Here is a 72089-nt window from a genome sequence, read left to right as displayed (position 1 = left end):
TTAAACGATTCCAATTGGGTTTGGTTCCTAACTCAAAATACTAACTTCCATGAGTGGAACCAACCCATTTGGACCTGTCATAAAAAGGTTATGACGTCGGGAAGACAGACCAGAATCTGTCATCCCGCATCAGTTTTGACACTCGATTTTATAAATTTATAAAAATCACTAAAATCTCGTCCAAAAATTACGTATTATACCTTTCTGGAAACTAGAATCAAAGTAGAACATCATGGAATCAGAAATCGATCAAAACAATGAATTATCATTGCGTTACAGACCCTACAATAAACGTAAACGAATCTGTCAGCAAACTGTTATCATCAAAACTCAACCTTAACGACCAATAAGCGCGTTAATATGATCATGTAAGGTGTAAAAGACATGGGGAATCATAAAACCGACCTTGAATTGAAGTTTTCACGGCCGAAACTTGGCTGGGCACAAGAAAAACGAGCAGGGTGGGGGGTCTTAGCTGCGATTGGCTGCTGAAATAGGGTTTAGGTTTTTTGTTTAGTGTTATATTATAAAACATTTTTATTCTAGCCCCCATAAGTTAATAATGATGTAACTTGGAAGAAATATTAAGTGATTAGACGTACCGGGATGACGTAAAGGCTTCCGAGAAGCATCAGATAAATCCCGAGAATTATACATACTTTACAAGCTTTAATTCCTGAAACCGGAATTGAAGGGCGTTACACATAAACAATAACCGCTTCACCTGTATGATTGTCGTAGTACCAATAATTAAATAAGGTAAACAGACTCTGAGGAAATGTCTTCATTGGAACCCTCTTTTTCGTCTTTGGCGGTTTTACCTGTAATATCAAGTTTCTCCAGCCTTTGCGAGTATCAATCTCATCAATGTACTTATGAGTAGGCACCTGTGGCTTGAAGAACTTGAAACCAAAACGGGTTTCATGTAATAACTGCTTATAGAACCAACTAGCCCAGTTATCGTCCCCACGATTCACGAATGGTCGATTAGCTATTATTCTCACATCCCATCTGGGCATAGATAAGATATCGTGTGGGCGTTTGAAATAATAAATACCATGCTCACACTTAACGATATATACTTTAAGATCTGAATCAAACTGCCATGCCACCAAATCACCTCTCACATCTTTAGCTGGCTTGTACTTCTTCATTTGGTATGCTGATGCTCACGCCTTTTCAACTTTGACTTCTTCTCGTTCGTGATAATGAAAAGTCTTGATCATCTTGTTCATCTTTGCAACATTATGTTCAAACATACCATCCAAAGCACGTTTACGCTTCTTATCATTAACAGAGACATGACTTGTTTCAGCAGCTTTAAATTTATCTTTTTCTTCCCGCAAACGACGTTCTACTGCATCAAAGTGCTCAGTAGTGAAAAATGGAATTCCTGAGTCATTGTTATTGTCAGTGTAGAACTCAGGATATTCCTCAGCAGTAACGTCTTCTACCTCTACCTCATCAAAATCAGGTACATTCCCACGAGGAATACCTGTATTCATACTTTCCTCAATCTCAATATCCACATCCACACTCTTTCCCAACACATCCACCTCTTCTTCATTTAGATCCAGAAGCAAGGCAATTTTTTCTTTTGTTAATGAGTGATTAACAAATTCACCTTCAGAACCACCAACACTCGCATCAGTCTTATGTAATCTTTGTATGGAACAATCTGTAGATTACTAGCTTCAGAACCACCAACACTCGCATTAGTCTTATTTCCCGTCGACGGTGTGGAGCTTCCGCCCAGTTGCTGATCTACCCCACCCCGTGTACCATCTTGATCATCTTCATCGTTCTTTAATTTCTTCAACTCATCTTCTTTATAAGTCAACTGAAGAATAATCTCATCCTGTTTATCCAATCTCTCCCCCTGAGCAGCAATTAGGGCTCGAATTTCCCTGTTTTCACGTTGAGTGAACTGGATATGTCGCAGCAAATTCCTTTAGGCTAACTCATGAGCTGCTCTATCTGCTTGAATTTGAGTATGCTGTAAATGCAACATATTTATCATGTGAAACCATTGAGCTTGGGGAGCCATATGATAGAAATTCGGATGCACTGGTTGCATAGGACCCTGAGGACGACTGAATGACATAAAGGAATGCTCAGGTCTTAGCAACATTGTCGGAGTAACAGGAGTAGCAGGAGTAGTTGGCTGCGGTGTAGGCATCCGTGCCAATACAGTATGTAATATGTCTCCAAAATAAGGATCAGGCCTCACAGTAGTAGCCAAAGTCAGAGTTGGAGGCATTGGAGAAGTAGGCATCTGCACAGGTGTTGGAGAACGAGGAAAATCTGTAATAGGAGTAGGAGTAGGAGATCGTGGAATTCTTTGTTGCACTTGAGAAGTAACAGCAGGAATAATTGAAGCAGAAACAACAGTAGATGGTACCAATGGTTGACTCGATATCTCTATACCCGAACCCCTTCTAACTCGTTGTTTCATGGGTTTCTACCCATTTTCCATCATCGGTTCATTTCCATTACGCTTACGCTTTTGTTCATAACTTAACTCGGCTTGTAGTCCAGGACCACCATCACCATCATCATCATCACCATTCCCACCACCACCACCTTCACGTTCAGAATTGGAGTCATCATGAATCCAACGATCATTAGGTGGTGCAATATAATCAATATTCACCAAGTGACCAATCAAACTCTTGAACTTTGGACTATCTGTAAGACTCTGACCTCGATACGATCTCAAACGTCTCATGGTCTCCTCATCCATATGCTTTAACTTCATCACATCATCCTGATCTTTAATCAACTCAGGTTGGAGATCATTGATTATCATCTGGAGGAATCTTGGATACATTAAAAACTTATGGCGGCTCATCAAGTTCTCCTTCAAGTGATAATAAACCATTTCTGAGAAGTTAAATGGTTTACTCAACACCAAGGCGACAAAAGCATATTGCAACATGGCTCGGAATTCGTCAAATCCACCTCTTCGTCTACCGAGACAGTGGATCAATACATGTAACAAGTACTTATATTGTTCACATAAATTAGCCTTGTTGTACATGGACCTCCCCAGATCACCATTATACTTTACACAGCTGAATAACCCTCTAATTAAATCTTTATCGAACTCACATGGATCGTCGATTGAATCAATAAAGCCCAACGAGTCTCGAATAACATTAACATCGATCACCACTTGTTTGTCTTGAATAACAGCCTCGATCTGATTCTCTGCTTCATTAAATCAAGTTGTATCCCAGAATGCACGTATAATCTTCTGATAGACCACAGTGCGAGTGGATATGGCCTTGTAAATTCTTGATCGGATCAAGAAATTGATCATCCCACAAAAAATCGGTGTATCTTCAAATTGTGGCTCGAGATATGCATAGATGTTATGACTTTCACTCCAAGACAAGAGTACTGGTGCATGTGCAGGTTCAGCTTCAGCAGGGTTAACCATCGGGTTTTGCTCTGGAGCAGGATGTTGAACGTTTTCGTCATCCATTACTGTTAAAAAATAACAAATATTAGTATAATATTCAATACTGATTAACAAAGGGTTATCTCATTCGTTAAAATATTTAAACAAATGAGACATTCGTTATACATTATAAATTCGTTAAAAAAAATTTCCATTCGTTGCATTTAACGAATGAAACATATTCGTTAACATTAATTGTTTCCATTCGTTGCCTTTAACTAATGAAACATATTCGTTAATATTAATTGTTTCCATTCGTTACCTTTAACGAATGAGACATATTCGTTAACAAATGTTATACGAATAAGTTTTAAATATCTAACGAATCAACCTGATTCGTTATATCTTATTCGTTACTAACTTAAATGATCATTCGTTAAAAAGTTTAACGAATACGTAAATCATTCATTAACACTTAACAAATCTATCATTTTGACTATCAGGAGTCAAACCTTATACATTATCTTGACTTAATGAAGTCAAAGACGACGAACATCATCGTCGAACCCTTTGATTCTTTATCAATTTACATAATTAATCTCACTAACGATGATCGAACACTGATTTAACACATAATGCATTTATCATTAATACGAATGCCAATCACCAGATAAGAATTGTCAGCATTTAACTATTCGATTTATATCTAATTATTAATAATAAACCAATTAATCAGTTAACCCTTAAAATCCCGATGAAATCCCATGAATTTCATACTGTTGATATCGTTATTACCAATTGTGAAAACGTTATACGAACGTTTACAAGCCAGGAATCTAGTCGCAAATCGATACGTTAAGTCGTGTTCATTCAATACGTTAATGGAGATCAATACATTAAGCCTGGAGAGAATCCGGCAGCATAACGTTACATAAACATAAATATGGCACATATCTCTTGCAGATTTACTTTAGGTAAGCTTGATGATGGAGCACTTGTGTTTGCATTAGCTCCATTTGCCATAAAGCATACATTAGGAGAACAGTTTACATTAGGAATTTCTTCTTGAGATTGAACAAAGAAACCATTGATTGGTACAGAACTTGAAGAATGATTAGCTGGCAAGGCACCCCCATAGAGTGAAGGGTTTTGAGTTGAAGATTGCTGATTTTGATTTTCTTTCAACGAGTTTTGACATTTAATATCAAATTCCCTTTCTTCAATCTTGTTAATGAATTGCACAGCTGTGAGCTCGGTGTTTCGAAAGAAACCATTTTCTTTCAATACAAATAGAAAAGTTGAATATGAAGGTGGTAAAGCATTCTTCAGTGTATCAATCTTATCTGTTTTAGTTGGCTCAAGATTGACACTTGACATCTCCACAATCAAATGACTAAATCGGTTAATCATCTCTTCAACTGTCTCTTTTTTCATCAAAATAAAATTTCTAAATTGAAATTTTACGAGCGTCTTCTTACTCTCGAGTGTGTTCCCCAAACTTCTTGTTTTCAAAGTTGTGAACAAAGAAGCACAAATCTTAATTGTACTGTATTGACGAAATATTTGTTCCGGTAATGCCATAGTGAGAGTTTCATACTCTTTGAATTCCTTTGGTGTCCATCCCATGTTGTCACTGCCTACCAAAGGTGCCGCATACACATCGTCTAGAAAATGCACACTACATGGATGCACGGATCACAAGTGAGCAAGGAACCTCGGTTCCCAGCGAGCAAAGTCTAACAATTTCAACAATTTGGGACATTTGTTGTGACTTCCAATTTCATTATCCATGGTTAGCATCTGCTGTAGTAATACATTCTGAGAGGCTAATGCATAGTAAGAAACATTTTGCAAAGCCTGAGACAACTGGTTAAACTTCAAGGGTCAATTTTGTCAATTCTTTAAAGTATATTGTTTACTGTTCACATGAATGGTTATATTAACGAATGAGAGAGTTACTTTAACGAATGAGTGATATTCGTTAAATGAGAATTACTTAACGAATGGGTGATATTCGTTAATGATTTTCATGAATGAAAGGCTTAATGAATGGATCAATATTCGTTTAGCGAATGAGTTTTAGCGAATGAGGTATAACGAATGTGTTTTAGCGAATCTGGTTGAAACTAAAGCGAATGGTTTAACAAATGAGCAGTTTGCTTTAACGAATGGGCAGTTAGGTATGAACGAATGGGCAGTTAGATCTTAACGAATCAGTCTTCATCATAACGAATGAGTGTTGAAAATCTTCATCCAGTCTGAAAACCAATTCAAACACAAATCCATCCAAATCAAGCTTTAATCACCCTAAACCTTTATCAAACTGTCTCTAAACCAAATCCGAACCTCACCGAACTCGTCCGAACTCACAAACAACCATCAAACCACAATCAGACGTTTCAAATATTCACGTTAACCACCATTAACATAAACTCACAATTACAACTCAATTCAGTCCAATTTCGTACTAATCCTAACTCAAACATCCATTCATCCTTTCAATTACCTTAATCAATGATGCAATACAATTAGAACAGTTCAATTCTATTCATTTCCAAACTCTGTTTCAATTTAATCTCAATTAAACTTCAATTCCGATCAATTCATCAAGAATTGAATTCAATACATAATGAATTATACGATTAACATCAAGAGAATCATCGAAGATCAGATCACTAGCTCTGATACCACTTGTGAAAGCATGTGACGGATCTAGATCTTGTGATTACGACGATGATCTCGTTGATTATCCATACGATTAGGCTAGTATTACTTTAGTGTGTGTATTGTGTGTTTTGAGAGAACAAATTGACAAAGTCATGAGAGGATTCAAGGAATAATCAGAACTGTTATAGATAAAATAGATTACAGGGGTATATATAGGAAGATGACCCTATTCGTTAAACTTAACTTAACGAATAGGTCATTCGTTACAAAAACCTTAACGAATGAACAAGCTTACTCGTTAATACATTAAGTGATAGCGAATGGCCCTCATTCGTTATCTCATTCGTTAAACAGGGTTCACGAATGAGCTTACAATTAGACGAATGTGTTACATTCGTTACGGGGTAACGAATGTAACTTACAATAAAGCGAATAGCCTTTTTGTCATATTTACATTATAACCCCTATACATTAATCTATTACATTAATAACCCTGATAAAGATCGAGACGTACAAAACATGTATTAACAGGGTGAAGCTTTGGAGCCAAGATTTCGTGAAGATAAAGAAGAGGAAGAAAGAAGAAATTACCTGGATAAAAGAACTGATGAAGAAAATTATTATTTATCCGGGTAGTTATATGGACAATCTAGGGTTTAATTGATTACTAGGATGCACGACACGTGCAGCAAGATTCATCACGCATGCAGAATTCAAAATTCAAAAATTAACAGTTGTATCCCACCTTAACAGCCGTTAATTTTGGGGACAATTGTTAAGGCTCGGATTTCCAGTATCATAGGCAAGCAGTATATTCAGGATAACTTCAAGATATGGTATCCTCCAAGATAACAGGTATCTTAAATATATGGTTTAATTAACAAATTGTTCACTGTCTTTCCTTGTTTACCAGGTCAAGAGACTTATCATAATTCCTTGAAGACTCGGACTTGCAGTTAATAGGGCGTGTTGAAAAAGGAAAACATGCTTAATGGGGAAATTAACGGCTAATTGGATTTAGTATTTTATTTCCTAAATTATAGGCATTATTGTTAGCTTCTTTTTGTTATAAATAGAGCAACACTCGGATCAATTCACACAGTCTTAATACAGGAGACTTACTAGTACTCGCACTCTGTAATCACAATCCAGTTGAAGCTCCACCACATGTAACAAATTTTTGTTATTAATAAACTGGTGGTGATAGTTTTCATCACCCGGGGTTTTTTTCTTGTTATCCTCAGAATAACTGGTTTTTTCCTCGCAACAAATCTCTGTGTTCTAGCATTTTTACGATTCATTTCAAGCAAGCACCGAGTCCCATTTACTAATTTGGTTACGAAACCACCTTTGTTAATTTTTGACCAAAACAGAAAGTATTCGCTCAAACTCATTCATTAAACCATTTGTCATTCGTTAAACCATTCGTCATTTACTCATTCGTTTACCAAACACATTTGTTTGACATTCGTGTTGTCATTCGCACAAATAGTAACTTTCTTATTCGTGTGTTTAACGTAGATCTCATTCGTGTCTATTGTAGCTTTCCCATTCCTGTTCCTTAAGCTTACAGAATTGTCAATTTCAGTCCTTTAACTTACAGAAGTTGATAATCATGTCATCTCCCGCTTCGTTATACGCGTTAGCCTCGGAAAATGCTTTAATGCAACAGATGCTGACGATGGATAATGAAATCGAATCCCACAATAAGTGTATGAAATTGCTTAAATTGTTAGATTTTGCAAGATGGAAGCCGAAGTTCTGAGCTCATTTGAGTTCGATTCATCCCAGTTGTGTTCGACATTTGGATGTGGTATACATACAACCACAAGTTGGCAGTGCAACTACCGGGTATATGGACAAAGCATTCAACATGTACGAGGCAAACAATATATATGGAAAATGAGACGAAGACCTACTCTACTTTGACCATGGCATTACCGGAAAGCATCTTCCATTAATTTAGTCATATTTAACCCTGTGCTACTCTATTTGCTCAAATGAAGACTCGTAGCTGGGGTAACACTCTTAAGAGCAAGAAGACAATGGTCAAGTTTCAATTTAGAAACTTCACACTGCTCAAGAATGAAACTGTTGAATAGATGATAAGTAGGTTTTGTCATCTTATGGCTGAGATGTCCACTGTTAAATTAGAGCCAAGCGAGGTATATAAGATTGAAACACTGAAGAATGCCTTGCCTGCAACATACTCCACATTTTTGCTTGTTCTGATGGAGAATGGCTACTTTAGAAATGAAAATCTCACTTCTGAAGAGTTTATCAATAAACTAGAGGAACGTGAATATGACATGAAGTGTCAAACATCATTAAAAGATAGCCAGAATCCTACATTATTTGGTGGATCGTTACCGGCAAGCAACAATGGAAGCTCAGTTCCAATTATAGCTTTCTTTTCATAGAGTTCTCTAGACGGGACTCCAAGCTATAAGCAAACACCTAAGTATGCTTTATGGCATCTGGATCGAATGCTGGATCAAGTCAATCTAGTTCACTGCCTAATGTTAACCTGAAAGAAACTGAACAATAGTTCGCATTTATGTGTACGTTCATGACATCTTATGAACAGCTTGTGGGGAGTAAGATTGCCATAAGTGAACTGGCTGATGAAGATTATGATCAAATTGATCCAGACGATCTTGAACTTATGGACCTAAAGTGGAACATGGCCATGATTGTATGTAAGGTAAAGAAGTTCATGCAAAGAACTGGAAAAGATCTACCCACTCTCAACAAAAGGTTAGGTTTTGATAAATTAAAAGTGAAGTGCTACAACTGTCAAGAGTTTGGGCATTTCACGAAGGAATGTGACAAGCCAAAGAAGGAATACATAGGTCCCCGTAATTCATATCGTACTTCAGGCAAAAGCACCAAATCAAAGACGACTGATGGGGATCGGGTCAAAGCAAGTAGTTCACAAGCCTTGGTTCTGAATAAAGGGTTGGACTGGTCACATAAGCTCCTAGGGAATTAGGAACATCTTACTATTGTGGAACCGTCTGAGCATTTCATGAATGCTAATGAAGATAACTTATAAGATGAAAGTGACACATCTGAGTCAGAAACAGAATCAGACAACTCGAGTATTAAGAAAACCAAATCGTTCACTTGCATGGCAGAAATTGAAGAGGTTTGTACCAAATTTTCATTTAATGTATCAGTCAATGAATCACATGGGACATTCACTACTAAAGTAATTACCGAGTGTTATAAATATTGCGAGCTCAAGTGTAAACTTGAATCGGCTTTGCAACAAAATGATCAACTCGTTAATGAACTTTCGATGTTAAAAGAGTGTCATAGACAAAACTCCAAACTTTTGGATCAATCAACATTAAAAATTAAAAATTTGTGTAGGAACATGAAATGTCTAGTACTTTGTGTCTTGTATTGGTTAGGTCTTGATAGCATGTTAGTGAATGTGCATTTAAATGTCAAAAACCTAAGAAGCAACTTATGCGCCGCACAAGTCTTCATGATTCCCCTTTTCAATTCATTTTATTCATCGATTGACCAAACGAAAATATTAGGAAATAATAAATTGTATAAACTTAGATCAATCAAATCAATTTCTATGCAACTATTCGGCCCAATCAATTTATCCGTTGATTATCTTATCAATTTCGGTTGCCGGAACTTGAAATTACCTATTATCATTAGTGACTTCTTCCACCACGCCTTCAACGAGTTTTTCTTCAACGATCCTTTCATCAACAGCAACTAATTCCTCCTCGTCTCCTGACTTGTTGACTTTTAGAATTTCATCATCCTCTTCTACTCCAAAGTCAATTTTACCTTGTGGAACATCTTCCTCATAAAACCAACCTGCAAAGCTCTCGATAATATCAGGAGGAAATAATAAAATAAGATAGTCAGAAGGAACCTCATGAATTTTGTCATATGTTCGAGGAAGCTCGTCATCGGAAGTATCACGATCAACTTCTTTGTTGCTATCTTTATTCACATCCTTATCCAAGTCCTCATTATGGACAAATTCATTCTCATCATCACTATTCACCTTCACCTCATACTCTTGAATCTCAATCTCAATCTCAATCTCATTACCATTTTTATCTTCAACCCTATTAACCACATTCTCATCATTAACTTCCTGCTTATCTTCATCAACCACTTGAGCCACATTCTTATCATTAACTTGAGCTGTATTTGCATTTTGTTGGGAAGTTGTTGCTTCAGTTGGCTTCTTTCCCTTAGATGATTCTCCCTCTGGTCGTTGATTTATTGCTTACTTGTAGTAATCCCATCCAAATGGATTTGCAGCATTATCCTCCACACTTTTGCTAGTGCATTTTGCTTTCGAAATGTCCTTTCTCCTTGCAACGAAAACATCTAACATTAGACTTATCAAATCCTAACTTTGATGTTGTACTATCAATCACATTTCGACCAGTGATTTCTTTGAATATTTGACTATGTCTTATCACACTTGCCGTGCACCACCTTATGTCAATCATCTCCATTTTCTCTGGATTAATCTGATCATAATCTTTATTAGTCAAATAGTAATGTCCAATGTGACCCGTAACCAAGAACTCGTAAGATTCTAGAATAGATCCCAAAAAGTCTAGATGTTCCTTGACAGTGTCAGTGATCATGTTTCCTGTATTCTTCAGGTTCACAGCAATGTTACATTGTATCACATCAGAATCCTGAGGATTTGAAAATGGTATGTTACATTTTATCACAGCAATGTTACATTGTGCTGAGCAATCAAATCAAGCATTTGTTACAAGTGTACCTAGTACTTCTACTACTCCAGAGTATAGCAGTAGTTACTCAGGAACCATACCATTTTCAAATCCTCAGGATTCTGATGTGATACAATGTAACATTGCTGTGAACCTGTAGAAATTGGGAAAGATGACCACTAACACTGTCAAGGAACATCTAGTCTTTTTGGGATCTGTTCTAGATTCTTACGAGTTCTTGGTTGCAGGTCGCATTGTAAATTACAATATGACTAAAGAAGATTATGATCAGATTGATCCAGAGGAAATGGAGATGATTGACATAAGGTGGTGCATGGCAAGTGTGATAAGACATGCTCAGATATCCAAAGAAATCACTGGTCGAAATGTGATTGATGGTACAACATCAAAGTTAGGATTTGATAAGTCTACTGTTAGATGTTTTCGTTGCAAGGAGAAAGGACATTTCGAAAGGGATTGCACTAGCAAAAGTGTGGAGGATAATGCTGCAAATCCATTTGGACGGGATTACTACATGCAAGCAATATATCATCGTCCAGAGGGAGAATCATCTAAGGGAAAGAAGCCTACTGAAGCATCAACTTCACAACAAAATTCAAATATAGCTCAAGTTGATGAAGGTTTCAATTGGAATTCAGTATTCCAAGCTAATGTTGCTCAAGTGGTTGATGAAGACAAGCAGGAAGTTAATGATGAGAATGTGGTTAATAGGGTTGAAGATAAAAATGGTAATGAGATTGAGACTGAGATTCAAGAGTATGAGGTGAAGGTGAATAGTGATGATGAGAATGAAGTTGTCCAGAATGTGGACTTGGACAAGGATGTGAATAAAGATAGCAACAAAGACGTTGATCGTGATACTTCCAATGACGAGCTTCCTCGAACATATGACAATATTCATGAGGTTCCTTCTGACTATCTTATTTCATTATTTCCTCCTGATATTATCAAGATTTTTGCAGGTTGGTTTTATGAGGAAGATGTTCCATAAGATAAAATTGACTTTGGAGTAGAAGAGGATGATGAAATTCCAGAAGTCAACAAGTCAGGAGGTGAGGAGGAATTAGTTGCTGTTGATGAAAGGATCGTTGAATAAGAACTCGTTGAAGGTGTGGTGAAAGAAGTCACTGATGATGACTCAAAAATTTCAAGAGAGGAACAAGTTGATCAAGCGTTCATGGCCAATGAGGTACTTGTTAACTCTAATATTTGTGAAAAATGTGAATTGCCTTACGATGAATGTGACTTTAAGACTCTTGAGAATAAAGAGTTGAAAAAGTACTATGATAAAGCATTGTTTGATTTAAATGTGGTTAATGAAGCATATTTGAAACTTAAATTGTGTGAAAGGAATTTATGGGAAATTGGAATGAGATAGCAATTGGTTTGAATAGTATGTTATACTCATGAAAGATAGAAGACTTAAACGGTTAAAACCATTTGGAATAGACTTTGATTGTTAAATATTTTAAAAAATGGACTTAAGCGTAAACTATTCGAAGAACATCGGGAAAGCTTAATGTGAAGAGAAGTCTTTTACCATGATGATTGAGTAAGGATGATGACCTAAAATCTAAGCAATATCCGAGGGGGAGCGTATTGGAGCTTGAAATGTATATTTGCTTGGATGCCACAAGAAAAGTACTATCCAAGGGGGAGTCTGTAGGAACATGAAATGTCTAATACTTTGTGTCTTGTGTTGGTTTGGTCTTAATAGCATGAGATGTTATATATTGTGCACTTAAATGTCAAATACACAAAGAAACACTTATGTGGCGTATAAGCTACATGGCGCATAAGATATGCACCGCATAAGTCCCAATGGTTGCCTATAAATAGGTTAGTTGGTCATTTGTGTTAGTTGATGCTCTGACCAGTTGGTGGAGTGATCCATGGTGTACTTTGTGCTTACACTGTCACATTTCTTGTATCACCAATGCTATCAATGATATAGATGAGAGATTAAAAAGACGTTTTCTAGTATTTTCACTTTGTTATGATTTCGGCTCATGGCGTCGTAGGGTAGATCAGGTCGTGGATGCTATCTCACGTCACTTTGATGACCCCATCCTCGTCTTTTAATTTGTATGTGAGCAACCATGACTTGTAAGCTGAAGTGAATTGTAAACTTGTTATTATCGAGCAACATTGTCAAGAAATCCTGAAACTGCGTACCAGCATAACTAAACTTGAAAATGAGGTGCTTGAACAAAAAATAAAATCATCAAGTTTAGAGATTCGTCGTTTCTTTTGAATGAAATCATAGAAGTTAATCATTCTCATCAAAAGTACGGTAAAGCAGGGTTGGGATTTATGGAAATTCCTGAGTCATTCATGAGTGATTATTCGAGTATTCTAGAGGTGGTTGATTCAAGGACTGTTAAATCTAATACAACCACTGAAAACCCTAAAGCATTCATATGAATGTTAAAAATGATGAATCGGTTAAAACGACTCATGATACGGTTCACATTAAACATAACTCATTCTTTATCGAGAATGAGATCGATGGTTCGATTGAAGAGTTGAACGAACCAGAAGAAATTGTTAAGAATAAGAACATTCCTTCTGATAACCATATTCTTTGTGAACCAGAAAATTTTAACAAGCTGCATACAGTTCAAAATCTACTCTTCAAACAAATCAAAGACAACTTTTATGTAAAATCGTTAAAAAAACTAAGAGTTCTGATGAGAATTTGAGCAACTTTGTCAATCCTCCGAAAGATAAACAAGGGTCGGGTTTTCAAGTTGAAAGGACTAAACAAAGTCTTTTCTGACAAAGAAGTTCCTTTGAATTTACTCAAACCCAAAATGATTGAAAGCGTATTCAACGATGATACGTCGAAAGTTACCGAGCTTGAAAAAGAATTTCTAAAGTCAAAAACATCTAACACTCAAGCTAAACAAATTGTGCATTCATTTAAACCTATAAAAATTTTCAAATCTTCTGGTTTAGAAAGTTCTTCAAACACGACAAACCAAGAATTTTACAAAAACAAAAAGGGCATAAAAAAACAGTTTCACAACCGGTAACTAATGTGACTCATAAGGTTGAAATTTTTAAACCTAAACTTATACATTTGACCAGTGTTGCACCACAGAAGATCATAGACACTCGTCTTTGTTTTAAATTTGGTGAACATGGCCACGTTGTTAAAAAGTGTAGGGCTACGGTTAATAATGTCAAACAAGTACCAAAAAGTAAAATTCATACTGTTGATATTTAATGACAATTTATGAATCACATTTTGATGAATCATACATAACTTATTCAAACATCAACCCACGAAAAGTTGTTTGGGTTGATGATTCTAATGTATCGAGCAAATCGTTTAAACTTGTTTAACCGATCTATAAGAACACAGATTCAGGAGTGATAAGAGATGGTTACTTGAAAAAGAAATCCAAGAAACCGATTACTTATTCACAAATGCCTCAATCATTCTGATATCAACTTTTAAGTTAAATGTGTCTCTGAAATTATCAAAAGGAGATCCCAAGACTGAGGCTTGGGCTGTGTTGGGACTTATATTTTAGACCGACGCATAGAATTATTATTATGGGTGGAAAATAATTAATAATTTTGGTTTCAACCAAGGGTGGATGACTTGAAGACCAAGACATGCTAGACTAGTATAAATAGATGTATTTGTTAATTTTTTCTAGCATGAGTGTATTGTGTATTGTGTATTGTGTGAGATCTAGGGTTTTATCTCTTAGAGAGAGCCGCCGCCTCCAGGATGAGCACTCCTTGAGGTGGCTGATCTTTATTGTATGTATGTGTGTATGTATGAGTGCTCTGTATGACAATCTTTTGGTTAATGAAAATGATACTACTACATCTATTTATTTGTGTTTCGATTACATATATTTGTTCATCCAGTCTATTTTTCATTGTAATCGACTCAGACTCTCTCCCAAACACCACCCATCCATCTAAAACACCTTTCAAGAGTGAATACGATTCGATCCTAGCTCAGATCCGAGCTCCACCGTTAATAACGACCATTATTCACACTTCCGCACCGGGGCTCGGGTCTTGTCAGTTGGTATCAGAGCAGGGTTGCCGAATCGTTCAGAATAACCGCTGAATCTGATTCATCTCGCTCTTGAATCCACCATGGACGTTAAACTGATGAGGTTTGTTGAAAAATTTTTAGGGTTTTGAAAATATTTGATGATTTGGGTAAAATTTATGTGGATTGTTGTTTGAGTTGATGACTCGTTCGGAGATTCAACATCAATTTCATGTTTACTTGGTCATATCGGTCCAGATTTGATGTAACAGTGTTTTTAGCTCATTTTGGGCCTATTTGTTAATTCAAATTAACGAATCGCCTAGCGTTCCATTACAATATTGAAGGGGGTTTATAATCCCAATATGAAGAATGAGTGTTCATTCGTCTTTCACTATTTTATCAAAAACAGAGAGAAACTCTTGAAAATTTATTCTAGAATTGTAGACTTTGATCTTGAGCGTATTTTTAGGTATTATACATGTAAAGGCGAGTTGATTGATATGAGTTTCATGAGATTTAAGCGTAATTTTAGGGTCTAATTGATGATTAATCACAAAGAAAAGAACTTGTTCATTAGCTACTTAATTCTTGATCAATTAGTGATGATTGATATATATTAATGTATTAGGCCTACTGTTGATCAAGTTTGACAAACCTAGTTAAGTTTTAATCGATGAATTTATAAATGTATTAGATTCCGATTAAACGATATTGACTTTTTAGGTTCTGGTTTATTTTTGGACTTGAATTGTCAAAATTGATTAATGAATGTTTATTCGTTATTGATTGACGAATAACCTAATCGCTAAGTTAGTGAATCACCTGGTTATCCAGTGATTAACGAAGAATTTATTTATTCGCTTATGTAACGAATGATATAGTTATTCATTTGGGTAACGAATAACTTAGTCTTTCGTTATTATAACGAATGGGTGGGTGATTCGTTAGGATAACGAATGAAGGGATTTTATCAGGTAACGAATAAGCTTCCTGATTCGTTAACATAACAAATAGGATAGTGATTAGTTAAAGTATTAAAATCACGAATGTACTCATTCGTTCCAATAAGTCTAACAAATGTGATGTCATTCGTCAATAAGAAATAATATATTTGAATATTTTAACACAAACGTATTCGTTTTTAACAGTATAGCTGAAGAAAACGTTCCTAATCCATTCCTGAGCAACAACCTGGTGAGGAAGCTCAAGTAGAAGTTCAAGAAGCCGAACCCGAAGAAGAACAAGTCCAATTATTGTGGGATAAAAAGCACAACATTTGTGCGTTCTTACAAGACGAATTTTTTGGATCTCCTATGTTTGGCGGTATTATAAGCTTCCTGAAGAGATCAGGATCTACCGAGCCATTTCTACTAATACGATAGTATACTAGAGCATCATACGGGCTTTCTGGGATACCGCTCGTTATGTTGAGGGGGAGAACCAGATCGAGGCCACAACACAGGATAAACCAGTTGTTATTGATGTTGGGGTAATTCGAGATTTGTTGGGTTTTCGGGATACAGTTGATGATCGATGTGAGTTTGACCGTGCGTTGATCATGTGATTGTTTAGGAGAATAAAGTAAAAGGGGGATTTAGACAGATCAATGTAGAACAAGGCGAACTTGTGCGAGCAGTACAAGTATTTGTTACATGTCCCTATTCATTGCTTAGGGGGACGAAAGGGTGGATATGATGAGTGCCGAGTGATGTTACAGTCTACCTTTGTTGCATTAGTTCTCAACAAGCCATTTAATTTCTCAGCAATGGTTTTCTATCATGTCAAGGAGAACTGTACGTTTCCTACAGTTAATCATTGATTACTTACAGCCCGACTTATTTAAAGACCCGACGAACAGAGCTAATTTGATGGTTCTCGAACACATGAACCTATATACAATGAGGCTTATTCGGACTTATCGGAATCAGAAGTTGCATGATCGTCCTAGGTACAAGTGGTTAATTGGCCATCTAGCCAACATTGATAACGAGGCTCCACCTAATGATCGCTGGGCTCACGATAATTCAGATTCTGAGCGCGAAGGTGGTGATGGTGGTGCGGGTGATGGAAATGATGGTGGTCAGGGACCGAGTGTTGGTTAGTCTAGTGCGGAGATGAGGAAGAAAAAAGGTAAAGGTATTGTGATAGAGGCTGAGAAACCTAAGAAGCAGAGGGTTCGACGTGGCACTGGAATCGAGATTCCATGTTAACCTGTGATGCCTACTGTTTAGCCGTCGACACCTGTTACTTTTCCTGCTTCGGTATCTCCTATGATTCATGTTCTCTTACACCAGTTTAGATGTCTACTTCTCCTGTTCCTCCTTCTATGGCATTGATGACCACGTCTATAATTGATCCTCGATTTGGTGAAGTATTACAGACTGTATTAGCTACAATGCCGAGTCTACACCACAATCTACTCCAGCTAGTCCTTCAATTTTGCAAAGACCTGAGTATTCTTATATGGCATTCAATCGTCCTTGGGGTCTTATGCAACCAGTTCACCCTAATTTTTATCATCACTCTCCGAATGCTTAAATGATTTAGTTGCTGAATTTGATACATCTGCAACAAACACAGATGCAAGCAGATCGTGTTTTCAAAAGAAACTGCGGGTTGACCAGCGGAACATGTATAGACACATTCAGTTCATTCAGAAAGAGAATAAGGACTTGAAAGCCCTTGTTTCTGCTCAGGGGGGAAAGGTTGGATAAACAAGGGGAGGTCATTCTACAGTTGGCTTGTAAAGATGATGAGCTGAGAAAGTTAAAGAATGATCAAGATCCAGATGAAGGTGGAAATGGGGATTAGCAACCGGGCGGTGGTACTCAATCGTCGGTAGGTAATAAAGCTAGGACTAGTGGTAGTGGTGGTGGTGACGGTAATAATTTGCAGATTATTCCGTACAAGGATTATACAAGTGTGAAGACAGTGGATACGATTACGGCGCATATGATTTTTTTTGGGTATGGATGGTATTGTGGGTAGTATGTTTAATGCAGATGACATCAAAGAGGGTGAGTTTGTTGACCATTCGTTGACAAAAGAACAAATCGCTTTGCTTCTGGATCTAAATGAGGATGAGGTTAAAGAGTTAGGAAAGTCTATGGATGTTGAGATTGATTTTGAGGAAAGTACGAATACTGGCATTCCGCGTGGGAATGTGCCAGATTAGAGGAGGTTGAAGTAGAGTATTTAACTATCTAGGAATATCCAGACATGTATACCACGAATTATTCTGATTTTGGTATTCCGTTCTTTATGATAGAACATTTTAAAGCATCAGAGGAAAGTCTCAGGCAGAAACCTGAATGTTGGAACAAGGAAGCCAAGACAAGTCATTTATCGGTAAAAGAGAAGAAGCGTAAACATGCTTTGGATGATATGTTTAAGCATAACGTCGAGAAGATGAACAAGATGATTGAAACGCTTCGCTGCAATGAACAAGAAGATATCCAACAAGCGAAGTGGGAACACGGTTTATTATGGCTTGGCAATACGATTCTGATCTTAAGGTATACATGGTGAAGTGGGAACACAGTTTATATTATTTTAAACGTATACTAGATGTATTGACGATGCCTCGTTGGGATGTGAGAACTTTGGCCAACCGACCATTTGTGAATTGGGGAAAAGATCAATGGGCCACATGGTTCTATGAGCATCTTTTACACGAAGCTCGTTGTGGTTTCAAATTCTTTAAGCCGCAGGTGCCGACACACAAGTATATCGACGAGATCGATCCGCTATGGGCTAGAGGAAGATGACACTGCAAGTAAAACAGCCAAAGATGATGAAGAGGGTTCCGATGAAAACATTCCCTCATAGTCTTTTCACTTTGTTCAATCGATGGTACTATGACAATCGAACGAGTGAGGCGGTGATTGTGCTAGGAACGGGAATGAAGATAGAGTTCATTCGAGTTATTGATCCTATGTGGCTAGTTAACTTATCGGAGTCTGATAATGGCGCGTTATTCCATAATCAGATTCGATTAGCTAACATAAGCGACTATGATCTTGCAATGCAATTCCAATGAGTAGTTCGTGTTTGCTATGCGTTCATGATTCATAGATGCGATGATTGGAACACGAGGATGTTCCAAGGTTAATGTGTAAAGAGCTCGAGACGAGGGGAGTTTGTAGATACATGGTTCGAGCGTCTTGGTCTTTATATTATTATTATATTAGTTATATATGTAAAGGGCATTTTAGTAATTATGTAATAAGCCCATTCGCCTAAATTGTAAGGCTCATTCGTTACCTTGTAAGGAATGAGTCACATTCACTTCATGCAAGTGTCATTTGTTATCCTTGAATAACGAATGAGACGGTGAATGAAGGCATATTCGTATAATGTATGTTTAACGAGTGACTCTAGGTCATTCGTGTAGTTTAATGTAACGATGAATCATTCGTTAAGGTATGTCTTAACGAATGAAGTCATCGTCTATAAATACTTGTAAAGTATTCTAAAGTAATAAATGTTTTTTCCTTAATCGTATTCTTCTTGTTATCCTGCCAAAATTACTCCAGAACACACACACTACACACAGTAACTTAATCCTAACCGTAATAACATCTTAATAGTAATGATGAATCAGAAAAATATGTTGTCATCATAAGATCTAGATCTTGGCTCATACGTTCTATCATCTCCACCTGCTGAGACCATGGTGGATTCCCAATACTTGCAGCATATATCTCTACTGCCTCTTCTATTTCTTGCAAATGTAACGCATGCTCAACTGTTTCCCTGCAACCAATAGCACACTCCTCTGTGGTATCTTGCTAACTTTGGAGCGCGAAGCATTCGTCACTATCAAGAGGGTTAGATACGTTTGAAAACACATTAAGCCTAAGCTTTTTTTTTTTTTTTTTTACCAAAAGCCATGTCCACTACCCTAGTTCTGCTGTTTATCAATGCATTTGCGATGCCCAATAAGGGTCGATCGAGAATCATGTTCGGTTGCCGTTTCAGGTCAACTGTCACGTCGTCTAGACCCAGGAAGTCAACCGAGTAATAAAAATCTTCTACAATCACAATCACATTGGTCACGATTCCCCTTAAGAAGCTTAAGTGTCAAATCAGCCAACACCATGGTGGTGTCGGCTTTTCTAACTGGACCAAAATCATATTGGTCATATAAGCTTCCCAGGAGAATACTCACCCAGCTCCAAGATCTAATAACGCCCTTGTCATTTTAAAATCTCCCACTTGAATGGGTATAATTGGCGTTCTAGGATCTTGTAGCTTGGGTTGGAGGATACCCGTCAAAACCAAACTCACATTTGTAGTTAAGTCAACTTTTTTTGGCAACATGTGAGTTCGCTTTTGAGTGCACAAGTCTTTTAAATATTTTGCATATGCAGCGAATTTTTTAATAGCATCTATGAGGGGTAAATTGATTTTAACTTTCTTGAATATTTCCCTCATTTCCTGCTGTTGTGGGCCCCTCTTCTTAAGTGCTGATAAGGTCTCGGGATTCACAAATGCCCGATGGAACGGAACGGTTTTTCTCGTTGAGCCCGTCTCCATGGCGGTTGGTGCTCCCGTTTATATTTCGGTTCATTTATATTTTTATTAATTATTTTGTTCGGTTTATTTTCAGTTCAATTTTGACCTCATCGTTACTCTTCCCATCTTCTCCCAAGTCCTCGACCACACCCTCCACAGAAATTGGTGGAGCTTCCCCATTATCATAAACTTTACCACTCCTAAGGGTACTTACCTCGTTGACATGTGCATTCTTACCATTCGAAGAGCTGCTACCTTGTTGATTCGGGTTTTTCAATGTGTCCCTTGGTAGCTTCTTCGGATCTTTCTTCAAGGTGGCCAACTCCCCATCCAATTGACTCATCTGTTTGTCTCTTGCGGTGTTCGCTTTTTTCTTGAATCTCCATTCTTCTACTCAAATCATTCAATAATGTCAGGGTTTTCGAATCTTGTGAAGAACTTTGACCTTGAGTCGCCCCTTGACCTTGCTAACCTTGTTGATAACTTCTTTGATAGCCTTTGTTGTACCCCCCAGACTCTCTTTGATTGTACCCACTTTGACCGTTACCGCCTTTGTTCCCATATTGTCGCTGATTTTTCTGATATCCTGATCTTTGGGAACTACCTTGAAAGTTCATGTTTTGCTAGATGTTCGGGTTTCCATAGCTAAAGTTGGCGTGGTTTAGGAGGCCTGGGTGGTAGCTATTTGAATTCTTGTTGTCATTATTGCTGTTGTTATTTTTGTACCTCCTTTCCCCTTGCACAAAGTTTACCTCCTCCTCTTCCTCTTCTACGTCTTCTATTCCGCAACTCGCCACCTCATGGCCTATCTCTCCACAACCTTCACAAACCGGGTAAGTTCTACCTGACTTCCTTTTTCTCTCGTACCTGCACTCATCAGTTGATCCAACTTCCTTTCCAACCGTGCCATACGATCATCCAAACCCCTACTATCAACCGCTTTCACAACCGCCCTCTTTACTGTTGGTGCATGTTTTGTAACAGATGATCTTTTGTGTTTGTTAGAATTGAGAGCAACGGTCAAAGGGGAGTCTGTTGGTGCATTTTGTGACCGTCGCTATGCAATTATGTTTAGCGGAAACGAAGTACGAAGTTAGAACAACTTCGCCATAGGCGAAGTTATAACAACTTCGCCGTAGGCGAAGTTGTAACAACTTCTGCCATAGGCGAAGTTAGAACAACTTCGCCTACAGGCCCAAGCCCAAGCCCGCGAAGTTGTTTATATATATATATGTGTCTTGTTTAGGTTTGAAAATCCAGAAAGTTAGAGAGTTTTGTGTTACAGTTCAATTGGCTAGAGAGAAACCGAGAGGGAGAGTCGTGTGGGACGGCCCGAGGTAGAGCTCACCTCGGGTCGGCCGTCATTTGTTTTCGTGTTTGGTATGTAATGTGTTTTGGTTATTATATAAAAGATCTGCAGATGTGTTTATCCCATTCGTGTGTTTGTTCGTGTGTTTGTATGTGTGTAATCGTGTTCTTCGTCTTCTACACCAATAAACGAGTCTAGGAGGATTCCGCACTCCTAGACCTCGTGCGGATCTCGTATCGATAGGCGACGCCCTGGGGGGACTCACAAGTGTTATCAGAGCCTTAGGCTCTTATGCTATGGTTCGAGATCTGCGTTTTGGTGTTTCTGGCACGTTTCTGATGCGTTTTTGGCCGAACAGCCGCCGCAGGCGAAGTTATGGGGTTCAGGCGAAGTTGTCGCTTAAATTTTAGGGTTTAGGCGAAGTTATCAGTCAGGCGAAGTTATGGACAGGCGAAGTTATGGACAGGCGAAGTTGACTTTTAGTCGAAGTTGACTTTAGGCGAAGTTAAAAAAAAAAAAAAAAAAAAAAAAAAAAAGAGTTTTCGTCTGTATGGCCAGGTGTGCACGATTATTGTGAGACCGAAGACGTTGTTCCGTCAACGAGTGAAACTTGTTATCTCTTGGTCTTACGTGTGAACAAATACGTGTCAACTCTGGATATGGAGTTGAGGTTGTGAAGGGATATTGATTGAAACTGGATATTGACACATATTTGGGTGTTTGTGGGCAATGAAATAGTTGTTGTTCGAGGTTGACCAACTGAAGAAAGTCAAATTGAACTGAAGGTTTTTGTCATTACTGGATTGCGGTCAGAGCATATTATTTATGTTATTTTCAAGGCGTTCGAGAATTGGATCCTGAAAGGTGATGCTTATTTATTAAAGTGAAAATTCTGGAACAAGTTGGATTTAATCGGGAATTAAAGTGTTTATGTTCTTGATCGTTATCCCTGGTGATTGAAGATGCTTCGGATTAATTAATGGTCATGTGTGTTAGATTCTGTCAAGGTGGTTTTGTGATGAAGTTGATCACTTGATGTTGAGTTGTTGGAGATTAAACCTTATCGTATGCCGACGTGTTGGTGAAGTTGTGGAGGGAGCCCAACTTCACGTGTTGGTGAAGTCAGAAGGACTCACGTGATTGGTTGAGATGATCAATTAGGCACGGGGATGCATGCATTTCAAAGACCTCAATCTATATAGTCGGAGAAGCTTACACTGAAGGGGAGATCTGATATGGAAGACGCTGGGTGATTGGTAGATTTGTGAAGCTACAAGACAATTTCAGACACGGCTGGTTGAAGAGCAAACAGAAGATCATCAGTTAAGAGGGAGTCTGTTGGTGCATGTTTTATAATAGATGATCTTTTGTGTTTGTTAGAATTGAGAGCAACGATCAAAGGGGAGTCTGTTGGTGCATTTTGTGACCGTCGCTATGCAATTCTGTTCAGCGGAAACAAAGTATGAAGTTAGAACAACTTCGCCATAGGCGAAGTTATAACAACTTCGCCATAGGCGAAGTTGTAACAACTTCTTCCATAGGGGAAGTTAGAACAATTTCGCCTTAGGCGAAGTTATAACAACTTCGCCTACAGGCCCAAGCCCAAGCCCGCGAAGTTGTTTATATATATATATATGTGTGTCTTGTTTAGGTTTGGAAATCCAGAAAGTTAGAGAGTTTTGTGTTACAGTTCAATTGGCTGGAGAGAAACCGAGAGGGAGAGTCGTGTGGGACGGCCCGAGGTAGAGCTCACCTCGGGTCGGCCATCATTTGTTTTCGTGTTTGGTATGTAATGTGTTTCGGTTATTATATAAAAGATCTGCAGATGTGTTTATCTCATTCATGTGTTTGTTCGTGTGTTTGTATGTGTGTAATCGTGTTCTTCGTATTCTACACCAATAAACGAGTCTAGGAGGATTCCGCACTCCTAGACCTCGTGCGGATCTCGTATCGATCGGCGACGCCCCCGGGGGACTCACATTTACTGCTCGATTTGACTGAGCTTGTCTTTTTTAGTTCATAGCATGTCGCTCCTAATGTATCCAGTCTTCAATCTCATCATTGGTTAAGAAAGACCCATTCATGTTCGATTGAAGATCGCGCACATCATTGTTAGACAACCCGTCAAGAAAATCCTTGATTAATTCCCACAACGCTATCCCATGATGGGGACAGGTTCTCAGCAGTCACTTGAATCTTGTAAAGGCTTCATAGAATGTTTCGCCCATTCCTTGCTGAAAATTTCTAATGGTTGTTCGGGCCTTGGACGTCCTCTATGGTGTATAGTATTCATCCAGAAATTGCTGAGCCACATCCTGCCATATGTAGATGCTAGCTGACGGTAAGGATTGGAACCATTGCTGCGCTCTATCCTTCAGACAGAACTGAAACACAACCAATTTAACTTCATCGGCAGTGATCCCTTGACTTGAGATGGTGGAACATATGGCATTTAACTCGCTCAAGTGAAGGTATGGCTCCTCTGTAGCTTTCCCATGAAAAGTAGTCATCCCGGTCAAACCGCTTTGTCTTATCGAAAACGGTTTCTAAAATCTCTAACCGGGATAACAATGGGAAGCGGTTTTGTGGCCACTCGTGGAATAAGGTGGCTTTGAACTCCCCGAATGGGTGGTAGAACAAACGCCCTTGGTACCCCGTCATTAAACTCATATTCGGAAATTTGTGGCTCAGGAATCTCTTGTCTTCTTTAGGCTTGGCGGTTTCTTGGTCGTTGAACTGGCTGAGGTGTTTGGTTAGGGGAGGGGGTGGGCGGGGGGTGGTGTTGTTGTTGCCTTTTATAATTCTGACCCCATCGAACATTTTCTATTTCTTCTTCATCCTCCAACTCATCAAAGTCATCAAATAACCTCCACCGATTAGCTACCCTTTCGTACTCAAAACTCGACCCAATTGTTTGGTGGTTCAGACCTGATCGACTGATCTTCTCTCATGTGGCACTATCTCTGATTCAGGTCACCAACTCCACGGTTTTGGTTTTGGTGAATGTGTTGGTTAAGTGGTGGTGGTGGTAAGTCATTGGGTGGAATATTTTGTGGAATGGGCTGTTCTTGGTTTGGTGGTGGGGCTTGGGTTTCGGGTTGAAACAAGGGTGGGACTGGGTAATTCTTCATGGTTCATGACTTCTTGTTTTGGGTTTGAGGGTTCACCGTTTCTTTGAATTACTCGGTTTTTTCTTGTGGCTTTTTCAATTTCCGGATCTAACTACAACACCTCCTTGTCTCGGGAAAATCTTGTATGCGTCAACCTAAAAGATCAACTGCATGCATGAAACAAACACACCCCACGAAAAATCAAAGAAGAAAAGAAAATGAACTAAAATTTAAACTAAATTAAACTACTTTAAACTACAGTAAACTAGCACTAAGCGCTTTGAGTCAACGACAACGGCGCCATTTTGACATAGGCTGTAGCGGTCTACAAAAATCAATTAATTCTAGTGACTTAAATACCTATAACTAGTAAGGGTAAGTAAGATAGTCTCCAGGGACTCCAGGAAAGTGCAAGTTTATAATTTTTAACTAATAAGTTAACCTAAGTGGACATACGATGTCAAGCGGTTTTGAAAAGATTGATTATTAAAATTAAAACAATTACTTAAAAGATTTGCAAACAATATTAATAAAAGGTATTCACTATCGGTTCAGGTAGTATGATATTCAACTTAATCCCAGACTCGCTTGATTGCGCAGTAACTAGACCTATTAGTTTTATTGTGATGACAAACGATAACTTAACCGGATTGTTGACACAATTGAACTTGATCTACCCAATTACCAACTTATTTTTTATGACAACTAATTAAGTAATAGTTACCGATGATTATTAGTCCAATGACACAAGAGCCTAACACTAAGTGTTGATGAATACAACCAAACAAGTGATGTGTTAATCAATAATCGAAAACACAGATTGTTTAAACAATCAAGTAATAATAGAACAAGATCAAATAATAAAACTAAATCAAATTCTTATTCATGAAACATAATGAATCTGGTCTTAAGAAAGAATACACAAAACCCTAGCATAGAATGAACAAAAACATTTTAGCCAAGCATCGACATATCGTTAAAATCACTTATCTTGATGAACATGCAATCCCAAGACGATCCGGATGCTTCGGGATGGTCGAAAGTCGCCATCAGGTCTCTCTTTGGCCTCTGGAAATAATGATATTATGAATGGGGGCTTAGATGGGTTTATATAGTGATTAACCCTAATTTTCTTTGGATTAAGGCGGTTCGCATCGTGCGAACGGTAAATGGGCCTGACCTTCGCGTAGCGCGAAGGACAAAATAGTCAGGCATTATTTCTAGGTCTTCCCGTCGCGTGAAGAATTTCTTCAGTCCTTCGCGTTTCGTGAAGGACAAAAACATTAGCAGTCATATTTTCTTTTCTTTATTCAGCCTGGTGATGCGTGCGCTCCCATTCCCGCACTTCTAAACCTTCATTCCAAGCTCGTAAATCATTCCTATAAGCATCCATAACGTCCAATGTCCTGAAACACATAACGATGCTTGAAGTACCAATGTTCATTCATTTATTTAATTAATTATAACTATTAATATATAATAATACCTAATTTTTACCCAACCATCATCGACCTATCACCGTAAGCAAGAACTTTTTAATGGTAATAACTAATGTTAATTTTGGTGGAATTTGAGGGATGAATGGTCAAATGAAGGTCATACGAGCATGTCCTAAGTATTGTTGGAATTTCTCCTATGTATTCCCAAAGATGAATATTTATTGACTAAACCTTAAGCCCCATAACTTACCATCCGAGTCCCATCCCCAAGGTAACGCGCATGCTCTTGGGCTATCTAGTAAGTGCACCTTTGGCCTCGATTTCTGTTTTCTATAGAATGTTTCTTTAACATTTTTGCAATACGTAACTTTTCTCACTTTTTTTTATTCCTTTTTGGACCAACTTCTAGGAATACATTTTTCAAAACATATTTGTTTTGTGTTCTTAGGAATCTTCATCCTTTGATATAACTATTTTCTAAAACTCATATAAAAGTGGACTCTAGGGGATGTCACCACTCTTTATTTACTTTCATAAAACAGAGTGGTGTGCTATTTTTAAATTCATCTAATTCTTAGCACCTCAAAGTTGTCGAATTACCGTAATATTTTTAGTACCCTATTGACTTTTGGTTTTGTTGCTTCTCCTAAGATGGGAACCCATGAAACTTCATGATTTAGTTAGGTATACTTAATAATACGCTCAGGAAAAACTTTTCAAAGCTGGTTGGGCCTACCAGCACGCAAAATTTAGTGTGTTTTCTTTTATCTCTTATATATTAATAGTTTTAAAAACCAATCCCCAATTTTTATATCATTTTCCTTGATTTGCAAAAAAAATCTGAGTTCAAGGGTATTTTTGAATTTTCTTTTTTCAAATTTTGAATAAATATTTTTATTTTAATTTTTTCCTAAAAACGTTAGTTTTCCATCCCAACACTTAAATATCACATTGTCCTCAATGTGAGAAAAAGGAAGTGACAAATAAAATAATACATAAAATAAAAATAAACTAATGAATTGGAACAGGCTCTTTTGGTAAATTAACAATAAGCCTCGTGAGTCATGTTCCATGCCCTCCAATTCAAATGCGATTAGCAAACTATGTTCAAATAACGTAATCTCTCACGAAAGAAAGCGGCAATCTTGAAGCAAGTGGCATACCCACACTTGTTTAGAACCATAGCTCATCAACCAACTTAGAAACAACCATGGAACAACCTACAAGCAATAGAAGAAATACACGACATAGCTGATGTGTTGTGGAGTGTTTCAAAATTGTTTTGCTACACACAAAGTCGAGTTTTATCTTACTAAAATGATTTTTATCTTAACTATACCATACATAAATAGGCAAGTGTATCGATCATATATGTAGTATAGTATGGGTGAAAACCAAATATCGATCCACAGACCCATTTGTTTGATTTTTTATACTAAATAATTGCATTTGTTTTAACCGGAAGTAAACATCATAGTAGTTTTGGTTTAACTTAAAAGAATTTAAAAACATTAATTAATGACAATACTGTTGGATTTTTATATTTTTATGGAGATAATCAAAGATAAAAGTGTACCATCTTGGTTAAAACTCCTCTTAACTTAGTTTAACAATTAGCTGGTAAACATGTGATATAAAGTTACTTTGGTAATTAAATGTGGGAATAACATCTTATTCCTAAGTCATGTTATTACATGATAATTAAAGAAAGTGATATGCATAACTTTATGATCTCAACTAAAACATCATTTTATGTAAGTAAGTTGGTTCATATTAAGTATTCATAAGATAACTTACTTTAAAGATGAGACAATCCTTAAATTACTAAGTGAATTGTCCTTGGTATTTAGTAAAAATAACTTTTGTAATATACTTAAAATACAAATTAAAATTAGTTAAGTTGTAAAGGATTAACCTTGAATGACCAAGTATTAACCCACACAACTCTTGGACAATTTTAGGACTTTGTAATAACCATCCAAGGGTTGTTTAAAATAGATTATGTTGTGCACTCACTTGACAAATAACTAACTAATTTTAGTGGATTAACATCAACAATCCGTTTACACATCATTTTCGATGTTTCCCTTTTAAAGATGATTAATTACTACTAATACTTCGTTTGGTTCATGTTTTCATTAAGATTTTGTTTTATCAACTAAGCCCTCACAAGAATGACAATTCCCCATCTTATCATCAAGCTCGGTACTTGGTGTCTCTTTTAGGATTCATGTTTATTAACCAAGGCCTCATAAGAATGAAAGTTCCCCAGCTTATCATCAAACTCGACACTTGGTGTCTCTTTTAAATATGATACAAAATTCCTCATCTGTGACATTCGTGACAAAACCGGATACACCTCAGTATTTACAAATCGAATAAGCGTTTAATCGTTTATTGCGTAACGAACGAACGGATAACCAAACGGGTCTGGTTATGACCCAGATATCTCAGGGGGGGCATCTATAAGTTATATACATTTAATATAAGCCAACATATTAGTATTATGGCTTTAGTACGATAGAAAAACCAGTTAAACGGAAACATGCTCGTTTAACTACCCGCTATGAATTTAAACGCGAAAGATAGTTACAAACCAAGCATTGTGTCATCCGTTAAGCCGAAAAAGACTTACCAAACACTTACTTGAAATGTTTTAAGCGATCCGTGATAATATTTTTGAGTTTTACAAATGTATAATATGTTTTTAAAAATTTACATAAAAATAGCCAAAAAACACTCGTTTTCGCACTATTTGTCATACCCGATAGATTTTACGCGTCAAAACTGAACCCGAAATAAATTTGGACTCCTTGTTTCACATACCGACCCACCCATTTAGATACTTGGGCCAAAACAAGGCCCAAATGGACCTTAATAATTCCGGCCACCACTAATAACTTATTGTATATTTTTTTGTTTACCTTAATGCTAAGGAAACTTAAGATGTTTTTCAAAGAATCCAGAGCATATGAACCAAAAACTTATTTCTCTTTCATACGTATAGCAAAAAAACTCAAGGTAAAGTAACCAATTTCATCCATTTTAGCATGATTTAATCTTGTTTAATACCATATAAACCTAGTTTAATTGCCAAAAATCATTCCTAACCATGTAAAAATCTTAAAAATGGTCCATTAACATGTTTTGATCATACACATGGTTAGGAACCTGGTTTGATAGTTTTTTTGGCCATAAACACGGATTAGAGGTTTGAAACGACATTTTTACGGTCCAAAAGTTCGTTTTTACACCCTAGCCGAAACCCTAAGTCAAGGGGTTGTTATGTTGATGAAATTTGCTTGGTTTGTGATATAGGGCCTGTATCTTGCTTTCATATGAGCACAAGAACCCGAAAACTTGATTAGAAAGGCGAAAACGAACCGAAACCGCTAAGGTAATACCGAAACACTCGATTACGGCCTGTTTAGGATTCGATTATGATGTGCATATTTTCAGGTTATAAAATTTTTCAAGGACATCAGGGACCATATCATTGAGTCCCTGTTCAAATTTTGTAATTTTTCTACCATCCGAAACACTTGATTACGGGCTGTTTAGGATTTGATTATGATGTGCATATTTTTAGGTTATAAAATTTTTCAAGGACATCAGGGACCATATCATTGAGCCCCTGTTCAAATTTGGTAATTTTTCTATCATCCGAGAATATTTGGAGAATTTATTACCGAATTGGGACGTTTATTTGGGAAAAATAGTTAAAATGCTTGAAAAATTATGAAATTTTGTGGGGAACTCAGATTTCGTATATTCTGATTTCATATGAAATTTGGGAGCATATAGAGAAGACTAAGTAGGTTTTGTTCATTTGCGTTTATTTGAATTTTCATTGTCGTTTTTGGCTTGGAAATGATATTTGGAAAGATTTTTAGAGTTTGGGATTTTTCCAGGTTGTTTTGGAACATATTCTGATCTCTTAGAATTTTTGGTGATCGTTTGGTATAAACGTACGATTTTCGGGCTAAATATAGCAGATAAAATGAATTTTTATAAATTAATAAATCAATAAATAATTCCAAAATTATTTTTATAAAAATCTAAATATTTTAATTGAAAAGTGAATAAATTTTCATAATTTAAGGATTAACGGATAATTAATTGTACTAATTTAAAGATTAAATAAGTTCAATTCGGATAAAAACCGTTGAGTTCGTGATTAACGAACCTGTTAGAATATCAGAACACCAAGAGTGATCAGAAATCATATTTTTGAATTAATTAAGTAAAAAGTAACTTTTTATAAGAAATCCGGACAATTTGGATAAATTGAGTGCATTTTTGTTCAATACAAACTGAATAAACGGAAACAAGCCTAGTAGCGAATCTGGAACCCCAATATGTGATCTTTCTTTATAACTTAATCATTTTATCGAACAACACATTTACCCAAGATTACATCCCCATAACTGTTTTCTGAACGCATAAACGAACAACTTGGTCCAGCTGGGAAAACGGGAACACTGAGCCAAGTTCGGTTTTAAGTATTAGACATTGAACAACGTCACAATCTAAGCCTATTGAAACTTTCTGGACGTACCAGCTGTACCCAGATTTGATATGCAGCCCAGTTGATTATTGAGATTATAATAATATTAAAATATTAATATTATTATAATATTAATTATAGGGACCAGTGATTACGAGTCAAGCAAAACCTGAATTGTCATGCTACTGAATACTGATTAAACTGTGAGTTTCATGACCCCACTTTAAACTATTTTTACGAACTTTTTCGGGTGAAAAACATGTTGATACATATCTATATATATTATGAACTGTTTGATGATGGGAATTATCTAAGTGCTAACACACAAAAGTCCCCACAAATACAGTGATTAACTTCGAGCCGGTGGCTTGTGAATAGTACTATTTGTTTGACAAACCCAAACGGAATCGGCCTGGTTGTCGTGTCACATAGCGCCGTTTGCACATGACCATAATTATACAAACACGCTATGTAGTGTTAGACATAGCTACTCGGGGCATGTTGTGGGCGGAAAGGGGGCCACAGTGGTTGATTGAGCGTGGGAAATGGAGGCACGTAGCACGAAAAGCCAAGGCTTCACTGTAGCTTAACATAATTACATCATAAACATACAAACAAACGTACTTGTGAACGTACATACATACTTGCGTATTTACAAACTATGGTTGGTATACGCAAAACCGATTTTTTGAAACATGTGAAACTCACCAAGTACTTGTAGTTGACCCCTTTTAACATGTTTTTCAGGTATACCAGACTTGGGCTTGAAAGTCAATGTGCTGTGTGTTTGACTTGCAATCAATGCTGGGTGAATTGATGCAAGTGTGCTAGTAAGAAGTAAAGTCGCCTAACGGGCTGGATTTAGTTTGTATCATCTAGTTGTAAACAAAGTTAGATCGATGTAAAATATTGTAAACTAGTTTGTATTGTTCTTTATAAACAATGTTGTTGATACCAGAGGTGTCTGTTACATTTTCATTTTACCCTTCCGCAAATCGCTCAAAGGGGTGTGACAGAAATTGGTATCAGAGCCATTGGTTATAAAGAATTAGGTTATCCCTTAGGATGCCTAAAATATAACCGTAGGCTCGATTAACTATGAGAAAATAAATTATAATTTAATATTATATACTGATAGATGCCAGGATGAACTTGTAGGGCAAGTGAGTTGTTATGATCCGGAACATAATAACAGACTTAATTGTACGAGGGAATTTGGGGAGAAATCGCGGGACATACCAATAGTTAAAAATGGCAACTTATGTGTATAAAAGAGGTAATGCTGAGTATGTATACATATATAACACGCATACATGCTTATCTGGAACAAGGTGTACGAAAACGTGTGCGTATTGTACTGTCGATAATACTAAGCCTGCGTGTAACGAATATTATATTCAATTATAATCAATATTAATTTAAAATTTTATTTTATTAAAAACAATTTTATATTTTATCATAATTAATATTGTACCTGACCATAACAAATAAAATATTTTATTTGGCCTTAAGTAATAATATTCTCTACTATGATTCCTACTATTGAAAAAAAATATTTTTATAATAAATTGTTGAACCGAAAGTTGTCGAGATCGGTAGCCTCATATCGGGTGAAGAACTGATGTTACCTATAAACGGGAATGCAAGGACGTTCTAGCGAGTCCAAACTAAACCTTGTTGTATGATTGAATCACAGACCGAGCATAAATTCCAGGCCTAGAAAGGAACCGTGGAAGGCATGTATATGTACGTCCATCTCAAGGGAACACGAAACTTCTTGATTCGGGCCTAATCTTTATCTCACATACCAATTTCTAACAGCAAATCGAACTGTTTCCTAGCTATCTCTCTACTTCCATTGTTTAAAAATAAATACAACTCCCAAGAAAATACTTAGGAAAGAGTACGGTTTATCAAATTATACATATAATTACTATCCTATTGAATTTTCAATAATACAACAAACCATGTACACCAACATATATCATACACCAGCCATAAAAATGATATTTTCTTATACCTCACCAGTACCACCGACCTTGATGAACCCTCCTTAACTAATAAATTTATCAAATCATCTGTGTACAAGTATCTCCAATCACTCCTATCTTATTGCCAATCCGATCGAATTATCATAGAAGAGAAACCTCACGCTTACGGACCAATGATGTGTCTTAACTGGTAGAGAGCATACTTATTCCCAACTAATAAATCACCATTTTTATTAGACCCAGTATGCTTACGAGTACCGAACGACCTAATGAAAGAATATTATATAGTTACATTTAATAGCATCTAAAGATCAAGGTGAGTATACAAATGTCTCCTGACTACAACATACTGTATAAACTCATAACGAACAAATGTCTACTTACGGGAGAGACAAGATAAAACATCTGAATAATTTTTGTACAAGTTGTGAACCATTCGTGATTATTATACTTTGTGCCCGGGTAGACGAGGATAGTATGACACTGTTGTGTATAGTTTCGATACTCCCTGCAAGTATTTGGTAATGTGCAATGCTGATATGGGGGGGGGCGATTTGGATCCATTAGTACAAACACTGACCCTTACTGGGTTAAAATTACTTGTCACATGATGACAATTTTTGATACATACATGCAAATAATGGCCTTATCAGGCCAAATCTATGTACTATCCTGGGTATAGGATATATGATTCGATGTGTGTAATACATATATGCTATTTGAATTACCTGAAGGTTAGCTATTGTGATTCTCGGCGCAATTAGTTATAGGGAAGATTACTGTTGTATGAAGTTTAGTTGTTTATCATTATAGAATGGCCCCGAAGAAAACAAACACGTGATTTGAGGCAGTTGTGGCCGAAATGATTGTTCGGCAACTACAGTTGGTAACTCTGACAATCGCAGCGCGATTCGCTGCCGGCATTAATATGACAATGAATACAAATTAAATGCCAAACACTAATACGGCCAGGAATATAATTTCGCCGCCCAATACTAATACAGTTACAAATGTTATTCTCATGATAAATACGAACATTGTCACGAATAATACCCCCATTGGGCACTAATGCTACTACTGATAATGATAATTTCCCCCACTAAATGCCATTAAACACAAATCTTTTACCGAACATGAATACTAGTCGTAAAACCGTGTTCCTTCACAATGGAAATACTCGTTTAAACGTTTTAAATTGGGCAAACATGTAAATTTTAATAATACTAAAGAATCAAATGAGTTGGTAAAAGGAATCGAAATGATAAAGTCTCTTATCCATACAACTAGTTTCCTAACAAATTGTATCGTTAATTACGTTACTATTACACTACTTGGCCACGACCTTATGTGGTAGAAAACGATTGTACGAATTCGGGAACAAACAGGAAATTATCCACATGACTTGGGCAAAACTTAGAACCTCTATATTGAAACATTCTCGCCCAAGGAATGAAATCTATAAATTAGAACACAAACCCGAGAAATCCAAAACGAAAGGGATGAGTCAACTAGAATGCACACTAACAATTTGGTTCGACTAATTCTATGGTTAGTATTCCAGGAGTAGAGATCTTAGTTAATCCAGTTAGTCACTTAACTTTTGAGAACACCGTGACGCTAGAACGGGTGGTAGCTTTAAATTCGATCAGGAAAGGTGCCTGAGAGTACCGGAGAATCATCTAGTACAAAATAAACTAATCACGAAGCAGGGATACAAGAGCTACAACCATTTAATTGTGTGCACCCTACAACTCAAAATAATATGACAATTAATTTAATTCAGAATTAAAACATATACAATGAACCTTTGCCAAAGGGTATGACAAATAAAGGCATGTCATAAAAGTAGGAAGGTTGGATACCATGCCTGTAGCCATGAAACCATTATGAACACTGTAAACCGACCGTTCTGACCTCACCACTTACAGTTATCCCAATCGCAACCAATTCGATCACAAACTATGACAAACCCTCATGTTTACTATGAGTGTGGAAGTACGAAACACTTCAAAAGGAACTGTCCCAAGTTAAACCAAGAACGAACATTGACATCTAACTCGGCTAGAGGCCACGATTAGTGATTGGACCCGATAAAACACAGCAAGACATAGATGTGGTGAAGGGTACATTTATAATTCCTAATTAATATGCTTCGAATACACTTGATATAGGTACCGATAGAAGTCTTTTCCCCACTAACTTCTTATCCCCGGGAAATGTACCGGTTAGTGAACTAGTAGACCCCTAAGCTATAGAATTCACTAACAGAAAATCTATAACTGTTAACCAAATACTTCAAAGCTATCCTATTATCCTAAACAATCAACCATTTTTATTGACTTATTCCTGGTATAGTTGGGAAGCATCGATGTAATTTTCCGTATGGGCTGGTTAGCTAAATACTAGGCAGAAATCGTATGTAAGGACTAAATAGTTAAAATTCCTCACCCAGATGATGAAGCGATTATGGTACAAGGAGAGGAGTTTGGTTCAATATCACCTCTCGTGTCTCATTTTAAAATATTAAAACTCTTACGCCAAGGGTGTGTGGCATTTCTGGCGAACATAACCATGAAAAACCCTAATGAAACATATAGGGAATATCCCCGTAATACTCGAATACTCCAATATCCTTACTGATGAACTACCCGAAATTCCACTATCCGCCAAATTGAACTCCGAACTGACCCAACCTTAGGGTCAACTACTATTACCAAAGCACCTTATTGTCTGAAATTCTCCAAAATGTAAATACTAATTATGCAGCTACAAGAATTATTAAATAAGGGTTTATGGGACCTAGCTATTATCATTGGGGAGCACCGGCTTTGTTTGTAAAGAAGAAGGATGAAAGCTTAGGATGTGCATTGATTAATGGAAACTACACAAATTGCCATCAAGACCAATATTCCCTCCCATAATTAGACGATTTATTCCTTTCGGACCGACTAATACACATGTAGTTTCATGAATCTCACTAACTTAATTTTCATACTCTCTCCCGATCCACAACAACTACACGACTGAAAGGCACACCTACAAGTATGTCAAAAAAAATCATACCTCGACATGGTCTGTCTATTTCGATTACTTTGGACTGAGATTATCATTCCGTCTCTTATGTTCTGACAGACTTAGGAAACCGAATCGGTTTAACCACGACCTGTTGTCCCCAAAAAAACGATCAATTTGGAGAAACTATAGAAACACTGAAAGAATTACCAAACCTTAGAGATATTTAGGACCAGCATTTTCCACTAGTCTAATCATCGTATACTAATAGTTATCGTAATATTATACGAGTAGCACTATAACTGGTATGATGCGAGCAAGAACATGAATCAATACTTTATTAGATTGAAAGTTGGCAACATTCAAAATGCAAAATTTGATTTGATTCCGGAAACCACAGATAAAGCTCGTAAAATTCAAAAACAAATAGAAAGTCGTCTGAAACTGACAAAAGAAATATACTGAGGTATATAGTAACTTGTTGACCTTTGAAAGGTGTTACTTGAGTTGAGGAAATCGACAAGTTAACATCAACATACACGGAACCGTACGAAGTTACCCAGAAATTTAATCTCATAGCAAATTGACTAAAACCATATTTAGTGTTGAGTTTTAGTTCTACTAGTAATTTTCTATATACCGAAACAAACAAGTACCTTATTGATGAGGTGGTGATAGTACCGCTTGGAAACTCACACATAACTAAACTTTGGAAAGAACCCGTAAAAATATCAGGCAGAAAAGTCAAGCAGTTATGACTCAACAGAATTTCAATGGTTGAAGTTCGGTAAAATGCCTTATAATGGGGAATTATATCCATTTGAAAACGAAATCAAATATTCTTATTTGTTACTAAAAAGCTCTTAACTGGCATATTTAATTTTAGGGACGAAATTTCTCAACGGGGGAGAATGTGACATTCGTGACAAAACCGGATACACCGCAGTATTTACAAATGGAATATGCGTTAACCGCTTATTGCGTAAGAACGAACGGATAACCAAACGGGCCTGGTTATGACCCAGATATCTCGGGGGGGAGGGGGGCATCTATAAGTGATATACGGTTAATATAAGCCAACATATTGAAATTGGGGTTGACATGCTGATGTATTCAACAATTAGGATCTCTAGATATTATAGCTTATATCTCAAAGTGCGGAATCCATTGAGATTGAACAACACAAGTAAACATTAAGAACTCTCTCTTCATTGTAACTTCAAAGATTACAAGATATGACTTTGTAGCAATTTTCTCTCTCTACTCTCTCACTCTAACATTCACCAAAAATCTACCTATCAACGCATAAGTCCCCTTTATATAGGAAACCACATGAAGACACACAAGACCGTATATATTATACGGCATATATCATATACGCCGCATAAAATATCCGTCCTTGTGGACTTATGCGCTGAATACAATACACAAAAATACATTTGACAGTTTAAGCCTTATACAGTCATATCTATTACATCTAAGACCCTAGCAATAGACATTATGTCCTAACAGATTCCCCCTTGGATGTTGGTAGGTCTTCGATCTTTAATCTTTTCAGACTTTCTTTTTTAAAATCTTTTCTCTATATTCCCTCCTCATATCCACCCATGAACGTTTAGATGGGGGAATCTGATTAGTTAGAATTGATACTCCAACTCCTTTGTATTGAAATCTCTTTAGTGCAATAATCCGTATCTTCTCCTTTATCTCCTCTTCTCTTTCCTTCTCCTTCTGTGCTTCCTCTTCACCAAATTCAACCTTTATACCCAACCCACCACCAGTACATAGGTCATCGTTATCATCATCATCATCATCATCATCATCATCATCATCATCATCATCCTCCGGAGAATCACCATAATCCAATAATTCTTCATCTTCTTTTTCCTTTTCCTTTTCCTCTTCTGGCTCATTAGGTTTAACAGATTCTGCAACAATTGGTTCAATTATAACCTGTTCTATTACTGGTTCAGTAATTACCTGTTCAATCACTGTCTCCTGTTCATGTACAAATCCTGATGATGATCCACCAACCTCTGGAATTTCAAAGTGAATTGTTGGTTCATTAATCTTCCCTTTACCTTTAGCTTCAACTCGGTCTTGATCATTGTTAGGGCTCGGATTTTCGATATCCTCAGCCAGCAGTATGTTTGGGATAACTTCAAGATATGGCATCTTCCGAGGTAACAGGTATCCTAGATATATTGTATAAATTAACAATTTGTTCGCTATTTTCCTTGTTTAAACAGGTCAATGGACGTTGTCATGATCTCCCGGAGACTCGGACCCGTAGTTATTAGCGCGAGGTTAAGAAGGAAACGTGGGAAATAATTTATTTTCAGCCCTTCCATGTTTACCAGGTCAAAGATGTTACCATGATTGCCTAAAGACCCGGACCTGCAGTTAATAGATCGTGGCATGGAAGGAAACTTGCTGATTAAGGCGATTAACGGCTAATTGGACTCACTCCATAGTTTCCTTAATTATAGAAAAGTTTGTTAGACTCTTTTTTGTTATAAATAGAGCGATAGACTTCAATCAAAACACACACTCTAGCACTTGAGAACTTACTAGTACTCGCATTCTTTTGTAATCACGATCAAGTTTGAGCTCCACAATTGTAATCACCTTTATTATTAATAAACACGTGGTGATAGTTTTCACCGCCTGGGGTTTTTTGCTTGTTATCCTAAGGATAACGGGTTTTTTCCTCGCAACAAATCCTGGTGTTCGAGTACTTTTACGTTCATTTCATATAAGCACCTAGTCCCGATTACTAATTTGGTTACGAAATCATTGTTGTTAATTTTTGACCAAAACAATTTGGTGCTCACCGTGGGGCTAATGGTGCTTTAATCCATTAAATCAGTTTATTTCATTCACCTTCATTCTCTTTACAATGGCCTCACAACCAAAAACCAGTTCAGTCTTTGCTCTAGTGGTCACTATTGCTTCAAGTATCAACCCAAGACCTCCACCACTGCCGAAGAAAAATACTCAGCCCAGAGGAGAACTTCCACCATTCGCGGGATCCTCTACACGGGTAGACCCGGTTATTTCTAACAATGATATTTTTTCTTTGATAAAACAGGTCAAAACGCACGTAGAGCAGCAAAATAAGACCAACTCAAGGCTATTGAAGGAGATTAAAGGAATCAAAAAGAAACCAGGGCAAGAGGCCACTCCAAACATGCCCAGGGTCCTTGATTTTGATTCTCCAGTATCATCTATCCTTCAGAATCCCGGATCCTTGGGGACACAATCGGAAAGGATTCCATCGCAGCAGCAATCAGGATACTGGGGAGCTTTTCCTTCGGTATCCTCGGAGTTACCCGGACCAACGAGGGCAGGGTCCATCAACATGCAGCCTCGCTCAACCGTGCATGCCGGCATATTCTCATCAGGATCCCCTATGATGTCCTCAGAAGTGCATGCCTTATCCTGGGGATACCATGCAGGCATCCCTATGCAGGCACAGCCTTATCCTGGGGATACCATCAATGGAGGAATTAACCACCCAAGCTCAGGATACCAGAGACCTAACAAAAATCCTGGTAACAGTTTACTTAATTCTAATTTATACACTCACCGTGGAACTGTGCAGGACAAGGGGATATCCCCCGATATAGCCAGGGAATCACAGAAGATGAAGATATGATTTCCAGTATCCCCGGGGTAATCCGTCCCATAGCTGAAGTTCCGACGGGCAGTCACAAACTTTCCAGGTTCACTTGGCCCATATGCGACATCGAGATCCCCTGGAAGTTCCGAACGCCCAACATGAAACTTTATGACGGCACCACGGATCCTGAGGAGCATGTAGCTCAATACAGAGAAAACATGAAGGTCAACCCTATCCCCACAGAAATCAAAAAAGCCTGTCTATGTAAAGGGTTTGGTTCAACACTAACAGGGATGACCCTCAAATGGTAATTAAGTATTCCTTCCAATACTATCACTTCATTTGCTCATTTAATTAACTTGTTTAATAATCAATTCTCTTGTAGTATATCTTTTGAGAAAATGACAGGTGATTTATATGAAATTGTTCAGCATAACAATGAATCCCTAAGGGATTACGTAATTAGATTTAGCAGGGAAGCTTTGGAAATCCCCAACCTTGACATGGCAGCTGCTGTTGAAGCCTTCAAGATGAGACTTAGGAAGGATTCTCTTTTCTACGATGACCTCGTCATGACTCCATGCAGGAATCTAGATGAAGTTAGAAACAGGGCTTTAAGATACATTCGACTGGAGGATGACAAGAAGGCTCATGGAAACTTGGTTGTCCCGAAATATGAGTCCACCAACAGGAAGTCCGACTCTCCACAAAAGATGTTTAAGCCGAAGCCTTACTCCAAGCAGGATAATCCCAAGATCAACGCTGTGGAGGAAGACGAAGACGACGAAGAATATCCTAAAATATCCGAATATTGCTTTAACCTTGATATTGGTGGTGTGATTTGTGCCATGCAGGATTTAGGTGACATGGCTAGATGGCCTAAAAATAATGAGAAGCCCGGATCAAACAAAGACAAGTCAAAATGGTGTGCGTACCATGAAGACTTTGGCCATCGCACTGACGATTGTATAGCACTTCAGAAGGAGATAGGATACCCTCTTAGCAAAGGACACCTAAAAGAACTATTTGGAAGAAATAAGAACAAGATTCAGGATCCTGTCAAGATACCTGAAATGGCACCTTCTCCACCACCCGAGGCTAAGGTGGTATCCTTTATCTCGGGAGGATCTGACATCTATGGGTCCTCGTATTCAGCAGCCAAGAGACGTTCTAGAGAGACGAAGATGGACAACGGAGAAAGACCTCTCTGTACTTCCACATTGACAACTCAAAGAATCATATCCTTTGATGAGGAGGATAGATGTGACCTTGTGAATCCCAACAACGACGTTTTGGTAATCACTATATGTATAGCTAACTGTTTCATGCGCAGGATACTCGTTGATGGAAGAAGCCCTGTAAACATTATCCAGATGGATGCATTGAAGAAAATGGATATCCCAGAAATGGAAATTATCCCGAAATCCTCAGTCCTTGTCGGATTCAGTGGCAAAACCAAGAACACCTTGGGAGATATCAAACTTCCAATATATATTGAGGGAACTAACTCCCTACAAAAGTTTTGCGTTATTGACTCTTTATCTTGTTGTAATGTGATTTTAGGCAGGTCCTGGATCCACAACATGAAGGTAGTACCCTCAACCTACCATCAGTGTGTGAAACTCCCAAGTCCTTGGGGAGTCATCAAAATTGAGAGCGATCAACAAGATGCCAAGGAATGTTATGCTTCATCAATGAAGTGGACTACAAAGCCTACTCAAGCATAGCAATTACAGAAACATCCAGGGAAGGTCCTGCAAGCAAGAGAGCAGGATGTAAAGGAAGTATCTTTGGATCCTCAGGATACTGATGTCAAAGTATTGTTAGGATCAAGTATTCCTAAGGATATTGAGATGGAATTGATATCCTTTCTAAAGAAAACAGCTTCTACCTTCGCCTGGAAACATAAAGATATGACAGGTATATCTAAATCTATAATCACTTATAAACCTGGTATAGACAAATCTTTCAGGCCAGTACATCAAAAGTGAAGGAAGTTTGCTCCTGAGAGAAATGCTATCATACAAGAAGAGGTGCAGAAGCTACTCAAAACCAAGATGATAAGAGAATTCCAATATCCTAGATGGTTGGCCGATCTAGTTGTTGTCCAGAAGAAAAAATGGAAAATAGAGAGTGTGTGTGGACTTCACAGACCTAAATAAGGCATGTCCAAAACACCCATTCCCACTCCCGCACATTGACTCAATGGTGGATGCAACTGTTGGCCACGAGCTGCTAACATTCATGGACTCATCCTCAGGATTTCAACAGATTCAAATGGAGCCTTCAGATCAAAAAGACACGGCCTTCATGACCCCCACAGGTATATACTGTTACACTGCAATGCCTTTTGGACTCAAAAATGCAGGTGCGACAAACATAAGGCTCGTCAACATGATGTTCAAAGGCCAACTGGGGGACACGATGGAAGTCTACATAGACGACATGGTGGTGAAGTAAAAGAAGGCTGAGGATCATCTCAAAGACTTGGCAACAACATTTGATATCCTAGATGAATACAACATGAAGCTGAATCTAGCCAAGTGTCACTTTGCGGTCAAAGTCGGAAAATTCCTAGGAGACATGGTCACAAAAAGAGGAATAGAAGCAAGCCTAAAGCAGATCAAAGCTATCCTGGATATCAATTCACCAAGGAATGTCAAAGATGTCCAATGGTTGACCGGAAGAATAGCTGCTCTCAACAGATTCATCTCAAGATCTTCAGAGATGTATAAAGACTTCTATGATATCCTGAGGAAGAATCAAAAGTTCGAATAGGGAGAGAAGCAAGAAAGGGCATTGGTATCTGATGTGTTCTAAAACACACGTATTTTCCGCACCTTTTACCTACGTATTATATTATATTTTATATGTTTTAGCTTGATTTATATAGGTTTTACATAGTTTTAATAATCATGTAGGTTTTGGGTTACAAGGAAGAGAAACCGAGCTTTTCGAGCATTTTACGGGCCTTTTACGCATAGGATTTCAAGAAACAACTCAAGGGCCCGGCCCGTATGCGTCATGGACAAGCCCAAGCTACATTATATTATATTATATAAAATAAAAAAAACCCTAAGGCTGGCTAACAGCTTGCGATCGGCCAGAAAGAGCAGCAGGAAAAAAAGATTTTTTGAAGCTAGGTTTTGAAGGTTTGGTAGCTAGGGAAGGAAGAACAAGCAAGAACAAGCCTCGGGGATTGATTTCCCGTCAGTTTCCATCAGCCAACAGCAGCCATAAACATCATATATCCTTCCTCTTTAAACATTGTTCAACACTATGATTTTCTATTTGAATTGTTTACTAGTTTTGCAATTGCTTTAAGAATTGACTTATTATTGATTATTATTGATTGTTGGATGATTTTTAAGATGATTGATATGAGTTTTATGGTGATTTTAATGAGTATGAGTTACTATCCAATTACGATTCACGGCTAAACTTGTTCGTTCTACCTAGGAATGATGATAATTGTTCATGTTTGATGAGTTTTATGGATTGTTTGATTGATAGACTTTAATTGCTATTGTAAAGTTTGATTTAGACATGAAATAGGTTGTGTCTAAGGGCTAGAAATTTTGGTCATTCATTGCATAAACCCCGTGTGTCGGTTAATTAGTTTTGCGTTAATTAGACTTTGTGTTTAGGGTTTGTTTGCGGTAGGTACAGCCGTAGGGTTTTGTTGCGTGAATTTGAGATTTAAGTAGAGCGATTAGGCACCTTCTTAGAGACCGAGAGGTGATAAGAAGTTAGGGTTGTCTCATTATCTTTGCATGCTAGAATAAGGATTGCGCGAGAGCGAGTTCGTTTCTTGTCAGGTTTAGGTGTTTTGAGCGACTAATTGATCTATTTTGATTTAAGTTGAATTGTTCCTCTATACTTGGTTGTGTAGTATTCATTGCCATTAGGGTCGAGTGTTGGTGAGACCGAGAGGTGATCCATCATTAGAACACATTAGCAATTGTTTCCCGGTTTGGTCGTTTTAGGCGATTTTGAGTAGTTTAGGCTTGTTGATTGAGACCGAGAGGTGATCCAGTGAGCCCGAGTGATCCTTAGTCGTGTCATCTTTAGGGACCGGTGTCTTGATATCATTCAATCCATTAGCTTGTTAGGCCTACAATTTGATTCAGACCTAGGTAGATGTTTTTCTCCACCATAAGTTAACACAGTTAGTTCCTCGTTAAGTTTTCTATTTTTGGTAAGTTTTGTCAGTCAGTTAGGTTAGTTCAGTTAAGTAATTAAAAATTAAAAATCCATTAAATATTATTCTTAGGTATGTCTTTTCTAGGGTTAGTGATCGTTAGCGTCTTACGTGTACACGTGTTCGATACTCGGACTTCCTAGGTCTATACTACTTGCGATCGGTACACTTGCCGGTTGTGTGTGGTTTTAGGATTTTCATTTTATATTTGAAGCTTAGTTGTGAGGGTCATTATTATAGGGTTATCCGACGCACATCAGTATCCCTGAAGGAATACTTATCCTCAGCACCACTTCTAGTGAAGCCAGTTGATGGTGAGACTTTATCCTTATACTTAGCCGTTTCTGGGAGTGCAATTAGTGCCGTCTTGGTCAAGGATCATGAAGGTCAACAACATCCAATATATTATGTAAGTAAAAGTCTAATAGATGCTGAATCCAGGTATTCTTATCTTGAAAAGTTAATTTTAGCACTTATAATGGCTCAACTAAACTAAGACATTACTTTGAAACTGATGCTATACATTTAAAAACTAACTATCCTATTAAAGATGTTTTGAGAAAACCAGAAATGTCAGGTAGGATGGCAAAATGGGTTGTGAAACTTAGTGCATACGATATCTTGTATGACGCGAGAGGATTCCCGACATAAGGAGAACCAGGAGAAGTTTCGGGAGCAAGAGCAGTTCATGAGGAATCAAGGAGCGTCGATTTAGAGTCTCGAGCGGCAGATGGGGGAGATAGCCAGTCGATTGAACGAGAGGCCACAGGGTACGCTACCGAGTATTACCTAGCAGAACCCGAAGGAATTCGCAAAAGCTGTAACGACGAGGAGCGGTGCATGGGCGCGAGATGAGCCCGGGATTGAGTAGAGGTTTAGAGGAGGAGTCTTCGAGGAGCCTGCAGTAGTTGCAGAGGAGCAGGTGGATGAGGAGATTCAGATGGAGTCTCCACCGGCCCAGGTGCATCAGAGGAGCAGTCGAGGGAGTTCAGCATAGGCCGAGAGACAGTAGTTACCGAGCGAGCCACCGAGAGTCTACAAACCTTGAGTAACATACCCCGGGAGACTCCGCAGAGGCAGAGATGAGGAGTAGAATTCTAAATTTCTTGATCTTTTGAAGTAGCTTCATCTTAACATTCCATTCCTTGAGGCACTGACTCAGATGCCCAAACACGCGAAGTTCCTCAAGGATATTCTTTCAAATTAGGAGAAGCTTGCTGAGGTAGCTTCCATCCCTCTAAGTGCTAGCTGTTCTGCTGTCTTACGGAGGACATTACCAGGAAAGATGGCCGATCCAGGGAGTTTCACGATTCCCTGCATCTTGAGTGATGATACGGTTATTCATGCGCTGGCCGATCTCGGTGCCAGCATTAATCTCATGCCGTATTCCGTATATCGCAAGCTTGCTTTAGGCAAACCGAGGCCTACCAAGATGAGTATCCAGCTTGCTGATCGTTCTATGAAATACCCTCGATGGGTGGTCGAGAACGTCCTGGTTCGTGTCGACAAGTTCATCTTCCCGGTGGACTTTATCATTCTGAACATGAACGACGATGATAGCGTACCACTGATTTTAGGCCGACCATTCCTTACCACTGCACAGGCTTTGATCGACGTCTGCGAGGGTAAGCTGATATTGAGAGTTGGGGATGAGAACGTCACCTTCGACGTTCGACAGTCACTTAAACACCCCAAGTCTGCTGATGACTCCCTGTACTTTATCGATACCATCATGGAGCATGTTGGGGAGTTTTTCAGCGAGATCTGTGGAGGATTTACCTCCGACACTCAGATTCTCAATAGGGACATTCCGGAGATTGAGATGGTTGCCATGACCGATCAGTCAACGGAAGATGACGCCGAGTCACATACTCTTGATGCAGGAGGTCGTGAAGAAAGAGATCATCAAACTCCTCGATGCGGGGATCATTTTCCCCATTTCTGATAATTCGTGGGTAAGTCCAGTCCAAGTGGTTCCTAAAAAGGGTGGCATGACAGTCGTCACCAATGAGAGGAACGAGCTCATTCCCACTAGGACTGTGACCGGTTGGAGAGTCTGCATCGACTACCGCAGACTGAATGATGCCACGAGGAAATACCACTTTCCTTTACCTTTCATTGATCAGATGCTGGAGCGTTTGGCAGGTCAGCAGTAATACTGCTTCTTAGATGGTTTCTCCGGGTACTTTTAGATTCCTATTGCTCCTGATGACCAGGAGAAAACCACGTTTACCTGCCCATACGACACGTTTGTCTATAGACGTATGCCGTTTGGACTGTGTAATGCTCCAGCCACATTTTAGAGGTGCATGGTGGCTATATTTCATGACATGATCGAGTACTCCATGGAGGTATTCGTGGACGATTTTTCTGTCTTTGGGAGCTCTTTCGATCAGTGTCTCTCCAACCTTGAGAGGATGTTGGCCCGATGCGTTGACACCAACGTAGACGATTTTTCTGTGTTTGGGAGCTCTTAACTGGGAGAAGTGTCACTTCACGGTACGCGAGGGCATCATTTTGGGGCATAGTATTTTGAGTACGGGGATAGAGGTCGACCGAGCGAAGGTCGATACCATTTCTAATCTTCCCCCGCCCACTTCTGTGAGATCCATCCGGGGTTTTCTGTGTCATGCTGGGTTCTATCGCCGGTTTATTAAAAAATTTTCTAAGATCGCGAGACCCATGACCAAACTCTTGTAGAAGGATGCCCCGTTTGTGTTTTCTAAGCAGTGTGTCGAGGCGTTTGATCTTTTAAAAGACAAACTCGTTAACGCCCCGATCATGATTGCTCCCGACTGATCGTTTCCCTTTGACTTGATGTGTGATGCGAGCGACTTCGCAGTCGGAGCGGTTCTTGGACAGCGGAAGGATAAACACTTCCATCTGATTTACTATGCTAGCGGGACCTTGAATGGTGCACAGGAGAGTTACACCACCACCGAGAAAGAGCTTTTAGCTGTGGTGTTTGCATTCGATAAGTTCAGGTCCTATCTTGTTATGTCCAAGACGATTGTGTACACGGATCATTCTGCCATTCGTTATTTCTTTAGCAAACAGGATGCTAAGCCATGTCTTATCCGATGGATCCTGTTGCATTAGGATTTTCACATTGAAATCCGTGATAAAAAGGGGACAGAGAATGTGGCGGCCGATCATCTTTCGTGTCTTGAGGGAGCTGAGTTAGGAGAGCCGGGGGTCAGGATTAATGACCACTTTCCGATAGAGAATCTCATGTTTGTTTCGGCTCAGGATGAGGGTTTCCCATGGTTCGCGGACTTCGCGAACTATCTTGCGGACGGGTACTACCCGAAGATGTCTTACCAGCAAAAGAAGAAATTCTTTGCTGATGTTAAGTTTTACCTGTGGGACGACCCATATCTCTTTCGTATAGGTGCTGACCAGTTGATAAGGAGGTGTGTTGACGTTAAGGAAGGACGGCAGATTCTGAGCCATTGCCATGTTGGACCGACAAGAGGTCACCACGGTGCGAGTTTGACGGCGAAGGAGGTGTTTGATTGTGGATTTTATTGGCCTTTGATTTTTAAGGATGTGCACGCGTTTGTGAGGAGTTGTGATCGTTGGCAGTGTGTCGGCAACATCTCGTCGCGAAATGAAATGCCCTAGAGTGCTATTCAGGTTTGTGAGGTATTCGATGTGTGGGGCATTGATTTCATGGGACCGTTTCCATCTTCGCGTGGGAACAAGTATATACTCGTGGCGGTTGATTATGTCTCGAAGTGGGTTGAGGCCAAGGCCTTACTCACTAATGATGCCCGAGTTGTACTCCGTTTTCTTAAGAGCCTTTTTGCTCGTTTTGGTGTCCCAAGGTGTTGATCAGTGATAGAGGAACTCACTTCTGCAATGCGCAGATGGAGAAGGCATTGCGATGCTATAGGGTCACCCATCGGCTTGCAACCGCCTATCACCCACAGACTATTGGGCAGGTAGAAGTGAGTAACCGGGGGATCAAACGTATTCTTGAGAAAATAGTTGGTTCGAATCGTCGGGATTGGTCCGACAAGTTGGATGATACGTTGTGGGCCTTCCGTACAGCCTACGAAACTCCGACCGGTTCCACACCGTTTCAGATGATTTATGGGAAGGCCTTCCACCTGCCTGTTGAGTTGGAGCATCGTGCTTCTTGGGCCCTACTGAGGGTCAATCTTGATATGTCCGCCGCGGAGGCCACTCGGTTCCACCAGTTGCACGAGTTAGAGGAGCGGTGAGATCACGTCTATGCCCAGTCGTTCAGGTATAAGGAGCGAACGAAGGAACGACGTGATAGAAAGTTGAAGGGTAACAAGCAGTTCAAGTGTGGGATTTGGTCTTATTGTATAATTCCCCGGTTGAGGTTATTCTCGGGAAAGTTGAGATCCCGATGGTCGGGACCGTTCACGGTTACTGAGGTTTTCCCGTACGGCACTGTTGAGATAGAGGATAAAGGCGGGAATTTTATGGTAAACGGTCACAGACTGAAGCACTACATCGGCGAGCTAGTGACTGATCAAATGGTCGAGGTATTCTACCTTGACTCGCTCCCCGAGACATAGACGGATGGATGCACCACTCGAGAGCCTGCCCGAGTTGTAGACTTTGTATTTCTGTATTCATGTTTACTATCTGTTTTAATTGTTATGTCTATTTCAGGATGTTCTAAGATGAAACCGCTCATACTCAATCTTCATTCGAGTCGGTCGATTTAAAGGGTGTTCCATTATTGAAAAAAATAATAATAAAAAAAAATTTATAAAAACCAAAAGCACAAAAATATGTTTATTTCTTTATGTTTTCCATGTTGTTACGCCGCTACATGCGAGCGAGTTTGAGTTTTTGAAGGTTATTTTATGCGCATAGTAGCTATGGTGGCGTTTTGGAACAGGTTCTCCCGAGGTTGCGGCCGCGAATGAAATGCTATACGGTCGTTTGGGTACTACACAACTATTGATGATTCTGCACACAAACCAGGGGAGTAACCCGTTCTTTGTTTTTATTCTTGTACATTATCTTTTTATCTTCTGTTTTAACTGTATTTTATTTAATTTCTTTTCCTTGTACTCATCGAGGATGATTCGTTCTAAGTGTGGGGATGGGGTTTATTTTACTTAATTGTAGGAAAATTTTTGAAAAAATAATAATAATAATAATTATAATAATAATAATAATAATAAAATAATAATAATAAATAAATAATTGAAAAATTTTGAAAAAATAGTCTCTTGAAATTTGTTTTCTCTACGTTAAACAGGAGATGATATTATTACCAAGTAGTGGTTATTTTATAACTTCTTGGCGTTTTTAAAAAATATATATATATATAATAAATAAGAACAATGCCCATTAGACCCGAACGTAATGTATGGTAACCGAACATTTTAGACTCAGTAATCGATGTGTCGGTAGGCTCAGCCTTTGAGAATGAAAGGGCGGTTAGGTTGTTGACCTAATTGAACCTCTTAAATGGCCTGACTTTAGTGGGAAACATCTTAGGGGTTTTGTTTGTTTAACTCGTGACAAGACTGGAATGAAAAGCCCGGTCATACTCAAGCCTCGAGTCATATGATCGTCTGTATATATTATTTGTTTTATCTTTTGTATTTTGTTTCTATTCATGCAAAGCCATGTACTATGAGTATCAAAAATAAACAAAAAAAAACAAACAAAAAAAATTGCAAAAAGCCAAAAGGCAGAGAAAGAAAAAAAAAAGATGCATTTGTAACTGCGTGCACTTGAAAGAGAGCTAGAGCTTATAGTTTGTATATGAGTAGAAATGTTATAATCATGTGGCAAAAGGTTTAAGTCAAGTTGGGGTGGCTCGGCCCGGTAAAACCATAATGGAATTGGTGACGTGGCAGCAGGGCTTTTAGGTGTGGGTTCCACTTAGTCATACAAATTAATAGAATTGTCACGCCTTATTTGCCTCGGTAAGTATTAGGGGCATGGGTTTAAAGTGGACAGCAATATGGGCAATCGACCAGATCTAGCTTATTAGGTGAAAGTTGGCAGAAATATTTGGGTAACGGGTCACTTGTTCTAATACTTTAAAAAGAAAAAAATATATTAATTATAATAATAAACAAATTAAAACACACGTATTTTCCGCACCTTTTATCTACGTATTATATTATATTTTATATGTTTTAGCTTGATTTATATAGGTTTTACATAGTTTTAATAATCATGTAGGTTTTGGGTTACAAGGAAGAGAAACCGAGCTTTTCGAGCATTTTACGGGCCTTTTACGCATAGGATTTCAATAAACAACTCAAGGGCCCGGCCCGTATGCGTCATGGACAAGCCCAAGCTACATTATATTATATTATATAAAATAAAAAAAAAACCCTAAGGCTGGCTAACAGCTTGCGATCGGCCAGAAAGAGCAGCAGGAAAAAAAGATATTTTGAAGGTTTGGCGGCTAGGGAAGGAAGAACAAGCAAGAATAAGCCTCGGGGATTGATTTCCCGTCAGTTTCCATTAGCCAACAGCAGCCATAAACATCATATATCCTTCCTCTTTAAACATTGTTCAACACTTTGATTTTCTATTTGAATTGTTAACTAGTTTTGCAATTGCTTTAAGGATTGACTTGTTATTGATTAGTATTGATTGTTGGATGATTGATAAGAGTTTTATGGTGATTTTAATGAGTATGAGTTACTTTCCAATTATGATTCTCGGCTAAACTTGTTAGTTCTACCTAGGAATGATGATAATTGTTCATGTTTGATAAGATTTATGGATTGTTTGATTGATAGACTTTAATTGCTATTGTAAAGTTTGATTTAGACATGAAATAGGTTGTGTTTAAGGGCTGAAAATTTTGGTGATTCTTGCATAAACCCCGTGTGTCGGGTTAATTAGTTTTGTGTTGATTGATCGGTGCATTGTTTGATTCTAGACTTTGTGTTTAGGGTTTGTTTGCGGTAGGTACAACCATAGGGTTTTGTTGCGTGAATTTGAGATTAAAGTACAGCGGTTAGGCACCTTCTTAGAGACCGAGAGGTGATAAGAAGTTAGGGTTTTCTCATTATCTTTGCATGCTAGAATAAGGATTGCGCGAGAGCGAGTTCTTTTCTTGTCAGGTTTAGGTGTTTTGAACGACTAGTTGATCTATTTTGATTTAAGTTGAATTGTTCCTCTATCCTTGGTTGTGTAGTATTCATTGCCATTAGGGTCAAGTGTTGGTGAGACCGAGAGGTGATCCATCATTAGAACACATTAGCAATTGTTTCTCGGTTTGGTCTTTTTAGGCTTGTTGAGTGAGACCAAGAGGTGATCCAGTGAGCCCGAGTGATCCTTAGTCGTGTCATCTTTAGGGACCGGTGTCTTGATATCATTCAATCGATTAGCTTGTTAGGCCTACAATTTGATTCAGACCTAGGTAGATGTTTTTCTCCATCCTAAGTTAACACAGTTAGTTCCTCGTTAAGTTTTCTATTTTTGGTAAGTTTTGTCAGTCAGTTAGGTTAGTTCAGTTAAGTAATTAAAAATCAAAAATCCATTAAATATTATTCTTAGGTATGTCTTGTCTAGGGTTAGTGATCGTTAGCGTCTTACGTGTCCACGTGTTCGATACTCGGACTTCCTATGTCTATACTACTTGCGATCGGTACACTTGCCGGTTGTGTGTGGTTTTAGGATTTTCGTTTTATATTTGAAGCTTAGTTGTGAGGGTCATTATTATAGGGTTATCCGACGCACATCAGTATCCCTGAAGGAATACTTATCCTCAGCACCACTTCTAGTGAAGCCAGTTGATGGTGAGCCTTTATCACTATACTTAGCTGTTTCTGGGAGTGCAATCAGTGCCGTCTTGGTCAAGGATCATGAAGGTCAACAACATCCAATATATTATGTAAGTAAAAGTCTAATAGATGCTGAATCCAGGTATTCTTATATTGAAAAGTTAATTTTAGCACTTATAATGGCTTCAACTAAACTAAGACATTACTTTGAAACTCATGTTATACACAGTAAAAACTAACTATCCTATTAAAGTTGTTTTGAGAAAACCAGAAATGTCAGGTAGGATGGCAAAATGGACTGTGAAACTTAGTGCATACGATATCTTGTATGAGCCAAGAATAGCCATCAAATCTTAGGCACTTGCCGACTTTGTGGCTGATTTTAGCCAAGATATACTTGAAGAAGTTGAAAAGGAATTTCAACAATTGAACGTCAAGGAAAGTTGGACTTTTCATATCGATGGTGCATCCAACATAAGAGGAACAGGTCTAGGTATCCTGCTAAAATCGTTACAGGAGGACATAATATCTCTATCTACATCTTGTGAATTTCAGGCTACTAATAATGAGGCTGATTATGAGGCCTTAATAGCTGGTTTGTAATTAGCTAAGGATATGAAGGTCAAGTATCTTCAAGTTTATGTTGATTCTTTGTTATTAGCTAACCATTTCAATGGTTCTTATGTAGCGAATGCATAAAACTTAGCGAAATATTTTGAAATAGTTAAGCAATTAGCTATGTGTTTCGAAACATTTGACATAGTGCAGATACCAAGGGAAGAGAACACTAAAGCATATGCCTTAGCAAACTTGGCATCAGCTCTCAAGGTACCAGGAGATGTCAAGATACCTATCATTCATATCTTAACTCCAGCAACAAAGGAGAACCTCGAAATCTTAGAAACTTCAAATTCTAAGGATAATCCAGCATCTTGGACCAATCCCATAGTACGGTATCTTCTGGATAACGAGATCCCAGAAGGAGGAAATCCCAGAGCATTCCGAATGAAGGTAACCCAGTATATTATCCTAAATAATGTATTATATAGAAAATCACTTGCAGGTCCATACTTGAGATGCTTGGAATATCAAGAAGCACAAGAAGTTCTCAAAGACATATATGAAGGCGATTGTGGAAACCACACTAGGGGCAGAGCCTTAGCATCTAAGATCTAAGGACAGGCTCCTTATGGCCAACAGTGAAGAGAGATGCAATGGATTTCTCCAAGAAGTGTGATGCTTGCCAAAGACACAGCAACATATTACATCAACCAGTTGAACCATTATATCCTATCATCTCCCCATGGCCATTTATCAAATGGGGAATGGATAGTGTGGGAAAGCTGCCCAAGGCTCCTGGTGGAAAAGTCTTTATGCTGGCCATGACAGATTACTTCTCCAAGTGGATCGAAGCAGAGGCATTCATTCAAATTAAAGAAAAGAATGTGATCTCATTCATCAAACGCAATATCCTGACAAGATTTGGTATCCCGGCGGAGGTTGTTTGTGATAATGGCTCACAGTTCATCGGTAGTAGAACAACCAACTTTTGTGAAAGTTGGGGAATCAAGATGGTGACTTCAACTCCAGTACATCCTCAAGCTAACGGTCAAGCAAAATCAAGTAACAAGATCATCATCAACAATCTAAAGAAGAAATTGGGATCCAAGAAAGGAAAATGGGCAGAAGAACTACCATTTGTTCTTTGGGCTGATAGAACTGTTTTGGTTAAAAGTTAACAAGAGTAATTTCATAACCAAATTAGTTAGTGAGGTTTAGGTGCTTGATAGAAATGAACGAAAATGCAATGACACAAGGATTTGTTGCGAGGAAAAAACCCATTACCCTGAGGATAACAAGAAAAAAAACCCGGGTAGTGAAAACTGTCACCACCAGTTTATTAATAATTGAAAAGGGTTACAAGTGTTTGGAGCTTTCTTCTTTAGATCGTGTTTACAAAGTAATGCTATAGCTAGAGTGTAAGTTGTGTGTCCTATATGATCTAAACAACTCCTATTTATAGTTACAAGAAGGATCACTAGATAATAACTAGCAATAAAGAGCATTAATTGTCCTGATTATGATCTTGGAGCGGTAATGGCTTGCATATCGTTGTTATAAATGAGTTATAACTCCCTCCAACGTCTACAATCTTTAATGCTTTATTAATTTTTTGACCGTTTATTTTCGTTTGGAGGATACTGCATCCTGAAGTTATCCTGAACATATCCTTTGCTTAGGATACTGAAAATCCGAGCCCTAACAATTGTCCCCAAAATTAACGGCTGTAAAAGGTGGTTTACAGCGGTTGATTTTTTGAATCTTGAATTCTTCACCCGATCATTATCTAGGTAAATTTCTTTCTCTCTTTGCTCTTCATCTTCAACCACCATGAGTAAAAAACTCAAGCATTCCGTCATCAAGTCCAGGCTCAAGAGACTAAGGCTGCTGGGTTGGAGATTCTCTTTTGGGACGTAACTTCTTAGAAGAAGGTGCTGGCGGAGTTGAGGAGAGAGCATGGAGGAAGCGGGCTCGAACGGAGAGGAGAAGGTAGCGGAGCAGGCTGTGGAGGTTGCAATCAAGGATGTGGTGAACACGATTGGTGATGAAGCACAACTAGGCAATGAAGGCGGAAAAGACAAGGTCTGGGCCCAGTTTTTTAAGTATCTTTGTTTGTGGTTTTGATATTGGTTTGTAATGGCTTGTTGAACAATTTACTTTTCTGTCCTTTAACAAGGATGCTTTAGGATATATGGGTGGAGGGATCTTGACTTTTCAAGTCAAAAACCATGTTATCTTGATTTTTTGAACATCTAGTAATGCCTGGGTGGAAGGATCTTCCACTTGTTGAAGATGAAGCCCTTGCATTGTCTTTTTATCCATCTGCACTTAATGTTAGTAACAACATAACCTTTTGGTTTTAACATTGTGTTCTATTTTTCATTTTGAATAACTTGTTTGAGTATGTTTTGGTTAGAATATATCTATGAAACATTAATTATCTTGAAGATAATGTATCCTAGACACATTTCTTGAATTCATCCTACTTCAGAATAAAATACTTTAAAGATTATATATGTTTTGGATCTTTATTACGTATTAAGACAAAACATCTTTAAGGATAAGGTATCCTTAAATCTTTTGTAAATGTGAATCGTCACAATTGAACCAAAAGATTACATTTTGAAAGACAAAAATATGTAAAAAGACTAGGTGTTAAACTAAACCAAAAGATTATGTCTTGAAAGACAAAACATGTAAAAAAGACTAAGTGTAAAGAGTACCTTTGTAAAGAACATTTATAAACTTAATAAGCTTACATATGATGTCCCCAGCTGTTGACCCTTTTCCGTATCATGCATTTGGATTATGCTAAGTTAAGCACAACGTGATATTTTTACACTTAGCGATCTGGCCGATCTTCGATCTATCAAAACAAAGTTAGATAGTTCGGGCGATAAAGCCTTATTACTGGCACCAAGGCCTTTATTTGAGAGACATGAAAATGTCTAAACATTAGATAAAACTGGGGAAAGTCCCAAAAGTGAGGGCATGAAAATGCCGAGACTTTAAATAACATGAAAATGTTATAAACCGTATGCGTGACACGTCTGCCACTTATCTTTAGGATCCGGTATATATCCAACAACAAACGGATTATCAGCTGGTCTGGTCCGCCTGTCTCGAACTATATCCGAATCTTATCTCGGATGCTGGTTCTTGTTGTGGGGATCACCATTTCTGTAGGGATAACAGCTTTAGCCCCAAACACCAAAGAGAAAGGTGTTTGTCCTGTTGCATTATTTGAAGTGGTCCTATCCGCCTAAAGAACAAATGGTAGTTCTTCAGCCCATTTTCCCGTCTTGGATCCCAATTTCTTCTTCAAATTGTTGATGATGATCTTGCTACTAGATTCTGCTTGACCATTATCTTGAGGATGTACTGGAGTCGAAGTTACCATCTTGATTCCCCAACTTTCACAAAAGCTGGTTGTTCTACTACCGATGAACTGTGATCCATTGTCACAAACAATCTCTGCCGGGATACCAAATCTTGTCAGGATATTACGTTTAATGAATGAGATCACATCCTTTTCTTTAACTTGGACAAGTGCTTCTGCTTCGATCCACTTGGAAAAGTAATCTATCATGGCAAGTATAAAGACTTTTCCACTAGGAGGCTTAGGCAGCTTTCCCACAATATCCATCCCCCATTTCATAATCGACCACGAGGATATTATAGTGTAGGTTCCCTGGATGGATCTGCACGGGATATCTCGATCTACGTAGGTGCGGAATCCCTGCGTAGGTCGTTACGAGCGTAGAAAACTAATCGATAAAACACACGATACGAATAAACGAACACACGTTATATTATAACCGAAACACGTGATGTAATATCACTGATTACAGAGAACTCTCGAATACACGTCTGACGACTTACAATTCACGAACTGAGCGAACTAGATCATCATCTTTACCTAAGCCGTAACCTAGGTATATATACACGACAACTTCGCCTGATATGTTCAGGCGAAGTTGTTGCTAACTTTGCTTGACTAACAAGTTCACCTGATAAGCGAACTTGTCAGTAAGTTCGCATAAACATAAACAAAACACAATTAACATTACAGACTCGATTACTGACACTAGACTATGAACTACTGACATTATGCACCAACAGACTCACCCTTGGCAGTAGCTTCATATTTTATCTTTAAGCACTTGTCTTGTAATCTTCATGCATGCACTCCGTCTCTTACACAGACCGTGACTACTCGCTGATATTTCCTCGCTTCGTCTTTCCAACAGGAATATAGAAAATCTTCTTCTCGCTTAACACCTGCAGATCAGCTTTAGATAAATTAACAAGATGCATCGGATCATACACTTTTATCACTTCTTGTTCGTCTTCGTCTTCCATCACGGCTTCAGCAGTCAGGCAATCCACATACCACCATTTCAGATCTTTCAGCACATCTTGAGGCATAGTCTTCATTGGAACCTCTTTCAAACACCGAATCGGCTTATATTTCATCACCATCCAAGGTTTGCCATCTACTCTCATTCCTCTTTCAGTATCTTCAACTAATTTCCCTTTCTGTGGTTTTAACAACTCAAACTTTTTCTCTTTAATACTTTCTTTCCATACTATCTTCCCAATAACTCTGGCCATATTATCATCACTTCTATTAATCAACCCCAGTCTGGCCAAATCCTTTACCTCACACTCAGGTAAGGTATTTAGAGATCTCAACGTCCTCTTAAAGTATTGGATCCCATCATATCTTTTCACCACGAACACTTTTAGCTGTTCATCATATAACCAACAGATAATGCCTTTCTTTGACTCAGCGTACCCTTTAATATTATAACTTTTCTTGAACATTGTAGGTACCACTGGCTTCTTCGTTTTGATAAACCAATGAGCATAGCCTTCCTTCCATCTAAGCTGCTCTTCCCATTCTGTATCATCAACTACTGTATCTTCACATACATTCGACTTCTCAACGGTTAGAAGCTCGTGTTCAACATTCTCCTCTACAATTTCACCTTCTTCAACATCATCTTCTATCACTATCTGTGCACCAATCTTCTCAATTTCTTCTAATGGCAGCACATCATCATCACACACATCATCAACATCTAACATATCATCATCCAACTCCTTCAAGGCATCGATCACATCATCTCCCATCTCCTCGTCATCTACCATCACCACCTCATCACCACCAGAACCGCCAGCTGCACCTGCAGACTCCCCCTGAGCTGTGGTTGTCCCAAGAGCTTGAGTAGTTCTTGGCAACTCACCACCTGCACCTTTAGATGCATTGGAATCATCGTCTCTGTCATTCTTCTTCTTTGTCCTGAGCTCGTCGCCTTTACAGCTCGTCTCCCCCTGAGATGCCAAGAACTCCTTCATATCATCTATAATTTTTCCATGTTCAACCAGGAGGGACGACTGTAGTTGATTTTCTGCTACTAGGCGCTGAATAGCCTGGGTCTGGATAAGATTTATCCTAGATTGCTCTGCCACGACCCGCTCTAGTGCAGCTATTCTTTCCGAGTCTGATAGGGTTGCATCGAAATCGAACCTCATGTGAGATATGTCTTGAGTATACTGAGGAGGGATTTCGAATGAAACCGGGACATCAGAAGTAGCTGTGGACGTAACCGCAGGTGGTATCGTGACCGACAACCCTGCAGTGTGAACCACTGTCAACTCAATAACCTGTGCAACAACCTCCGACGGAGTAAGCGTTGGAGGCGGCAACGATACAATATCTGGAGTCGTCAGCTGGAGTGTGATGGATGGGAGGCCAACAGATTATGATGTAGCCACCACGGGAACGTCTGTGGCGCTTGGCCTTGTGACCTGTAATGGTGTAGGGACAATTGACATACCGGACAGTGCGGGCGGAGCGAAACGTATGACTCTAGAGCTCTCACCAGCTCCCCTACCTGCACCTGTCCTGTCCCTTCTTGAACGTCTGATCAACTTATGAATGTCTTCTTCTTCTTCTGACTCACTGTCGTCATCTGTCCTCTTTCTCTTCCCATACGTCCTCTCTTGAGTCACCATCATACGTCTTGCCTCATCCATTACATCATCAAAATCTGAGTCATCCCTCGTCGTAGCTACTCTAGTAACATTTACTCCCGTACTCTGTGGAACCGAGACCTGTATATTTTCTTGAAGATCAACTCGGTCCATGTCAAAAAATCCTTGGCCGCCAAAAGCAGCGTCAAAGTCTATCTCTTCTTCAGCTGACACAACAGGCGCAGCAGGTACAGCTTGAGGTGCTCCCGCCTGTTGTGTTTGAGGATCTCTAAACTCGTCCCCATTAGCAGGAACATACTCCGGGTTGATTAAATACCCAAACAGTGGAGTATGCCTAGGACGCAGTTCAGGCTTGCTTCTAGCACTCGAAGTTCTACATTGAGCAAAGATACGCTTGTTCACACTCTCCACGTATCTGATAGGGCGACGTTGAGGCAACGTGGGAGCAACATGATTCAAGATCATTTGGAGAAATCTTGGATACATGATGAATCTCTCACGCCCCATCGCCCTTCGCTGTCGATCAATCTCATAGAAGACCATCTGACTCAAGCTGTAACGCTTTTTATAAGTCAGAGCAGTCATCGCCGACTGCAAGGTCGCGCCCATCCCGTCAGTGCCCGCCTTCCTCCCTGACATGCAGACAATCATTACGTGCATGAGGAAGCGCCACTGATCGAGCAAGAAACCTTTCCTTCTTTGTGTATCCCCCAAGGGACCAGAATATCCCATTCGTAGAAATGCTCCATCACGGAACGGAGCAACAAACTCAGTCGGATCATCCCTAGTCTCCTCTCCGAACTGCAGAGCCACCAGGATTTGTTCAGACGAGAACTGAACATCCTGACCATTCACCGTTGCACGTATCACCGGGGGGTCGACGCGGCAGTCATATTCCACCATCTGCCAGAAATCCTCAATGTTGGGCAAGGAAATCGGCAGAGTTGTCGTAATGGCGTGGAATATCCTCGAGCGAAGGAGGAATGTAATTATCTCGCGGTAATCCTCCACACCACTCGCATCTGGGTCTAATGTGATATACATGTTATGACCCGGGAAGAACTGCCTTTGATTATCTCCTCCCTCATCTCCTCCAGCACCTCCAGCACCTGCTACTGCAGCCATATCTGCAACAAACAGATCAAGTTAGATGACCGTCAAGGCAAACCACAAGTTCGCCTTTTACCATGAGCGAAGTTGTGATTATTCTGTATAGGCGAAATTAAAGGTGGGGCGAAGTTGGTAAACAACTTCGCTTCAACTGTAACTTCGTCTATTAACTTTTAAGTAAAAGGTCGAGGCGAAGTTAATGATAACTTCGCCTAACCACAACATCGCCTCGTATACTGTTGCATAATTCATTATCAGGCGATGTTAAACCTCAGGCGAAGTTACGGATAACTTCGCCTAAACTGTAACTTCGCCGAATTCGAATCGGCAACAGTTAAGGTTGTTGAACGACGTGTAGATGATGATTTCGGTGATCGAGGACTCCGAAATACATGATTTTATGAAGGTTTATACGTTCAAGTGGTTTACTATCACGTAAAAACAAGTTTGAAAATCGGGTGTTTAGGTTTCAAAAAAATCGAGGTCACGAAACGGGTCGTATCGACCTGTGATAATCATTAACGACAATGATTATACGAATATGGAACCCTACACACCTTTAATCGACAATGAAAACACAGAATGATTGATGATAAAAGAATCGATAAGTTCGCCGAGGTTTCTGTGAGTATAAGTTCGCTGGATTTTGAAATAAATGAACAGTTTGACCTTTAGAGTCCTTTATATAGGGTCACAGATGTATCGGCGAAGTTGTGGATAACTTCGCCTATCAGGCGAAGTTATGCAGAACTTCGCTGAAATTAAAAATTTTTTCAAAACAAACCCCATAATTCGAACAATTTGCAATTAAGTTTTAAACTTCCTTAAAGAATTAAATGACACGATCAAGTCCAAGTAACCAGTTATAAAATCATAAACTACCTAAGTACGAAAAACTTTTAAAAATTAAAGTACAAGGGATCAAATTTCAGTCTAGACAGGGACTACCATGTTTTAGAAAAGATCCGAACAGGAATCATACTAACTACGTGACTGTCACATAGATCCGTGTTTAGCTGTATTATGACATAAAGAAACAGGTTGTAGGCAGGTAAATAACTTAAGATGGTTTTCATCGTTTCTGTGATACGAGTTAAGTTCAATTAAGCTCAAAAATTAAGTGGGCAACAACTCAGAGATTATGATGCCTCCTATCTATTCTCAAAGCGTATTTGGCTTTCCCCAAGTCACCCCGAATTGACTTCGACCCATAGTGTCTGATTAAGTTTGTAAGTACTCTTCATCTGCTTACCGTTCTCTTTCTTACTCCATGATTGAGAAGTCTTGACATTGTCAGCTCTAGAATGTTTTAATAACTCATAAGGTTTTTTTTCTTTTTTTTTTTTTTTTTTTTTACGATAAACATTTACATAGACTTCAGAGTAGTAAACAACTGCAAGTCCCGAATCTGGATCACTACAGTTTCTTCACACACTATCTTTACGGGAATCAGAACACTTACGGGCTCGTGTATGACTGAGTAATCGCTTTTCTGCCTATCATTCGGAAAGATATATATGAAGACATGCAAAACTCTTAAGGAGTTTCCACGTAAAATCGAGTAGATTTAGTTTGTATCACATCTACTTTTACGCACCATAAAAAGCTACCATGACATACAATGACTATTCTAAAGCCTTTTAAGCCTAATAACTTCACTAGTTAAGCACACAGAATCAGTAAATCTATCATTTTCCAAGGTTGGATCAATTTTCTGTTAAAACATAGCAACAGAACTTCTTACGAAGTAGTAGACTTGAAAAATAATTTCATTTCCCCAAAAAAAATTTTTGACTTCAATCGCCACGATCAGTTCAAAGTCTTCAGGTAAACGGTTATCCTGAGGATCCAATGGATCCGCTGGACCGACCACATACAAGTATGTGTCCTTCTAACTAAGTATGAACGACTAATTTTCAGCCAAAGCATAAAAACACATCATAAACCGCCCCGGTCACATTCAGTCATCTGGTTAATGGCAATCCTCAAATTCTACAAGTAGAAAATGAGGACCAAACATATCCAAGGATATGTCCTTCAAACTGAGGTAACCGACATAATTTTAAGCGATAGTGACATTTTTTTTTATATATATATGCACAAAAAGCATGGTTACTCGGGATTGATCATCCCATTCAACTCAACAAGGTTTTGAAATCTTGATTTGTCAAACGCTTTAGTATATAAATCAGCGAAATTATCAAGCGTATCCACCTTTTCAAGCACAATCAGATTCTTCTCAGCACAATCCCGTATAAAATGATGACGTATGTCAATATGTTTAGTTTTACTGTGCTTTACGGGATTATTAGTTACTGAGATCGCAGCAGTGTTATCAATTCAAATTGGAGTAAGTGAGAAATTCAGACCATAGTCGCGTAACTGTTGTTGAATCCACAGAACCTGGGAGCTGCAGTTGGATGCTGCCATGTATTCTGCCTCACATGTTGAAATGGCGACTGATGTCTGCTTCTTGCATTGCCAGGACACTAATCTGCCTCCTAGAAACTGACATCCTCCAGTAGTTGACTTTCGACTCTGATTGCACCCTCCATAATCAGAATCTGTGTAAGCTACCAATTCCAAGTCTCCTCCTTTCGCGTACCACAACCCCAGCTTAGGTTTGCCTTTGAGATATCGCAAGATCCTCTTCACACCCTTCATGTGAGATTTCTTTGGGTTTGCCTGAAAACGAGCACAAAGACAAACTGCAAACATAATATCAGGCCTAGAAGCAGTTAAGTACATTAAAGAACCTATAATATCCCGATACTGAGTTGAGTCCACATCTGCGTCATTGTCTGTCTCAGCACCCAATTTATGGTTGACGCAGATTGGAGTATCGAATGGAGTGCTGTCCTCCATCTTGAAGCGTTTGAGCACATCATGGACATACTTGGTCTGATGAATGAACATCCCATCCTTCTTCTGATCAACCTGCAATCCTAAAAAGAAAGTTAGTTCACCCATAGCACTCATTTCAAACCTTTTCTTCATGACGGCCTCAAACTCCTGACACATGGAGACTTTTGATGTAGCAAAGATAATGTCATCCACGTAGACTTGCACCAGCAGGAAGTCGCTTCCTTCTCTCTTGAAGAACAACGTGCTATCTATCTTCCCTCATTCAAACCCATTTTCAAGCAAGTAACTGATAAAGTTGAGTACCAGGCACGAGGTGCCTGATGTAGTCCATACAACGCCTTGCTTAACTTGTACACGTGGTCTGGAAAGTCTGGGTCAGGAAAACCCGGAGGTTGCTCAACGTACACAACCTCATCAACTTTCCTATTTAGGAACGCACTTTTCACGTCTAACTGAAATACCTTCATCTTCTTATAAGCAGCAAATGCCAAAAACAATCTAATGGCTTCCAATCTTGCCACAGGAGAGAACACTTCATTATAATCAATCCCCTCTTGTTGATTAAAACCTTTAACGACTAGCCTCGCCTTGTTTCTTATAATAATCCCTTTCTCATCTCTCTTGCACTTAAAAACCCATTTTGTGCCTATCGCATGCACATTCTTTGGTTTTTCAACCAAAGTCCAAACTTCCATTTTCTTGAATTGAGCCAGCTCTTCTTGCATGGCTTTGACCCACGAGCTGTCCTTTAGAGCCATTTGATAATTCTTTGGTTCAATCTGGCTGATAAAGCAGGTGTACAAGCATTCATTGATTATGCCTGTCTCCTTAATGCTTGTGTAAACACAGGTGTGCTCATTCAAGCTACGTCTTGTTTGTACACCGGAGGACACATCACCAATCACATTCTCCAAAGGGTGATCTTTTTGAATTCTCGTGGTCGGAACCGAACCGACAGGCAAATTGTCTTCCAAGTTAGAAGAGAGCTCGTCAATGGTTGTTCCTTGCTGAGAGTGAAACGGATTGAAAAATTCTTCTTCAGGAGAGGCAGCAGGGGTATCGATAGCATTTGATGAGGAAGGTTGACATTTATCAAACAGATGTCTTTGCACTAGATTTTCTTCCTCATCAAGGATCATCTTCGTAGCAACTCTTTCTTCTACTTCTGCACTATCCAAATAAGGTATGTTAAAAGACTTAAAAAGTCTATCATAGTCGAAAAACTCAGCAGGTCTGTTGCTTGGTTTTGGCGGTTTGTAACTTGTGATATCGGTGTTACACACCACCTCAACCTTGCTGGTCGATGTATTAAAGACACGTCTGTTGGGATTCCCAACAACATAGCCGACTAAGATTCCTTCATCGGCTACTTCACCAAATTTAGAATTTGTCTTTAAAATCGAACAAGGGGACCCGAATGGTTCAAGACCACTCAAGTTGGGCTTCCTCCCATGCATAAGCTCATAACACGTTTTATTAAGTCTTTTAACAGTCAAGACTCTATTCAGGATATAACAGGCTGTAGCAACTGCTTCAGCCCAGAACACCACAGGAAGCTTCGAATCAGCCAGCGTAGTTCTGGCTCCTTCAATTAACGTTCTATTCTTCCTCTCAGCCACTCCATTCTGTTGCGGAGTATACGGAGCGCTGTACTGGTGCTCAATCCCTTTCTGAAGGCAGAAGATCTCCATTTCAAAATTCTTGAACTCCGTTCCATTGTCACTCCTGATGAACTTAACCCTTTTATCCATAACGTTCTCAACTTTGGTAATAAAATTCTTCACCATCTGAGCCGTTTCATCTTTTGTTTTCAGGAAATATACCCACGAATATCGTGAGTAACCATCAGTGATCACCAAGCAATAAGAAGTACCTCCAAGACTTTTTGCATTCACGGGACCGAAGAGATCCATGTGAAGCTGTTCTAGAGTACTGACAATAGAATTGACCATCTTGGTGTGATGGGATTTCTTGTGCTGCTTTCCCTTCTTGCATGCTAGACATTTGTCTTCAAAGTTGAAACTTTTCAAGGGAACGCCCAGCACAAGTCCATTCTTGACAATGTGGTTCATCTTCCGAAGATGAATGTGCCCCATTCTCCTATGTCACAATTCGGACTCCGATTCGCTCGCTTTTGTCATAAGGCATGATTCTTCCGTGGCCATTTCAGTCGACCTCATATCCATAATATACGTATTCCTCTCACGTGGAGCCTTCATCACAATCCACTCCTCTGTTTTGGATGTCAAGGCTGTACTACCGCCCGTTCGTCTCACATATGGTGGGACATACGGGTTTAGCGGAGAACTCTTTTTAGTTGTTTTATCTTTCTCTCCACTATTTGGTAATACAACCTCCTCCTTTGTCTTACCCGACTCGAATGACTTATCCGAATCTGATGAGACCGGACTCGGAACAGAAATTTTAACACTTGACACAGGCGGACTTGTTTCGCCTCTACTAACATCTGGTTCTTTACTAGTTACCTTAATTGGAACTGTCTGAACAACCTCAAAGTCAACAGATTTCTGATTACTAGGATTAAAAGTGTAATTGTGATTATAAGGTGGTGGAACCTCATGATAACCAATTCCTCCCCTCGTAACAGAGGAACCTTGATCACTAACAAGGTGATCAAGAATAGCAGAGGAATTTCTGAACTGCTCAAGTTTTCTATTCAGTTCCACCACTTTCACCTGGTGATCAGCAATCTGTTTTTCTCTTTCAGCTATTAGTTTGGTTTTTTCTTCCAAAACTTCATAGCTTAGATCAATCACTTCATAGCTATAACGTTATAGCTATTTTCTCCTGCTTTTGTAAAATGATGATCTTCTTTTAGAGTTTTAAACTCAGCATCCAAACTAAAATACTGATCAGTTATAGTTGCTAATTGCTCAGACAAGTTTTCACATTTAGAACAAGTAAGTTTAGAACATACCTCGGTGAGCTGGTCTTTAGCATCAGCCATGAAAGCTTTTTCTTCTCCAGTAGCTTTCTCACTTTCTTCATTTTCCACATTCACCAAATTTGCCTGTTCAAAGATTTCTTCAGAATGCAGGTTCCAGTTATATTCACCATCTTCTCTAGAAATCATGGCACTATAATCTTTACTACCCCCATAATGCTGTGTAGACTTGCCTTGACCACGTTCTACACGCTCATTTCTGCACTCCTTAGCAAAGTGGCCGTTTTGCTGACAGTTGTAACATCTTACATTCGTCTTGTCAAACCCTGGCCTTCCACCGACAAACTTTCTTCCGGTCTTTTTCATAAACCGTTTCACTCTTCTCACGATCATAGCCATCTGCCATTGCAGATCCATTTCTTCCAGATCATCAGCATCAATCTGGTCATAGTCTTCTTCCAACATAGCTGGATCAACAATCTTCCCCTGAATGTAGTTCTCATAGGAAGCAATAAAAGAAGCATAGAGAGCAAACTGCTCTTCAGCAGATTTGACACTCATAGGCATCTTAGAGTAGTTGTTGCTAGGAATACTTTGAGAGCAACTACTCTTGCTTGCTTGCGGCTTAGATGCACTAGATCCACCTGCTACAAAGCAAACATCACCATTCGTGTTGACTGACACATGCCCCTCATGTGATGAGTTGGCGCCCGACTCTCCCTTCGAGTAGTAGGCAGCTGATTTAGTCTTCGAACCTAAACTAGAGTTGACTTTAGCACCATACATACCTGGATCTTGAACCTGATCCGTAGGTGTCTCCTTTCTAACCATGTTAAGCTCAAAGGTTCGGAGCTTGTTAACTGCTGTCTCAAGGTCATGGTCAGCAAAGTCTTTATCTTCTCTCATCAACACATTATACATCTCCCATTTTGGTGGGAGAGCATCAAGAAGCTTCTCAACAATCTCATCTTCTTTGTATGCAATTGAGTAGTTGCTGAGTTCAGTCATCAGATGATAATATCTGGTGATGATATCATCAAGTGATTCGTTTTTCAGATACTTTAAGACCGAGAATTGAGTTTTGAGCAATTTGATCTTCGAAGCACGGATTCCCACATTTCCTTCAAACCGGTTCTCAAGAGCTTCCCAAAGCTCTCTTGCTGTCTTGTACTTTCTAAAAGTATGAAGGATCTCTTGTGGAAGAGCCATAGTGATAGCAGCATGAGCCTTGCTCTCGGCCTCATACATCGTTTTCTCTTCTTCTTCCATTTTGCTGTACTTTTTGATCTGATCACGACCTTCGTACTCCATAGTTGGTGGTATATAACCATCCTGGATGCACACCCACATCTTTGCATCCTGGTACTTGACATATTGTTCGAACCGATCCTTCCAAGCAACGAAGTCGGTTCCTTTAAGCAACTTTGGGGCCTTAGTAGCTGACCCTGCTTCTACTTCCATCTTAACTAACTCTGAGATGTTAATTGACGACATCTTTCTCAAAAACTAAGAAACCCGAAAAAAAAAAAGAAAAAAAAAATTCTTCTGAAAAGTACTGTAGGCGAAGTTACGGATAACTTCGCTTAAGTCTCAACTTCGCTGAAGAACTTCGCTTGAGGTAAGCGAACTTAGGAGGTAGGCTGAGTTGTAGAGAACTTCGCTTGAGTTAGGCGAACTTGAGAAGGTAGGCGAAGTTGTGAATAACTTCGCTTAACCTTATATCTTCGCCGAAACCCTACGAACAGTGACGGCAACTTCGCCTGATGAACACGAAGTTTCTGCAGATCTGATTTCTGGGTTTTTCGAGGTTTTTGACGGTGTAAAGGGTTGAATACGATGGTAGGAGGTAAGAATGACACAAAAACACAGAAAACACGTCCCGTGAATAGTCGAAACGGGACGATTTCTACACCCGCGTGAATATCCCGAAGCACACAATCGAGCAAAAGCTCTGATACCAATTGTAGGTTCCCTGGATGGATTTGCACGGGATATCTCGATCTACGTAGGTGCGGAATCCCTGCGTAGGTCGTTACGAGCGTAGAAAACTAATCGATAAAACACACGATACGAATAAACGAACACACGTTATATTACAACCGAAACACGTGATGTAATATCACTGATTACAGAGAACTCTCGAATACACGTCTGACGACTTACAATTCACGAACTGAACGAACTAGATCATCATCTTAACCTAAGCCGTAACCTAGGTATATATACACGACAACTTCGCCTGATATGTTCAGGCGAAGTTGTTGCTAACTTCGCTTGACTAACAAGTTCGCCTGATAAGCGAACTTGTCAGTAACTTCGCTTAAACATAAACAAAACACAATTAACATTACAGACTCGATTACAGACACTAGACTATGAACTACTGACATTATTCACCAACAGATAGGATACATTGGTTCAGCTGGTTGATGTCAGATGTTCCTGTGTCTTTGACAAGCATCACATTTTTTGGAGAAGTTCATTGTGTCCTTCTTCATTGTTGGCCAGAAGTAACCTGTCCTTAGTATCTTGGATACTAAGGCTCTGCCCAGTGTGGTTTCCATAATCACCTTCATGTATATCCTTGAGAACTTCTTGTGCTTCTTGATATTCAAAGCATCTCAAGTATGGACCTACAAACGATTTTCTATACAACACATCATTTAGGATAATATACTGGTTACCTTCATTCGGAATGCTCTGGGATTTTGTATTTCTGGGATCATGTTATCCTGAAGATACCGTATTATGGGACTGGTCTAGGATATTGGCTTGTCTTCAGGTAACGAAGTCTCCATGACTTCATGGTTCTCCTTTGTTGCTGGAGTCAGGATATGAATGATGGCTATCTTCATATCATCTGGTATCTTGAAATTCACAGGATATGGATAGAGGTATAATGTCCCCCTGTGGCGATTTTAGCAGGGTACCAAGACCTGTTCCTCTTATGTTGGAGGCACCATCTGTATGCAAGGTCCAACTTTCATTGATCTCCAATTGGTGAACTTCTTTTTCCACTTCTTCGAGTATATCCTGGCTAAAATCAGCCACAAAATCGGCAAGTGCCTGTGATTTGATGGCTGTCCTTGGTTTATATAGTATATCGTATGCACTATGTTTCACAGCCCACTTTGCCATCCTTGCTAACATTTCTGGTTTTCTCAAAACAACCTTAATAGGATAGTTAATTTTTACATGGATAACATGAGTTTCAAAATAATGTCTTAATTTAGTAGAAACCATTATAAGTGCTAAAATTTACTTTCCAAGATAAGAATACCTGGATTCAGCATCTAGTAGGCTTTTACTTACATAATATATTGGATGTTGTTGACCTTCATGATATTTGACCAAGACATCACTTATTGCACTCCCAGAAACGGCTAAGTACAAGGATAATGGTTCACCATCAACTGGCTTCATTAGGAGTGGCACTGAGGATAAGTATTCCTTCAAGGATATCAGAGCTCTTTCTTGCTTCTCTCCCCATTCAAATTTTTGATTCTTCCTCAGGATATCATAGAAGTCTTTACACTTCTCTAAAGATCTTGAGATGAATCTGTTGAGAGCAGCAACTCTTCCGGTCAATCTTTGGATATCTTTGACATACCTTGGTGATTTGATATCTAGGATGGCCTTGATTTGCTCAGGGCTGGCTTCTATTCCTCTTTTGGTGACCATGCATCCAAGGAATTTTCCTACTCTAACCCCAAAATAACACTTGGCTGGATTCAACTTCATGTTGTATTCATCCATGATATCAAATGCTGTTGCCATTGTCCATCTTCGTTTCTTTGGAACGCTTCTTAACTGCTGAATACAAGGTTCCACAAATGTCCGATCCTACCGAGATAAAGGATACAGCCTTGGCTCCGGGTGGTGGAGAATGTGCCCTTTCAGGTATCTTGACAGGATCCTGACTTTTGTTCTTGTTTCTTCCAAATAGTTCCTTTAGGTGTCCTTTGCTAAGAAGGTATCTTATCTCCTTCCGAAGTGCTATACAATCATCAGTGCTATGGCCAAAGTCTTCATGGAATGCACATCATTTAGACTTGTCCTTTGCTGGATTCGGGCTTCTCATTTTTCTTGGGCCATCTGGTCTTGTCACCTAAATCCTGCATGGCACATATTATACCACCAATATCAATATTAAAACAATATTCGGATATTTTAGGATACTCCTCATCGTCTTCGTTTTCATCCACGACGTTTATCCTGGAGATATCTTGTTTGGAATAAGGCTTGGGCCTAGAGAACTTCTGTGGAGGGTCTGACTTCCTGTTGGTAGATTCATACTTCGGGATAACCAAACTTCCATGAGCCTTTTTATCATCCTCTAGCCGTATGTATCTTAATGCCTTGTTTCTAACTTCATCAAGATTCCTGCATGGAGTCATGACAAGATCGTCATAGAAGGCTGAATCCTTCTTTAACCCCATCTTGAGAGCTTCAACAGCAGCCGCCATGTCAAGGTTGGGGATATCCAAAGCTTCCCTGCTAAATCTAGTTATGTAATCCCTTAGGGATTCATTATTAGGTTGAACAATTCTATATAAGTCACCTGTCATTTTCTCGAAAGATCTAATACAAGAAAATTGATTATTGGATAACTTAATCAAATGAGCAAAGGAAGTAATAGTATTGGAAAGAATACTTAATAACCATGTGAGGGCCGGCCCCGTTAGTGTTGAACCAAATCCCTTACATAAACAGGCTTCTTTGATTTCATCGGGTATTGGGTTAACCTCCATCCTCTCTCTGTATTGAGCTACGTGTTCCTCAGGATCCGTAGTGCCATCATACAGTTTCATGCTGGGTGTCTGAAATTTCTTGGGGATCTCCACGTCGCATATAAGCCAAGTGGCCCTGGATAATCTGTGACTGCTTACCGGAACTTCAGCTATGGGACGGATTATCCCTGGGATATTGGAAATCATATCTTTCATTTCCTGCAATTCCCTGGCTATCTCGGGAGATATCCCCTTATCCTGCATAGATCCACAGTTAGTGTATAAATTAGCATTAAGTAAACTGTTACCGAGATCGTGGTTAGGTCTCTGGTATCCTGAGCCTTGACGGCTAGTTCCTCCATTGAGGGTATCCTCAGGATAAGGTGCCGTCTGCATAGGGATGTCATCTACAACATGTACTTCAGAGGACACTATTGGAGATCCTGACGTGAATATGCTAGCTGGCGTGGTTGAACGAGGCTGCATGTTGTTGTAGTCCGGCCTCGTCGGTCTGGGTAACTCCGAGGATACCGAAGGACAGATTCCCCAATATCCTGATTGCTGCTGGGACGGGATCCTTGTTGGTTGTGTCCTCAAGGATCCGAGATTCTGAAGGATAGATGATCCTGGGGAATCATAATCAAGAACCCTGGGCATGATTGGAGTATTCTCTTGCCCTGGTTTCTTTTTGATCCCTTCAATTTCCTTAAATAACCTTGAGTTGGTCTTTTCTTGCTGCTCCATGTGAGTTTTGACCTGTTTCATCAAAGCAAAAATGTCCTTGTTAGATATAACTGGATCTACCCATGTAGAGGTTCCTAGGTACGGTGGAAGTTCTCGTCTGGGTTGAGTGTTCTTTTTCGGAACCGGTGGAGGACCAGGGTTAACACTTGAAGCAGCGGTGACCACCGGAGCAAAAATGGAGCTGGTTTTTGGTTGTGAAGACATGATGAAAGAATGAAGGTGATTGAGAATGAAATAAACGGTTTTGAAAGATTGAAGCACTGATCGCCCCACAATGGGTGCCAATTTGTTTTGGGTAAAAAATTAACAAGAGTAATTCCGTAACCAAATTAGTTAGTGAGGTTTAGGTGCTTGATAGAAATGAATGAAAATGCAATGACACAAGGATTTGTTGCGAGGAAAAAACCGGTTATCCTGAGGATAACAAGAAAAAAACCCGGGGCGGTGAAAACTGTCACCACAAGTTTATTAATAATCGAAAAGGGTTACAAGTGTTTGGAGCTTTCTTCTTTAGATCGTGTTTACAAAGTAATGCTATAGCTAGAGTGTAAGTTGTGTGTCCTATATGATCTAAACAACTCCTATTTATAGTTACAACAAGGATCTCTAGATAATAACTAGCAATAAAGAGTAATAATTGTTAATAAAGAGCATATATTATCCTGATTATGATCTTGGAGCGGTTATGGCTTGCATAACATTGTTATAAATGAGTTATAACTCCCTCCAACGTCTACAATCTTTAATGCTTTATTATTTTTGGACCGTTTCTTGTCGTTTAGAGGATACTGCATCCTGAAGTTATCCTGAACATATCCTTTGCTTAGGAGACTGAAAATTCGAGCCCTAACAAGAACCACTTCGAAAAATGCAACTGGACAAACACCTTTTTCCTTGGTGTTTGGGGCCGAAGCTATTATCCCTACAGTGATGGTGATCCCCACAGCAAGAACTAGCATCCAGGATACTGAGTCCAACAAACAAAATCTTACCGAAGACCTAGATACCATCAATGAACTCAGGGATCTCGCCAGGATCCGAATGGCAGCATACCAACAAAGAATAGCCAAGTACTACAACAAGAATATCATGATTCGAAGATTCCAAATAGGTGACATGGTGCTAAGAAAAGCATTTCAGAATACCACTAACCCAACAGATGGAAAGCTAACTCCGAAGTGGGAAGGTCCTTACCTGATAGATTCGGAGGCAGGAAAAGGGGCCTACAGGTTAATCACTATGGAAGGTGTTCCTATACCAAGAGCTTGGAATGCTATCCACCTCAAGGTGTATTTTTGTTAGCATACCTAACTGGTATATTTGTGTACTCAAGATGAAGGTGTGTTCCCTTATCTATTATTACATTTTTTAACTTTATTATCCCTAAATCATGTTTACTGACTTAAGCATCAGAGGGGTGTTAGCCAAGCTAACACCCACCCGTCATCAAGAGCTTAGTGTTTTTCAGTTATCCTAAGGATACGTTATCTCGACAACAGTCAGAGGCTGATCACCTCCCACATGAATATGATATCCCTGATATCCCCTAAGGTTTAAAGGTCTTCACCTTTCCAACAAACGCCAGGGGCACACGAATACGATATCCCGGATATCTCAAAAGGTTTAAAGGTCTTCACCTTTCTAACAACGCCTGGAGCGCATGATGATTCGGATATAGTTCGAGACAGGCTGACCAGACCAGCTAACAATTCGTCCGTTGTTGGTTATATACCGGATCCTTAAGATAAGTGGCAGACGTGTCACACATATGGTTTATAACATTTTCATGTTATCTAAGGTTTATAACACGCTCGTGTTATCTCTAGTCTTGGCATAATCATCCCCATGTGCTTGGGATCTTTCCCAGTTTTATCTCAAGTTAAGA

The sequence above is a fragment of the Bidens hawaiensis genome, unplaced genomic scaffold (assembly GCF_021521415.1).
Source record: "Bidens hawaiensis isolate Kalapana, Puna unplaced genomic scaffold, B.hawaiensis_p1.1 tig00006905_1, whole genome shotgun sequence".
NCBI classification, from domain to species: Eukaryota; Viridiplantae; Streptophyta; class Magnoliopsida; order Asterales; family Asteraceae; genus Bidens; species Bidens hawaiensis.
The sequence above is the reverse complement of the archived record's forward strand: the minus strand, read 5'-3'. Positions refer to the sequence as shown.